Raw genomic sequence first — 72,089 nt, 5'->3', positions numbered from 1 at the left:
GTGGCATGCGCCACTCTGCACTCCCCGGTCACCTCCGCCTTTAATGGCATCGCGCTGTCATCACCGAGCCGCGCCAAGGCTAGCTCATAGCGCCGGTCCAATCCTAGTAATTGTGCATGCTAGAAGTGCATTTGGGAACCTAGCTATGCGCCAAGCTCACCCATTGCTGTAGCCGTGCCGTGTCGAGCCTCAATTTGAAGATTCCCCACCGTCGGCCACCTTAAGACCGAACGGCGACGCCCATCCAATTCGCCTCACACCATCCACCTCCATTCAATTCTATGGCACTATGTCTTCGCCCTGTTCCCCTCCATCCCATGCACACCCCATTTTCACAGCCACTGCCTTTCCGGCACCGCTGACATGGTCGCACCATCGCCACCCGTCGCAGAGCTTGCCGTGCACGCGTGGTTGGACTCACCCAGCCATCCCCAGTCAAGCCACCACCACATGTAGCTTCACGGTGAGTTGCTGATGCTCATTCCTTGGTTCGTTCACGTCGTTTGTGCCTTGGCTCACGGGAACATGGCCGCCGCCACAGGGCGAGTCCGTCGCTGTGGAGAGAGCTCTAGACCGCATCTCCATTCATCGCCCACCGCTTTGCGTTTACATCTAGGTGAGCATCGGCTCGCTATCGGGGGCAGGGAGGGGCAAGGTTGGCCGGCGTGACCGCCCAGTGCCGTCGCTGCCGCGTCGGTGCGTGCACAGGTCCCCAAGGACCTGGCCATGGTAAAGACAGATTGTTCCGATGACTAGTTTGCTTAAATGTCGACTGTAAGAATAGTGTTGCGAACCTTGGAGGGAATCATAGGTAGATCAAGGTCGTTTTCGCAAAATGACCAACATGCGCGGGCCTCCCCGTCGTGGGCTGTTGTCGCGCGGTTGGGCCACGTCAGTGGGTTGCGCGTGTGCGCACGCTACACGGGAGTGGGCCACGCTGCTCGCTCATGGGCCACACGAGTTAGATTTCGTTTTCCATTTTATAAATGGTAGAATTAGCTTTATAATTTATGTTATAAGTTAAACTTTGGAAATTAATTTCAATGCACATAAGTAGCCAAAAATTATGAAATAAATTCGTTTGAGTTCCTAAAAATGTGGTCTACCTGATAGTATGATTAGTTTATGTGTGTCTATGTTGATGCTAAGGTCTATTAAATCATTTGGAAGTGTTAATATCATTTAGATTAATAATTGTATGAATTCTTGTGGCAAATTGATAATATCTTTGGATATGAATTTTTTACTGTAGGTCCATTAGATTATTATATGCTCACTATAATTTTTGTAGCCTTAGAATAGGATGATAAATAGAGTAGCTAGTACTCCTTGTTTTATCATATATATATATAGTAGATCGATATTAAGAGTAAGGATGCCTTTAGTTGCTAAGCTAATACATGAAATGTTTCATACTTGTTTAATAGAAATGATAGGCAACTTAGCGTCTTAGTCGGTAGAGCTAGCTTAGTGGTTTGATAGATATATTCTTATTTTAAGAGTTGTTGTTGCCGTATGATTAAGTGTTGCATCATCATTTCATGCAGTAGCGGATCCAGCCAAAATTCCACTGATGTCATAAGTACTACGTCATGGCTTAAGTTCACGTATGAGCATCAATTTGCAATGAAAATCTTAGGAAATCATTGCTGTCATCTGACAGCAATGAACAGGGCTGGCTCCGCCCCTGATTTCATGCATGTAGATAATGAGTTGGTAGAGTTCGTGTCTACGGACGAGCAGGAGTATGAGATCATTGAGGAGTACGAGGAGGGGATTCTCGTACAGGAGGGAGCCTCGAAGCCATCAGTTGCTAACTTTATTGACACCCCACCTATCCAAGGCAAGTCCTGGTGCATAACCCTTATTTTGAATGATATCTGGATATATATGTGTGATGTACATTTACGTTATAGGCATTTTATGGAAACTACATGCATAGATATACCTACCTATGAGTCCTACTAGCATAGGTCGAGTAGTTGCTATGCTTAGGATTTCGGTAGCGTGAGTAACCTATCGTTGCTCACAATAGGTGATTATTATTATCACTCATGATAAAATGGAAAAAAGGAAAATGGAGACCGGACAGTGATATGGTTTGGGTATTGGTGGGTGTAAGAGGTTGTGTCCTGCGGCCAACGGGGCATAGCTTGGTTACGTTGTTTCCCTGTCTAAGTCGGTTAAGGACCGGCCATTACATTGGACTCTCGGCAAGTCACAGACTTATTATCCTGAGCACATACTTGGGTATGGGTGTAGGGAAGGCTTGTTGCTCTCTTGCCGTGGGTTTCGGCTCTTTCCAAACCGACTGATTGGAGGCGAGGATGGTGGAGGTCTAAACACTGCACTAAGTCCGGGATTCAGGAGCGGGGGCTTGGAGTCCAAGTTTGGACGGGGACCTAGACCTCATGACAGGAGAGTGGTGGGTTGATCCTACTTGTACCTAGGGTACAAGCGGGGTGTGTGTTTTGGGGTACCCAACTGAACACATTGATTCACAAATTGCCGACGATCCGGTACGGCTTGTCTACAATCTAGCACCGTAGTAAGAACTGAAAGAGGAAAGGTGGTGAAATAGAACTGTTTGCTCAACTCCTGCTTGAAAGTAGAACATATGCTTACATAGAATGGCTAGATAATGAAATAATCATGACTGCTAATAATAAACATACATAACGATGCACTATTAGTATTGCTTTCTGCAAAAAGTAACCCAACAAACCATAAAGCTTATCATATCCCTTGGTGTCGGGAAATTATTCTCACTAGTCGGATAAATCTTGCGAGTACATTGTGTACTTAGGGTTTATTTACCCCTGTTGTAGGTACTGCTTGAGGAGTAGTCGTTGTGTGAAGGATTCTTCTGGTGGGCACAGACGGATCCTTGTATATTATCGATAGATGTTTCTTTCATTCCGCTGTTAAATTTTCGCACTCTGAATTTGGTACTGTAATAATATATTTCTAAGAACTCTGGATGTATGAAATGGACTAAGCAATGTAAACTCGTTATCATTATTGGATCCTGAGGGGAAAATGTGGATTATTCGGGCTCTCCCTTGGGGTATGCTTGACGGAATCCGCCCGATGTAGGGCGCTCTCGGGGTGCTTAGTGCCTAGTGGAAGACAAGCACCTCTATAAGTGCGTTATTTCAGGCGGTTCTGCCACACGCCCGACCCTTGGATTTGTGCTCTGTCTCGTCCGACCCCTTGGGTGTGGGCTCCGTCTCGCCCGACGGGGACACATACCACCGCCAACCACTCTAGGTCCAAGCGTATAGGCCTAGGTCAAAACTCTGACACCAGGGAAGAGACTGGCATGCCTCGATGTAACCCATGGCCATAACGGACCATACCTGAGGGTTCACATCAAGAACAGCGTCGGACGTGCCGGTGCTATTCTGCCTAACCCTCGTACGAACGATGATAGGCGCGTCAGTTCACCACGACGTCCGCCGAGATGGGATGGAACGCCATGACCGGCAGACGACGTCTACGCATGGCGCCAGTGACGAACAGGACCGTGACGTGGAGCTATCCCTGTTGACATCTGCAGGATCGGTGAGACCCGCATGAAGGAGAAGAAGGACCCGACGATCCTGAAGGCCTTCTTCTCTCTCTCATTCTTCTCTTTTCCTTCGTTGTAACCCGTGCTTTTCTTTGGCCTATAAAAGGGAAAGCAGAGCGTCCCATGAAAGGGATCCGAACCAATCAATCCATCGATCGATCTAGATCCGCACGAGATCAGAACACGAGATAAACACACAAGAACACGACACGAACACACGGCTGAGCAGCGATTGAGCTCTCGACACCCGTTCACTCCTTCCACCAGAGACTTGGGATTATTTTCCTCTCTCGCCTGTTTGTACCCCCTACTATAAACTTTCAGTGCTAGTAACACGAGTAGCAGCGATGAACTGGACGTAGGAACTTTCTGCCTGAACCAGTATAAACCTCGTGTCCTCTAAGCACCCGAGCCAGACTCGCAATACTAGAAATTTACTCATCGGTGGTAACTCGAAACACCGACAATGTTATTTCTCAGTACATGTCATCGTGCCTGCCTATGAGAGATTAGATGATGTCATTTTGTCCATTTCTGAGGCTATTCTTATATTCCCTACATTATGTCTAATTTTTATTTGTCGTGCCCTTACAACAACCTCCCCATTTTTCTTACTTCCAATGTGTGAGGATAGTTAGATTTTCCCTTGTTTACAAAATGATGCCCCTCAAATCATGTGTTTGTTCTGAGGTACTAAAACGGACGTGGATGAGGGATTTGAGCCAAGTGCTTAATTTGCTTCCTTTCTTGCCTTCATTTGGGTGCACATGGATTTTGATTTTACATGAATTTAATTTGCTTCCTTTCTTGCCTTCGTTTAGCTGCACATGGATTCTGATTTTACAGGAATGTCAGGACAGAAGCTTGCCTCCCAGCTAACAGTAACGTGGATCCATGCTCTTCTGGTTGTACATAGGTTGGCTACCACTTCTGCATTTCAAGAAGGTAAAGCATTTTTATCGTTTCTCCTCTCCATACTTTTCACTGGCCAGATGTGGAGCATAATAAACACTGAAAACTATTATCTGAAATTTATTATCTTTATCAGTCGCTGCAAATTGTAGAAACTATTACGCGTACATGGGCTAATTTGTATGATTTTACCACCTGCCAATTATTTCTCAGTATTTCACAGGACTTCAAAACACTGCTAAAGAAGAGTACCAATCTTGAATTGAACAAAGACCTTACACTCTGCAGTTCCTGTTATACTGATATTCATTCACCTCCATTATCAGATCTTCTTTTCTCTCCTAAATTTGTTGTCTATGATGTTTTGCCCTAGTCCTTTCCAAACAGAACAAATACTGGTGGATGTGGGAAAGATTTGAATTTACTTTATGCAGTAGACTAAGGACAAGGCCAGCATACAATGGTAATAAAAGAAGGACGATAAACAAATAAAAGTGGCATGTGCAATAAAAGGGGTAGTGACAAATCTGGTTTCGTTTAGGGTTCCCATCTCCCAATTCTCACTTCGGCACTTGGCCAAGACCAATCATTTTGTGGTCACATGGTCTTAGAAATTACTTGATCTGTTAACTACATAGTTCTTAGCAAAATGATGTTGTCTGCTCGAATTTTGCTTGCACATTGAAGTTTCAGTCTTTGTTGTAGGAGAATGTTATCTGAAATCTCAATTAACCAACAGGTCAATATGCAGCAACACCTTCTGCATTGATCCGCTAGAAAATTGCACACTTTAGGATATGGTGCCCACATGCTTAACTCCTGCTTTTGTTGGAGCTATGCTAAATTTTTTTTACTGTCGCTCCATTCGTCCTGATGGTTTCTTGGGTAATGTGATTGAAGGCATGTTTGCAAAATAGTTACAAGTTAGATGAAAAATAGATTTCTGTTTTGATTTCCTATACACTTTCTTTTATTAATTTGTGCAAACTAGAACAGAAACTACTAAAAGTAACTGTATTTTTTTTTTGAAAGAAGCTTGTCACCAACTACAGATTGCACAAAAGGTAGGTGGCCCCTTTTATCAAATTCTTGCAGTATGCTTCAATGATCCTCATCTTTAATAAAAAAGGGTGCTTTTGCATGGCTACTGGATTTTCTTTTGATTTATCCTCCATGAATATGGAAAAATATATTTTCCTGGAGATAAGCCAAAAAAAATCTATTCTAAATTATCAGAATATTTTTACATTCCATCTTATTGTATATGCATCTAATGATTTATTTTTGCAGCTTAATGTGTCTTAGTCCATGTAAAGCTACAAAGCATGGGGATTTCAAACAATGAAATGAAATGGGAGCAATGGACTTTTCCATTTTTCTGGTTTGTCTAACCTCCTGCACAAATACTAGCCCTGCCCTTTTTCCTCTTTTCCATTTTTTAATCCCTACTGTTTAAGCAGTTTAATTAGTTAGGGATATTGGCTCATTCATTTACATTGTTGCCATTTTTAGAAGAAAAATTACATTGTCTGGTATACTTTTCCTAGAATTTACATGACCCTCATAGATGTTAGCCATTAATAATCTCCATGAATTATTCTCAGATTACTTAAACTCATGTTACACGTACTATGTGCTCTCACAAAACACTACATTTCAGGATCTTGCAGCCCACATTGCAATATTGATTGGCAGACCAACTGAGTTATCTTTATCAGGAAAAGCAGAGTTGGCCAGCACACTCATCGGTGAATTTGTATGTGTCACTGGGTAAGACTGATTTTGCATATCCATTGACATGAAAAACATCTTAAGTATCGATTGTGTTAGTTATTATTATATAGAATATTTCCTTGCCCATCTATCAAAATATATGATGAACTATGCAATTATTGTCATTAATCGTATGTTGCTCCTACTACCAAGTGATGAAGACGTGCCCGCATTTTATTCCTTAGGTATATCACTCCTACATTTTTCTAAACAATCCATTTCAGAACAATGTCAATATTTTAACAAACCATAAAGTACTCCACTATCACATCATTTCACCAAACAGTTCCTACTTCACAGATTACTTTTCAGGTTGCAGCCACCACACAGAATGCATGTGCCAGACAGATCTTCGGTAAACCCTTCTTATCCATGCAAAGCACCCATATTCTTTTCACAAATTCAGAAAAAAAAAATCCATAATATAACACCATCTATAAACAGAAGACTCCACCAGGCAGAGCTCCGTGTCCTTCGACGGCGGCCTTTCGGACGCTGAACTAAAATACCAAACAGCTGATACGCACTTCGTCACCATCACCAGAAGAAGCATCCAATGGCCAGTTAGTCCAAAAGAAACTGCTTATACACAATATGTATAATTATGTTCTAGACAGCGCCACTGCTAATCATGAAACCCATTGTACAAAATCAGTGTGCCTACGTAGTGTTATGCTATGCCCAGACCGTCACCCTGTTCTATGTAGACAATTTACAAAACTTACGTGACCGTCATCCACCCTGGTCTTAATCCACTTTCAATCCATTTATTCAGCATGTATGTTTCATAGCGACATCAACCATCCACTTGGCCATGCGCGCAAGGGCGCACGCAATGTACTAGTGGGCATAAAAAGATATTGTTGAAGCTAGTGATAGGTGAACTAAGAGATTGATGAAAGAGAAAACCATAGATAATGTTTCTATAGAAATACTAATATTAGCGAAGCTAGAGAGAGAACAAAAATAGAGCCCTAGCAACACACAAAAGGGCTTGCAAAAGTGATGAAATCCTCGTTGATTCCACTCGGTGGCACACGTGCTGAAACCGTTGCATGTAACGTAAGCTAGCATATTCACGTGCATGTAACACTTTGACTCGCATATTCATATGAACATAACACTTGTATGAAATTCACCAGGAAATCACATGAAAAGATATATGAATCTATGTCGGTGGGCACGAATTATGAACATCCTGTGTATAACACGAATGGCCAGTGGCGGAGCCAGGATTTACAGTCAGGGGGGGCCGGCCGTCAGGAATTATACTTAGGGGGGCTGGCTCGGTCTTTTTCATTGCGATAATTTTATTATCTAGTTGTGTTTTATATGATTATATTATCTAGAAGATATTAATAGGTATATATGACAAGAATTTTATATAATCTTCTTCTTAATATAAATAAAAAATATTAAGTTATACTACTAATTTTTTTGGCCCCTCCCCCCCCCCCCCCCCCCCCCTGGCTCCGCCAGTGCGAATGGCTCATTTAGCCCTAGTAGAACTAAAAACCGGTCACATGTACCAGCCCCACCGGCAGGGCATTATGGTAAAACCTAAGAGGAAAAAAAAGGCAGGCCCCGCACTAGCCCGGGGGAGCTGCAAGAGAAAAAAACATCCCCAGAACAGCACACAACCCTCGGCCGTAGGCGGCGGCAGGGCGAATCTCCGCAGTCTGGGATAACCCCAGGCTCCACACCCCTTTCCCCCACTCGCCGTCCTCCGCCGCTTCCCAGTCCATCCATTTCATCCCCCCCAGCGAGTCCAACCCCACCCCTCTCTCACTCATTCTCTCTCTCTCTCTCTCTCTCCTGCTACGGCGAGAGCCAAACCCCTAGCTACCTCGCCCCCCTAGATCTCTCCCATGTCCTGCCGCGCTGCCGATCCGGCCATGGCGGCGCCCAAGGGGAAGCTCGGGGAGCTAGTGTGGGAGCACCGGGTGCAGGCGGCCGTAGCGGTGGCGTTCGTGGCCGCGGCCGCCGTCTCGATCTCCGCCATCGGGCCCAGCCTCAGCGCCGTGGTGTCATTCTTCTGGCCGCTGCTCCTCTCCACGGCCTTCTTCCTGGTGGCCGTCTCCGTGCTGCTCTGGATCTCGCCGCCGCCCGCGGGCGACGCCGACGAGTCCGGCAAGGAGCTCATCGACTTCGTCGCCGGAGGCCGCCCGGAGCACCTCGTCCCGGATGCTGCGGCGGCGGCGGCCGTGCCCGCCGTGGAGGCTCCGCCGGAGCCGGAGATCTAACGGACTGCAGCGCCGGAGGAGATGGCGGAGAGGAGGCTGACAGCCGCCGAGCTGTGTGTGCTGCGTGGCATGGCGGGCGTGCTCCGTCGCCGGGGTGACGACTTCCTTCCAGTGGCACGGGTGGGGGCAACCATTGTGGGCCCACCTGTGAGTGTCACGCCGGCGCGCGGCCGTGGCTCGGTAGCCTAGTACTCGTCCACGTCGTCTCCCTCTGCTCCGGTGTAACATAGTACCTTGGATCTTAATAATGAACCATGGCAAAAAAAAAAAAAAAAAAAAAAAAACTGTCCTCGCCGGAGCGATCTGTGTGCGCGCGCGGCTTGACTGCTTTCCATATCATCGTCTTTCGCTGTCAAGGTTGGCTGTGGCTTTGCGCTTTCGTTATCCTCTGTCACTGTACCCCGAGGCTTTACCTCAGCATTACTCCGTTTGAGTTCCTACTTGCCAGTAGTATGATACTAGTATGATTCATGCCAGGAAAGCGAAAGGTGAAGACCTGGCTTCCTTTCGGGTCATGATAGTAGTATACTTTAATGACTCTCCTGTCTTCTCACAAAATTCCTTATCTGCATCTAGCTTTCCAAGATCTTGCATTGCTCCACAGATGACAGATTTAATGAAGAGGTGCAGCTGGAGATCAGCGACTGTTTTTTAGGCGTGTTTCGCTTATAAGCCGTATTTTTTTATAATATTTTTATCTCAAACTAAATCAGTCAACAGCACTTTCAATCAAAAGCCTAGACGAACAGGGCGCAAGCCCACAGTTTGCAATCCTCAGGATCATTCATGAATCATGAGCCATCACAGATCTTGCTCGGTTCAGACTTCAGAGCTAAGCATCACTGACGACAATTGAGAGTGCTACCTAGGCGGCCAGAACGGCTAGTAGATGACCGACGCGGCGACGCTTCCCGTGAGGCCGTGTGACCCCGTCGCTGTCCTCGACGGCCCCCACCAGTCATAATAAACTGGGGTCGGTTCAGGAAGGGAGGCGCCTGGCGAGTCGTTGTCGCCATACTAAATTTTGATCTGCTTTGAGCTAAGAAGGAACGGCGCTTTCCTCACCCTCAAAGTAGTCAATGTGTGAGATAAAAAAATGAAGTTGTGGATACTGCTAGTGACCCATGACTTTCTTTTATAGAGCCGTGACATTTGATTTGCATCCACTATTCTACGCGTACGCCACTGCTGGTGCAACTGACGTTGGTGAAGCGTCAACCTGGCAATCTCTAACCAAATCCACAATTCTGATCAACCCCAAATCGGTAGATTGAGGACTCCGCCGGATTCCTGTATCCGCTCGCCCGTCGTTGGCAAACGACTCCGGCCACCTCAATACACGGGTTGACAACTCGGTCAAATTCCTTTGTCACACACAGTCACTATAGTCGGTGCTTGGCATTGACCACATTTAGGTTCCAATTTTGATTTTAGGATTTGATAAACACAAGCTTGTATGACTAACACGTGTTTTGCAATAGCTATATTTATATTGGTTGGTCACTTGTGGATCACATGGTTTTCTTGGATCACCCGACAATAATTTGGATTGTTTACAAGTGTAGGGTCCAAAGGGCATTTACAAAGACTAACGATTTTATAGAGTCAAGTACAAGCTTGGTGCTCGGAGGTGCTTGAAGTGGGGTGTATAGGGCTTTGTTTTTATTTGGCCACACTATTAAAGGGGTCTAAGACATGCAACTTGAAGAGTTGAGTTGGGAGCATTTGGATATGCACAGTATACTCTCACCAAGCATAGATTAAGTGGCATCATTGGATGGGTTTTTAATTCAAGGATCTCAAACTTGGTGTGTGCATCATCTGATGATGCGCAACTCAGTCAAACTTGGTTCTAGTATGGACTATCTAGTCACCATATTATTGGATGGGACTTCGTGATGCTAGGCAGATCATCCGGTGAGGGCCAGCCTTAGGCCACCCACTTGTCGGTGTTTCAAATTAATGGCTAGTAAATTTTTAGTTTGCGCGTCTGACCCGGATGACTGTGCTTGGAGGACATAAGGATTTATATTGGTTCGGGCGGAACATCCCTACGTCCAGTCTACTGCTGCTCGTGTTACCGTCACTTGGTTTTTAGTAGGGGTTACAAACAGACGAGAGAAGGAGAAGGTCCCAAGTCTCTGGTGAAAAAAGTGAGTTTAGTTGAGCTCTCTGTCTACTGCCGAGTGCCTAAGCCTCCAGCCACTCAGACATGTTAGATGTGTTTGAATGCCCCCCTCCTTGGCGTGCCCTGCTTCCCATTTTATAGATGAAGGGGAAGATACATGTTACATCTGAGGGAGAGAGAGAGAGAGACGAGGAGAGGAAGGCTTCCGGGATCGCAACGTCTTCCATCTCCTTTACGCGGGTCTCGCCGATCCTGTAGATGACGATGGGGATGGCTCCACGTCATGGCCCTGTTCATCACTGGCGCCGTACGCGGACGTCGTTAGCCGGTCGTGGCGCTTCATCCCGTCCCAGCGGACGGTATGGCTCACAGACGCCTCCGCTGGAGGCCATACGGGGAGTAGGTAGCACAGTGTCGGCACGCCCGATGTTGTTGGCGACGTGCGTCCTCAGACGTGGCCCATCATGGCCGTGGGTCACGTCAAGACATGCCTGCTCCCCTTCTGGCGTCAGAAGTTTGACCCTGGACTCGTACTTTTAGACCCACAGTGGTTGGGGGCGGTACAGACCTCGAGGTCGAGCGAGGCGGAGACCGCGCCCTCGGGGTCGGACATGACGGGGCTCTCGCCCGAGGGGTCAGGCATGACGGGGCTCTCGCCCGAGGGGTCAGGCATGACGGGGCTCTCGCCCGAGGGGTCGGGCGAGACTGAGCCCGCATCCTTGGGGTTGGGCGACTCGGATCCCGTATCCTTGAGGTCGAGCGAGATGGAGCCCGTGCCCTCAAGGCCGGGCGAGACCAAGATACGCTCTTGACCATCCGAGGGAGTTAGCGTTCGTGGCCATTAGATCGCTTCTTTCGGGTATCCCTAATACTAATACCTGACAGTAGCCCCCGAGCCTACGGAGGAGTAGGATACTCCTTCGAAGGCTTTTTCGGATGGAAGGATTCTAAGTATCTTGATCTCCCTTTGCGGGCCACGGGATGTCTTGGTATGGTCAAGATTCCTTTCCATCATGCTCGAACTCCTCAGGAGCATGTAGCTGCATGATTCGGGGGATCAGAGAAGATCTCTCTTGATTCTGACTCCTCCCTAGGATCCGACTGGTCTGCCATTGTTATGCAACTACATATTTCGGTCTACTTACAAGTCCAACCTCGAGCCCCCACATGCAGCAAGGGTCCAGTCGAGGGGTCGGCTCATCTTACGGTCGTCCTTCCTCAAGAGTTTTTTGATAAAATAGAGGGGCTAAGACGTGCCATGTTTTCCTCGATGGACGAACCATGGTGCTCGGTGAGCTGTTAATGAGCAAGTTCGAGTGGGGCCCTAGCTTCCCATTTGCGAGGGTCCAGCATGGGTTAGCTAGTGACCGACTCCAGGTTCCTGACGACCAGTCCATATAGTTCTCGGGTTCATTCGATCGGTCCCGAGGGCTCATTGCCTTTCTTCGAGGAAAAACCATGGACCGTGCTCTGTTAAGACTCGAACGTGGGTCGAGATGCCTATGGCACTCGTGCACCTGAGTACTGGCCGCTAGCGAGCCCATCTCGTTCCACCCCTCACTCTAAAGGTGCTCCGGAGCGGTTGTGAACCCATCGGTGGGCCAACCTTTGAACTCCTAGGCCTTAATGGGACGTGAGAGCATTTTCAGCTCCGTATCCCTACTTACCTGTGGCTGTTTTTAGCCCATCGAGGGGGTGAACCGCTGTCCGGCGTGCCATTCGAGGAGCGGTCGGGGGTGGCATGTGCATGATTCCTAGAGAGGCAAAGTGATAGGGCATGGCGGGCGCGTCGATCTAGGCAGATGGTTCGCCTCTCGTCTCACCCCGCCTTATAAATAGTAGGCTCCCCCTTCATGTTTTGGCGTGCCAAATTGCAATCTTGCCTTCTCTGCCTTTTCGTCGTCGTCGTTTGCATCTGCTGCCTCTGCTAGTCCGCTGCCAGTGCCCTAGATTCGTAGCTTTTGCTTCTCCGCCATCACCAAAAAGTCCTAGCTCCTCTGTCTTCACTTTCCATGGAGTCATGGTACCGCTCTGACGTCACCCACGCACGTATGGAGGGCCTCATCAAGCACGGTCTTCTTCGTGGGAGGACTAATGCGATGGAGTGGCTGGTTCTCGGCCATGAGGAGGTATCGATGCCGCTCGATGGTTATATCGTCTCCTTCGTGCCCTTCCATGAGCGCGGGATCACGATCCTCCCACATCCGTTCTTCTGGGGGCTGCTACAGCACTACTAGGTTGAGTTGCAGCACCTCAATCCCAGCGGGATCCAGCACATCGTGGCCTTCATCGTGATGTGCGAGGGTTACCTAGGGATCAAGCCACACTTTGAGTTATGGAGGTACTTCTTCGCTATCTCAATACATAGGAAAAAGGATAGAGGCGGGGAGATCCCAATGCTGATGGGATGTGCGAGCATCCACCTCCGGGGGCAGCAGGCGGCCGAGTACATGCCCTGCCAATTGTCCAAATCTAACAAGGGGTGGCACGTGTAGTGGTTCTACTTGAAAATGACCCCGCCGCCCCCTTGTCGGACTTCATCGGACGTTTGATCGAAGAGGCAACATCGACGTGGCCATGGGGGCCACACGACAAAGAGAAGAAAAGGATGTGCGACATCCTCGAGGCCATCGTGTCGCTAAGGAGTCGTGCCCTTCACGGGGACAACGTCATTGGAGCATATCATGTGAGGAGGGTGGTGCCGCTGATGACGCGCGCCCTCCCGTTGTTTGAGATGGTGCCCGTCGTGGAACTTGGCTGGACAGTGCTCGCTCAGGGGCTGCTTCACAACAGCGAGATTACGCATCATGTCAGGGAGGGGACAGATGAGTCCAACACCATGTTCTCGATCCCAGGACATCCTGTGATATGGCCGGAGCCAGGCTTCATCAAGCTATCGTTGGATTTGGGCTTTCGGGCCTCTATCGCACCGCTACCGGAGCATGTAGCTGTGAGGGCGATGAACCATGCTGTAGATGAGTGGAGGAAGAAGGAGAAGGATGACAAGGAGAAGAAATGGTGGGCGAAGGAGCGGGCGAAGCTACAGCGGGGGGAGTGGCGCCAAGGCTCATCAGAGGAGGAAGAAGAAGAGGAGATGGGGGTGACTGCTCTGGGTCACCCATCTCATGGGATGATCTGGCCTGCGGGGATGAGGACCTGCCTTCACCGTAGGCGGGGCCCTTCCCATGGCATCTCCTAGACTAAGAGGGGGAGCACTCACCCCTAGAGATGGCGGGAGCGAGCTACCCCGCTCTACCCGGGCCTTCTACGATGCCCCAGAGCCGAGGGGAGCTAGTGGTTCCGCCTTGTTCGAGCCTCCCGAGCAAAGGGAGGGCTCAAAACAGTAGCACGATGAGGAGTCGCAGCCGAGGTCGGGCGGGCCAGCCCCAAAACGTCAGCTCCCAACGACATCAAGGTAAGCTGAGAGTTTTTTTTGTTCTTTTGTTTTTTGATGAATTTTTCATCGTGAACTGACCGTCGTGCCTTCCGTAGTGTCAGGGGGTGTGGGACCCTCCTGAAGCTAGTGCTGAAGAAGACTCGCCCTTTGGGTGGGTGCACCAAGACCTGTCTAGCGTCGCACCGGAGGCTGGCGGAAGCATGGCCGGGGTGACCATGGGGTTGATCAGGGAGGCGCAGCCATCGGCCGCGTCTACGAGAGGGCAGGGAGCAGAAAGCGCATTTGGGGTGCCCATGGTAGGCAAAGATGGCACGGCCGGACCCATCATCCGTGCTGGCAGGCGCGTCAGTGACGGGGCAACCAGGGCTGTCGCCTGGGTAGACGGTGGCACCCATGGTGGGACGAATGGAGGAGGCCACGCCTAGTGTGCCCTCGGCAGGCGCGATGGAGGGGAAGGCTTCCTCGTCCACGTCACCCGCCCCTCTACTATTGGGGGCCCGCTCCTTAGAGTTGCGGTCACGAGAGGGGTCGGCACTGCCTGGGGTCGACGTAGGGGCATCTTGGCCTCTGGTCCGGGTCGACAGTGACCCTCACACCTAGGGAGGACCCTAGATCAAGTGGGTCGACCGTCGGGACCCAAGGGCGACGCTCTTCACCCTCGATGATGCCGCAGAGAAAAGGGAGTGGGGGAGCGTCCATGCGGAGGTGGGGATCGATGTTCGCGCCCTGACCACCGTGTTGAGTTCGCTGTAAGATGCCATCACTCCAGTTGGCCAAGTATAGTGCATTAGCATTTCTGACCTTCGTCTTCCCTTTTCTTGCCTTTTAACTCATACCCTTTTTGCAGGTTCTCATGGATCACAACCATGAGAAGTTTGTGTTCCTTCGCCGCGAGAAGGGTGTTTGGGATCGCCTTGCGGTGGAGGAGCAGCTGCAAGCCATGGGGGAGCGGCTATGTGAGGAGCTGGCTACCCAGCTCGCTGCTGCTCATCAAGAAGTGGACGAACTTGCCCCCATTCGCCAGGAGTTGGCCGACCTCCGGATCAAGTACGCAGAGGCTCGTGATGATGCTCGCAAAGCTAGGGAGAAGCTCCTAGACCTGGTTGAGAGTACGTGCATGGACGCTGCGGAGATCAAGCGGCTACGGAAGGAGCATGATGACACCCAGCAGCGGATCGACCTCCTGGTGGGCGAGCTTCGGGGGGAGAAGGATCTAAAGGCCACGGTAGAGGTGGTGACCACTAGACTCACCATGGAGGTCATGTTGGAGATATGCCCTAGAGGCAATCATAGAGATGATGATATTCCATTGTATCCATGTTTCATATTGTGTTCCTTGAATATCCATTAAAGGCTACTTGAATTTATTTGCAATTATGTGAATTGTATGTGAAACTCTTTACTCGTATGGTTATTCTAAAGTTGTCCCTAGTCGGAGTTCATGTGAGGACACACATGAATATTAGACTAGTACATGTATTAGCTGATGACTATGTTTCATAAGTCATGGACATGCAGATGTCAAACTAATAATGTGGGCATGTGTAGAGACATGTGCTAGGACCGACCCAACATGAGATATAGTTACATAGTTCTCTTTACACAACGTGTACACTTTGTCCTTAGACCTGAGATTGTTGCATGCTCTCAAGATGTGAATCGACTTACTTAGGGGCTATCAAACGCTACTTCGTAACTGGGTAGTTATAAAGGTAGCTTTTGGGTTTGTCAGGAAGCATGCTGTGAGGTATGATCAGTCAACATGGAATTTGCCCCTCTCTACTTGAGAGAGATATCTCTGGGCCCCTCGAGTGATCGAATCTGAAAATGCATGGCCATGCTACGTGAGGTTAAGAGTTAACCTAGAAAGGGATTTTGAATCATAGGATCGAGAAAGAGAGGTCAGCTTGGAGCAAGACCAAATATCGTGAGGCAAAGGGAATAGCATGTACATGATGTTGTGATGGTTCATCTGATATGATCTTCGTGTGTGTATAGGAGTTGGCATGTCTTGCTAGAGGCCACTACCAACTATTGACCGAGTAGAAGTACTCGCGTCATGTCTATACGTATGTGAACCTATAGGGTCACACACTTAAGGGGTTGGAAGCCCAATGAGGATCTGATCTGAATTGGACTAGATTTAGGAGTACTAATGGGCCTTGGTCCTAGAGGTCTATCAGGGATCTCTATATATTGAGGGGTAGGGGCGGCTAAGGGTTTGGACCTTTTTGGCGCAGCTGCTGCTCTCCCACGCCCAGCAATTGTCCATCTCCCACGCCCATCAGCTGTCCATCTCCCACGCCCTCACCGAGTTGCACTCGCGGATCTAGTAGTCTGGTTTGTGACGCTTCCTCCCCGCATATGTGGATACCTTGGAGGTGTTGCATCTGCAACACTTGGACGAGCCGCTGCACGAGGAGGACGCTGCTGAACGTTTGACGTGGAGGTGATTGACTACACTGCTCCGACGTGCTTCATCAACTTCCACATCTACGCGTCTAGTGATGTGATCGACTACACTGCTCCGACGCGCTTCATCAACTTCCGCATCTGTGCGTCTAGTGGTAATCCCGTGATCTATAACAACAATGTTCCTGTTTTACGCGATAGAAATTTTGTTTTTTTGTGCTAGCATAGCCTACCTCGTATTTCTACAGTGGTATCAGAGCCAATGCTATTTAGTTATGGATTTGGGATGTGTGCATATGGAGATATGCGGGTTTTCAGATTGATCTGTGATCTGGTTTCATGATCTTGCTGCAATGGTCGTGTAACGACATACTCCTACCGGTCGAAATTCCGTCATCGGAGTTAAGTGATACACGTAATGCCAGTTGCAGCGAGCGAAGATCAATGTGATTGGTCAAATCAAAACCTAGATTCATATGCCAGACTCATATGATGCGCAGTAGTCGATTGGATCTACTACTGGATCGAATAATTTAGCATGGTCATGTGTTTCGGTAAAACGGCCATAACTTTTTGGTACAATCTCGGATCGAGGCGAATTTTATATGAAAATTGATCTACAGAAAAATTACACATGAAATTCAACGCCTTTGGCGTTTTTGGCGAAATTAGATTTCCCAAAATCAACTTGGAAGATGGAGTTTCGGGCCTTTTAAGTTTGGACGTTAGAACGCCTAACTCTGTTTTGTAGGATTTTGTGATCAGTATGGCCCCTGCATATGTATTATCAAATTAATGTAATTGATGACCTACGTGTCAATCTGTGATGATCCAAGCAACTATGTAACCTTCTTTACTAGCTGATTAGATGTAATAGCTTGTATTAGTTCTTGGAGGACTCATCACTAGGAGGATGGCGCACATAGATCATGGAGATGGAGATCATCATGGTGAATGGGTTCTATGGAGTGGAGATCACCACTAGAAATTAGGCCATACTGTGTCACAACTAAGTGAATGCTACTATTTTGTTTTACTCTACATGATGTGATGTTAGAAGTAGAACGATCCCTCACAAATTTTAAGTTATGTATGCCCTCCCAACTAAAACTTGCACCATCCCATGTCTTGTACAATTGGTGGTGGGTCTATGAAATTAGAGTATCACTAGTTTCCCTTGACTAGACGAGTTTGTATCAGATACTTACACGCATAAGGGTTGGTTTGCTTAACAAGGTCATCTTAATGGTTAAGGACTTTGGGGCATGAAGGTTGGGCACCGAGACATGGAGATGTCACCCAACAACAGGAGTCATATGTGATATGATTGGCAAAGAGTTGCTTACCAATCTACCTTGACTGCTAGCGGTGATGCTAAAGCTCACTAGTAGACTTGTTAGTTGTGGATCCTGAATCACTAAGTATCAATAGAGGGATATTGATTTTAGTGGGAGTAGAGTCTGTTAAAAGTTTAATGTGATTTACTCTGTCATGGATACTTTTGTCTTAGTATTTTGCATTATTATTTGTTATAGATAAATGGCACCTAGCAACACCACACCATTTGCTTTGCGTTCAGTCCTTGAGAAGGACAAGCTGAATGGAACAAACTACATGGATTGGATCGGTAACCTGAGAATTGTTCTCAGGGCTGGTAAAAAGGAAGATGTTCTGGACACCCCATTACTAGAAGAACCAGCTGATGATGCACCTGCTGCCATTAAGAATGCTTACAAGAAAGCATGTGATGCTAATCTCAAAGTAAGCTACCATATGCTTGCTTGCATGGAACCCGAACTGTAGATGCAGTTTGAAACAAATCATGAGGCGTACGATATGATCATGGTGCTTAGAGACATGTTCCAGACACAGGCTAGGACTGAAAGGTTCAATGTGTCTAAGGCTTTTATGGAAAGCAAGCTAGCAGAAGGCGTAGCAGTAGGGCCACACGTAATCAAAATGGTTGGTTATGTTCAACGGTTGGAGAAGTTGGGCTTCCCACTGGGCCAAGAGTTGGCCACTGATTTCATTCTTTCATCTCTTCCACCTAGCTATGGGAACTTCATCTCGAACTACCATATGCATGGGGCGGAGAAGGGTCTAAATGAACTATGTGGCATGCTTAAAATAGCAGAGGGTGACATTAAGAAAAGCGCTGGCAGCAGCCATGTGATGGCAATACAGAACAATCCTAGCTTTAAAAAGAAGGGCAATTCTTGGAAGAAGAAGGGCAAGGCTGTGAACTCTAAGCCAAACCCAGCGCCCAAGGTTAAAGCTGGACCTGCTCCAGACAAAGAGTGCTTTTATTGTCATGAACTTGGTCACTGGGAGAGAAATTGCAAGAAGTATCTGGCTTCGTTGAAGAATGGCGGAAGTAAGAGTACTTCCACCTCAGGTACGCTTATTATTAATGTTATAGACAACATATTTCTCGCTGATACAATTATTAATTCTTGGGTATTTGATACCGGATCGGTTGCTCATATTTGCAATTTGATGTAGGGACTGATAAAAAGTAGAAGCATTGAAAGAGGAGAAGTTGATTTCCACGTGGGCAATAATGCAAGGGTTGTTGCGTTGACCGTTGGGACAATGCAACTCCACCTCCCATCAGGATTTATCATGGAGTTGAATAATTGTTATTTTGTTCCTAGTTTAAGTCAAAACATTATGTCTCCTTTATGCTTGATGAAGGATGGTTATTCATTTGCGAGTGAAAACAATGGTTGTGTGATCTCTAAGAATAATATGTTTATGGCTTTTGCACCCATTGTGAATGGATTGTTTGTTTTAAGTCTCGATGATTCACTTGTCTATAATATAAGTGCTAAAAGGCCTCAGCCTAATGATTTGAGTCCTACCTACATGTGGCATTGTCATTTGGGTCATATAAGTGAAAAGCGCATGAAGAAGCTCCATTCTGATGGACTTTTAACTTTGTTTGATTTTGAATCATACGAGACATGTGAGGCTTGCTTGCTAGGCAAGATGACCAAGGTGCCTTTCATAGGTTTTCCTAAGAGAGCATTAGACTTGTTGGAACTCGTACATACCAATGTATGCAGACCAATGAGCGCGACAGCTAGAGGAGGGTTCCAATACTTCATAACTTTTACTGAGGATTTTAGTAGATATGGCTATGTCTACTTGATGAGGCACAAGTCTGAAACCTTTGAAAAGTTCAAGGAATTTCAAAATGAAGTTGAAAATCAGCCTAGCAAGAAAATTAAGGCCTTATGATCTGATCGTGGAGGCGAGTATTTAAGCCACGAGTTTAGCAATCATCTGAAGAGCTGCGGAATTGTTCCACAGCTTACGCCGCCTAGAACACCTTAGAGAAATGGTGTATCCGAGCGATGTAATCGAACCTTGTTGGACATGGTTCAATCAATGATGAGCCAGTCGGACCTACCATTATCATTCTAGGGATACGCTCTAGAAACAGCAGCTTTCACACTTAATAGGGTACCATCTAAATCCATAGTTAAGACACCATATGAGATGTGGACTGGCAAGACTCCCAGTTTGTCTTTTCTAAAGATTTGGGGATGTGAAGTATTTATCAAACGACTTTAGTCAGACAAGATAACACCCAAGTTGGATAAATGCATTTTCGTGGGATATCCAAAGGAAACTTTAGGATATTATTTCTATAACCGATCAAAGGGCAAAGTGTTTGTCGCTCGGAACGGTATTTTCCTAGAGAAAGAGTTTCTCAAAGGGGAGAAGAATGGAAAGACAGTGCATCTTGAAGAAGTTCGGGATGAGCCAATTGGGCAAGAATCAACAAGTGATGCTAGCGTAGCCAGTGTTTTCCTAAACGCTAAATGGTAAACAGTCAGTCACCTACCGTTTAGCCATTATTCGGGCAAAACATCCCATTAAACGGGCTAAACGGTCAATTAAACGGGGTAAACGGGTGATTAAACGGAAATAGCGCACCACCATGTAGCGTTTACACGGTGTTTAAACGGGCTAAATGACCGTTTAGGCGAACAGTGAGCGTAGCAGAACAAGTTGAGATAGCCATGGCAAGAGAAGCACCACCACAACCACGAAGGTCAGCGAGGCTCCACGAATTGTGGGAAATATTATTGTTGGACAATCATGAGCCTGTGACATATGTAGAAGCAATGATGGACCCAGACTCCGAAAAATGGCAGAGTGCCATGCAATCCAAAATAGAGTCCATGGGAGACAATCAAGTTTGGAACTTGGTTGACCCGCCTGATGGTGTTAAAACCATAGAGTGCAAATGGATCTATAAGAAGAAGAAAGATATGGATGGAAATGTTCACATCTATAAAGCTCGACTTGTCGCAAAAGGTTTTTGACAAGTTCAAGGAGTTGACTACGACGAGACCTTCTCGCCCGTAGTGATGCTTAAATCTATTCAGATTATTCTAGCTATAGCTACATATTTCGATTATGAGATATGGCAGATGGATGTCAAGACAGCTTTCCTGAATGGAAATTTAACTGAGGACGTGTATATGATGCAGCCTGATGGTTTTGTCGATCCAAAAAATGTTCGAAAGGGATGCAAACTTCAGAAATCCATTTATGGGTTGAAGCAAGCATCTAGGAGTTGGAACATTCGTTTTGATGAAGTGGTCAAAGGGTTTGGCTTCATTAAGAACGAAGAAGAGGCTTGTGTTTACAAGAAGGTTAGTGGGAGCTCTGTAGTATTTCTAATCTTATATGTGGATGACATATTACTGATTGGAAACAACATTCCTATGCTTGAAACCGTCAAGGCCTCACTGAAAAATAGTTTTTTGATGAAGGACTTAGGGGAAGCAGCATATATTCTAGGCATCAAAATCTATAGAGATAGATCTAGAAGGCCTATAGGATTAAGCCAAGATACTTACATTGACAAAGTGTTGAAACAGTTCAGCATGGAACAGGCAAAGAAAGGGTTCTTGCCTATGTCACATGGCATATACCTTAGCAAGACTCAGTGTCCTTCGACAACTGATGACTGGGATCGCATGAGTAGAGTGCCATATGCTTCAGCTATCGGATCTATCATGTATGCAATGATAAGTACTCACCCAGATGTTTCATATGCGCTAAGTATGATAAGCAGACACCAGTCTGATTCGGGTGAGAGTCACTAGACAGCGGTGAAAAACATTCTTAAGTACTTCAGAAGGACTAAAGAAATGTTCCTCGTATATGGAGGTAATGAGGAGCTCGTTGTAACAGGTTACACCGATGCTAGTTTCCAATCAGAGAAAGATGATTCAAAGTCACAATCAGGATTTGTGTTTACGATAAACGGTGGTGCTGTTAGCTAGAAGAGTTCCAAGCAGGAGACGGTGGCTGATTCTACGACAGAAGCCAAGTACATCGTGGCTTCAGAAGCCGCAAAGGAGGGTGTTTGGATAAGGAATTTCCTTATTGAGCTTGGTGTGTTCCCAAATGCGTCTAGCCCATTGAATCTCTACTGTGATAACAATGGAGCTATTGCACAAGCAAAGGAGCCAAGGAATCACCAGAAGAATAAACACGTAATGCGGCGATTTCATCTCATTCGAGACTTTGTTAACCGGGGTGAGATCAAGATATGCAAAATACATATAGAATTGAATATTTCTGATCCTTTGACAAAGCCTCTTCTGTAGTCTAAGCATGATGCGCATGTAAGAGCTATGGATATTAGATATCTTCTAGATTGACTCTATTGCAAGTGGGAGACTGTTGGAGATATGCCCTAGAGGCAATCGTAGAGATGATGATATTCCATTGTATCCATGTTTCATATTATGTTCCTTGAATATCCATTAAAGGCTACTTGAATTGATTTGCAATTATGTGAATTGTATGTGAAACTCTTTACTTGTATGGTTCTTCTAAAGTTGTCCCTAGTCGGAGTTCATGTGAGGACATACATGAATATTAGACTAGTACATGTATTAGATGATGCCTATGTTTCACAAGTCATGGACATGCAGATGTCAAACTAATAATGTGGGCACATGTAGAGGCATGTGCTAGGACCGACCCAACACGAGATATAGTTACATAGTTCTCTTTACACAATGTGTATACTTTGTCCTTAGACCTAAGATTGTTGCATGCTCTCAAGATGTGAATCGACTTACTTAGGGGCTATCAAACGCTACTCTATAACTGGGTAGTTATAAAGGTAGCTTTTGGGTTTGTCAGGAAGCATGTTGTGAGGTATGATCAGTCAAGATGGAATTTGCCCCTCTCTACTTGAGAGAGATATCTCTGGCCCCTCGAGTGATCGTATCTGGAAATACATGGCCATGCTACGTGAGGTTAAGAGTTAACCTAGAAAGGGATTTTGAATCATAGGATCAAGAAAGAGAGGTCAGCTTGGAGCAAGACCAAATATCATGAGGCAAAGGGAATAACATGTACATGATGTTGTGATGGTTCATCTGATATGATCTTTGTGTGCGTATAGGAGTTGGCATGTCTTGCTAGAGGCCGCTACCAACTATTGACCAAGTAGAAGTACTCACGTCATGTCTATACGTATGTGAACCTATAGGGTCCCACACTTAAGGGGCTAGAACCTAGAGGCCTATTAGGGATCTCTATATATTGAGGGGTAGGGGTGGCTTAGGGTTTGGACCTTTTTGGCGCAGCTACTGCTCTCCCATGCCCAGCAGCTGTCCATCTCCCATGCCCATCAGCTGTCCATCTCACACGCCCTCACCGAGTTGCACTCGTGGATCTAGTAGTCCAGTTTGTGATGCTTCCTCCCCGCACGTGTGGATACCTTGGAGGTGTTGCATCTGCAACACTTGGATGAGCCGCTGCACGAGGAGGACGCCGCTGAATGTTTGACATGGAGGTGATCGACTACACTGCTCCGACGCGCTTCATCAACTTCCGCATCTGCGCGTCTAGTGATGTGATCGACTACACTACTCCGACGCACTTCATCAACTTCCGCATCTGCATGTCTAGTGGTAATCATGTGATCTATAACAGTAGTGTTCCTGTTTTACGCGGTAGAAATTTTGTTTTTTTTTGTGCTAGCGTAGCCTACCTCATATTTCTATAGGTTAGCCAGCGCTAGGAGTAGGCCTAGAACTTAGAGGCAGAGGTGGCCCAACGGCGTGATGAGGTGCGCAAGCGCCAGGCAGACATGGACGGTAAGCCCCTGGTCTTCCTTTGTTGTCCTTCTCTCTAGGATCCAAAGGAGGCTTTTCAACATAGCTGGTGCATGTTTTGGGTAGGTCTTGGTCACAGGCTTGGGGTAGAGGTGATGAAGAGCCATAGCCTAGAGAAGGAGCTCGGCGAAGTGAAGGCCACCCCCCTAAAGGAGAGTGATGAGCACAACACCCTGTGCATTGCTATCTAGCTAGTCTATGACAACCTCAAGCTGGCCTTAGCAAAGGAGACAAGCTCGCTCGCGGTCCGCGCCGCCTCGATCACGGATTGGGCGCGCGAGATGGAGAGGGACGCACTCCGCTTCGACGTTCATCGGTCGTTCGCGATCGCTCGTTCTCACTATGAGAACATTGATCTAGAGACGATGAGCCAAGGCTTCGTGCCTAGTTACTCCGATGCTGAGCTAGAGGACATTGAGAAGGAGGTGGCCCCTCTGGCACAGGGCTTATCTATCAAGATGGAGGATGAGATCATCCTCTCAAAAAATTAGTTAGTTAGGCCAAATAGTGACCTTGTAATAAATGGATAGATTTTAATTTCTGCTATGGTTGAACAATCTTTTGGTTCTTCTGTCGACACAAAAATGCGTCGATACATGGCAAGCCAGAAGGATCTGCTCGATGGAGCTAGAGATCCGCTTGGCTTCAACACAGGGGTAATCGATCCTATGAATTCCTTCCGAGACATGCCAGTCAATTTGACCCTATAATTAACAATGAGAGAAAGTTTATCAGTAATTTAAGGTGGAACATGCCGGTCTTTGCCCAGACAGTTCTAAGTGTGCCGCTTCAGGAGCAGCCAGATGGGAAAATCGACTAAATAGTAGATACTCACAAAAATCGGCTGTTACGGACAGTAAAGCTTATGGATCATGATTAGTTTTATGTTGATAAGTACAATACCCGTAAACGTAAATAAGATCAACAGCTAGGTGGATATTACCAGTATGAATCGTTGAGCCGATGAATCTAATCAGGAAAAGATATAGCATGCAAACAAATCGACTGTCTAATACCAATGGATCTATAAACGCTCTGAATCTAATATGTTACCATCAACAGTGAGGTTCGATCGGATCGATGGCAGCTATGATGATAATAACAAACTAAAACTGAAGAATCCATAAAACCATCTATACTTTGACATGCTTTTTGAAAGACATGCTATATGTGAAGGCTCGGATGAATCGGCTGAAATAGCCAATTCAGGTGAAAAGGGACTACAGCGTGTGAACAATCGACTATTTCACATGGACAAACTTATGGACTCATCAGACTTAACCTACTATCTCTAATAGTGGGGTTCGACTGGATCAATGTAGCCGTGATAAAGACAATAAATCAAACCCTTAAAGTATACAGATCTATTCACGCTTAACAGAATCATGGACACACACTATAGGCATTAAAACATAGACGATCAGCCATTTAGTCGATGCAGGCATAGCAAACAGTTAAGGTCATGCCTAATCGAGAACAAATCTACTAACTAGCATCCTCCAAATCTACAGTGTCATCCGTGGGGATCAACCAGATTGTTACAGCCATAATAGCGAACTATAGACCAGATTTAACTAACCAGCAAACCTCTTCAAGATCATACACGCCTTAACCACGTACTATACACGATCAAGATCAAAGTAGAACAGTCGATGAAACGTAACCCATCACTCAGAGTAAGAAACATTGTGTTGTAATAAACCAAACGACGAACTAAAAGGATATAAGGCTGATCTAACTCGATCTTTATTAGGCGGATTGATATTGCTGCAAACTAATAACAATAAAGACATCAGCAAGATCAGTAACTTAATGAATCTACCCGAAGGACGCCACCCTTAGATAGAGCCGATAACTTGACCTTAATCTAGTTTGAGTAGTGGAGGTCGACCGGATCGATGCAACCGTACTTGAACTAGATAAGAGTCGATAACTAGCTTATACTAAAGTTTGTAGTGGAGGTCGACCGGATCGATGCATCTGTACAAACCAAAGTATAAGCCATGACGGTACTTATGGACAAATCAGAGGTCGACCGGACCGATGTAGCCCTGCTTGCTAAAGAACTCACCGAGATCTACTCTACTCCTACTCCTAAGGGTTGGCCGGAGCCAAAAAAAAGGTAAATTGTATTTGATTGTTTGGATGTTCTTTTACAATAGCCGGGGTCCAATATTTATACCCGGAGCCTAAACATAAATCCTACTCGAGTACGACTCATTACAATCTTTCGTATAAAAAAACATTCCTATCTTAAGACAACTTGGACCCTAATCTTTCCCTTTTTGTAGAGTCCAATATGTATTTCTCGACGCCAACCATAGCTCATTATCGTTATCTGCTGATGTCATTCAAAGAGAGCTGATTCCTGTGTTGCATCTGAATCAGCTGATATCGATCCTTATGCAATCGATTCCTTGGTCGACACAATTCTAGAAGCTTCGAGTTCCCACGTTCTTCTTCCCAAATTTTGGTATAAACATCTTCGTCCACTTTTTTTATAAAAAGGTTAATGTGTTCTGACCCTTTCCATGGTTAAGGTTGTAAAGGTTGGGATGCGGGTGAAACAACTCTGATCATGCTGGTGAGCAAAAACGCCGTAGCCACTGGGGCGTAGGTTGCTTGCAGTCCGACCAGTTTTACTCAGAGTTTGTTTCCGCAGCCCTTACTTTGAGATCTTAACGTAAGGGAGGGTCGGGCATAGAGAATGTCTCTGAGTAGATATACTCTTATTAGCCCCTGAGTTATGCCCGACCCTCTGCCGTTGCCAGGGTCGGGTGTCACTAAAGATAGAGGGAACGATAGCAAAACCGATAACAAAAAATGTTTTCGTATTTCAGAAATGTCATTCTTAAGCATATGCATAGGCTAGGGGTAAAAGCAACATAGCTGCTTGATGTTCTATGCATTGGTGAAGACCTTGTTGTCGATGGTCTTGAGCTTTGTAGGTGCCTGGTTGGAGCACCTCCGCGACGACGTACGGTCCCTCCCACAGCTGGGAGAGCTTATGACGATTTTTGTTGCTCTAGACAAGGTAGAGCACTAGGTCCCCATCATTGAAGGCCCAACCCCACACCCGATGGCTGTGGTACCAGCACAACACCTACTGCCAATTGGCTGAGCGAAGGAGGGTAACGTCGTGTGCCTCGTCGAGCTGATCCATGGCATCCTCGAGGGATGCCTTAGCTCCCTGCTCGTTGTACGCCCTGACCCTCGGCACCCCATAGTCGAGGTCAGTTGGGAGGATAGCCTCGGAACCGTAAATCATAAAAAAGGGTGTGTCATCGGTGGCCTGGCTGAAGGTCATCCTCAAGCTCTAGAGCACTGCAGGAAGCTCTGTGACCCAATGCCCGCCAAACTTGTTCAACCGATTGAAAATCCTAGGCTTGAGACCTTATAGGACCATGCCGTTCGTGTGCTCGACCTACCCATTCGTGCGGGGGTGCACCATAGCGGGCCAATCAACGTGGATGTGGTATTTATCGTAGAATCGGAGGAATTTCTTCCCGGTGAACTGTGTGTTGTTGTCCGTGATAATGGAGGTTGGGACTCCAAAGTGATGGATGATGTCGAGGAAGAATAACACGACATGCTCAGACTTGATCATGGAGATCAGCCAAGCCTCTATCCACTTTGTAAACTTGTCTACGGCGACAAGCAAGTGCGTGTAGCCCTCGGGTGCTCTTTTGAGAGGTCCGACCATATCAAGCCCCTAGACCATGAACGGCCACATGATGAGGATCGTTTGGATTGCTTGGGCTGGCAGGTGGGTCTGTCGGGCGTAGTATTGACACCCTTCATAGGTGTGCACAATCTGCTTAGTGTCGGCCACCGCGGTTGGCCAGTAGAAGCCCTATCGGAATAAATTTCTGACTAGGGTTCTGAGTGCGCCATGATGTCCACAGACCCCACCATGAATGTCCTTCAGCCATTGCCTCCCTTGTTCGACAGGAATGCAACGTTGTAGGATCCTGGTGTGGCTTCACTTGTAGAGCTCCTCCTCGACAATGACGAAACACTTGGCTCGGCGTGCGATCCATCGAGCCTCCATCTTGTTTATCGAGAGCACTTCGCGGAGAAGCCAATCGAGGTATGGGGTCCTCTAGTAAGCTAGGGGGTCGAGCTCTACTACTAGACCTTCGTCAAGCTCTATGACTTTAGGGTTGGAGGGGGTGGACAGTCGGTCAGCCCCCAAATCTAGGGCAAGCAGCTTGTCCTCAGACTATCCCCGTTCCTCGTAACGAACCAAAGGCTTGTGTTGATCGCTGGTGAAGATGCCCATCAGCATCGGCTCTCAGCTAGACGCCATCTTCACCAATGTGTCGACCGCCTCGCTGAGCCGCCTCGGGATGTGATTGGGTTCAAGACCATCGACTTGTCCTCCAGCTGGTGGACTTCTCGGTAGTAAGCATCCATCTTGGTGTCATGGTAGCCTAACTCCTTCATGATCTGACTAATGACCAGCTGTGAGTCACCTCAGACATCAAGCCATCGGATGCCCAACTCAATGGCAATGCGTCGGCCGTTGATGAGTGCCTCGTATTTAGCCACATTATTGGAGGCGGGGAAATGGAGGTGGACCACGTACTTCATGTGTATCCTGAGGGGCGAAATGAAGACCAGTCCCATGCCAGTGCCTCTCTTCATCAGTGACCCATCAAAGTACATCGTCCAATACTCTTAGTTGATGGCTGCTCATGGCATCTGGACCTCGGTCCATTTTGCAACAAAATCGGCCAATGCTTGGGACTTGATGGTCGTCTGAGGGGCATATGAAATGTCCTGACCCATCAGCTTGAGTGCCCACTTGGCAATTCTCCCTATGGCATCCTAGTTTTGGACAACCTCACTGAGAGAGAAGAATGTCACAACCATCACCGGGTGTGACTCAAAGTAGTGACGCAGCTTCCTCTTGGCGATTAGGATGGCTTATAAGAGTTTCTAGATTTGCGGGTAGCGAGTCTTGGAGTTAGACAAGACCTCACTAATGAAGTATATAGGGTGCTGCACTTTGAGGGCATGTCCCTCTTCCTCCCGCTCTACCACCAGGGCGGCGCCGACCACTTTTGTGGTGGTCGCGATGTAGAGCAGGAGCGGTTCTCCATCAATCAGGGGGACTAGGATCGAGGCTTTCGTTAGGATTTTCCTTGACTTTTTGAGTGCCTCCTGAGCCTCCAGAGTCCACACAAACCGATTGGTCTTCTTTAGAATTCGGTATAGTGGGAGGACTCGTTCACCGAGGCATGAGATGAAACAGCTAAGCGCGGTGAGGCACCCCCATGACTCACTACACTCCCTTTAGATTCTGGATCGAACCCATCCTCGTGATGCCCGAGATCTTCTCCGGGTTGGCTTCAATGCCGCGCTTAGAGACGATGAACCCAAGTAGCATGCCCCTTGGGACCCCGAAAACACATTTTTCCGGGTTGAGTTTGATGTTGTTGGCTCGTAGTTTTGTGAAGGTCTGCTCTAGGTCATCTACGAGTTGGTCGGTCCATTTGGACTTGACCACGATGTCGTCTATGTAGTCCTCAATGGTTCACCCGATGAGGTCTCCGAAACACTTGAGCATACATCGCTGGTATGTAGCTCCTGCATTTTTAGACCAAAAGGCATCATGACAGCAGAATGACCTGAATAGGGTGATGAAAGAAGTTGTGAGCTAGTCGGACTCTTTCATGGCGATCTGATGGTACCCGGAGTACGCATCAAGGAAGCAGAGGGTTTCGCACCCCGAGGTCAAGTTGACTACTTGATCTATACGTGGCAAAGGAAATGGATCCTTTAGACACGCCTTATTGAGACTCATGTAGTCAACACACATTCTCCATTTTCCATTCTTTTTTCGTACAAGGACGGGATTGGCTAACCACTTGGGATGATACATTTCCTTGATGAATCCGGCCACCAAAAGCTTTGTGATCTCTTCACCGATGGCCCTGCGCTTCTCCTTGTCGAAGCGGCGTAGGCGCTGCTTCACCAGCTTGGAGCCTAGCCTAATCTTCAAGGTGTGCTCAATGACTTCCCATGGGATGCCCAGCATGTCTAAGGGTTTCCACACGAAGATATCTCTATTGGCATGGAGGAAGTCGACGAGTGTGCTTTCCTATTTGGAGGAAAACATGGTGCCTATGTGCACCACTTTGCCCTCGGAGCTACTAGGGTCTAAAAGGACCTCCTTGACGCCCTCCATGGGCTCAAAGGATCCGGACGACCACTTGGAGTTGGGTGCCTCCTCAGTAGTCCCTTCCTTGATGACAGCGAGCTCCTCGGAGGTGATGATTGCCGAGGCATGCTCGCAGCACTCAACCTCGCACTCGTAAGCGTGCTGGAAGGTGGTGCCGACGGTGATGACCCCACATGGGCCCGGCATCTTGAGCTTTAGGTAGGTGTAGTTGGAGACAACAATGAACTTTGCTTAGCATGGTTGTCCCAGGATGGTGTGGTAGATTTTGTGGAATCCAACCACCTCAAAGGTGAGGCTCTTCGTCCTGTAGTTGGCTGAATCCTTAAAGGTGACGGGCACATCGATCTGCCCGAGCGGTACGGCTTGCTTCCTCGACACAATGCTGTGGAAAGGCACCCTAGTTGGTTGGATGTGCGATCGATCGATGCCCATGGAATCAAGTGTCTCGACATACATGATGTTGAGGCCGCTATCTCCATCTATCAGCACTTTAGTGAGGCGCTTCGTGCCGACGATCGGGTCAACCACGAGTGGATACCTCCCCGGTTATATGATGCTATCCGGGTGGTTAGAACGGTCGAAGGTGATGGCGGACTCCTACCACCGGAGGAAAGACAATGTGGCCGGTCACATTGACCAGCCCCGCGATAGCATCAGCCAAATTTGGTGGAACTGGTGGTGGATCAGGAATACCATCCTTGTCTTGCGAAGAACTAGGAACAGTCGAACCCCGAGTACGACGCATCTGTTCATGACAAACCAAACTTTACTCACAAACATTTATTGAACTGTTAAAAGAGCTTGCTACAAACACATTACATAGGGCTCACTTATTTATACACAAGTCTGCACTTAAGCAAGACTACCCAACTAGACTAGATCTCGCTATATTACAACTCTACTCTTCTCCTCGATTACATCAAACCTCATGATCGGTATCCATTCTAGAAACATTTCCACCTTCATTATCACTTTCGTTGACCATCACTACTTCTCCTGGATCTTCTTCCTCCTCTTCTGGTTCATCATCATCTGCTATGATGACACCTGGGTCCATTGCATCAGCTTGAGGCTCATGATTTGGATTCAGGAGATTATTCAGCCTATGGACTTCTTCATGCAGATTGGTATAATATTCTTCTAAGTCTTCTACATAGAACTCTAACTCATGAGCTCGGGCTCTAGCTACATCTTCTCTATGCTATGCTTCATTTCTTCCTTCCACCATACAAACTAACATACGCTCACAGTTCTTATGAGAGGTGGTGAGACACCTCAATTGATCCTTTAACTTGCCCACCTAGATGGCATCCAAGGTCCTATCTCTAGTAGCATGTGCTAATTCTGCTGAAAGCCTCTGTATCTCAGCCTAGGGATCAGGCCTAAAGCTGCTACTGCTAGCACCATCACTCCTAGGGGCAAGCTGGTGACGAGGAACTCCTTTGGGTCCAATAGACTTATGGGGCATTATCTTGGTACGAGCCATACTGTAGAAAGCAAGATTTCCAAAATAGTAAGATGATCAGATAAAAGTCTAAAGAGCAACAAGGATGGATTACACTACTCAACCCAGACTAAGAGGGAAAGTAAGTAACAAGTGGATTAATTATGATGCATGAATCATCCGTACGAAACTTCAACATCAAAGCTCCTATAGTACATAAACAATAGTTCTTGTTATATAGGGCATAATAAGATTACTACTCCACCATACAAAGCCTTTTTAATCAAATAAGGAATGGCGAGAATGAATTAAGATAAGTCGAAAGTAATTTGGACCAAATTAACATGTTAAATTTATTTGTCCCAAATCATTTTGAAGTTTTTGTAAAACAATACTACAAAAACCTTTGTAATGGTCACTCTGATACCATTCTGTGACAGAACCTCCTAAATTATAGGGCCCACATGCACCTGTCACTGTCCAATGACCTCTGACGACTATGCATATGTTCTCGGTAACTTAAGAAGACTGTCGGGTGTCCTCGGGGAACCTTGAATCATCCACGATTTTCCGAGCAGGATCCCATTACAGAGTCATTGCAGTATTACAATAGTTTATTTATTAATATACATCAGAGTAAAATAGCGGAAGTCTTACAATAACTTAGTTACAAAACATTTATTTCACAAACTAAGTACGATTATTATTACAAACCATAGTAGTGGAGTGGCATTAGTAATATAAACATAACACACAAAGAAAGTGCCCTGCCCAAGGGCCACACATTTACTTATCATCATCGATTTAAACAACAGTCATGCAGCACGGTCCAAGACATACCTGCTCATGAGGCTCACCTGCAACAAGGGTTAATGAACCCTGAGTACAAAAGTACTCAACAAGACTTAACCGAAATAAAAACTGATAAGACTAAAAAATGCAGGCTCAGGGATTCAAGATAAGGCTTTAGCAATAAACAAGGTTCTTTTGCATAAAAGCTCTTTAAAAAGATTCTTTCTTTCAACATGTAACCCTTATCAAGATCATATATGAACCTACCATGATCCGTATTGAGATCATGACCTTCGTATCAAACCCTTTCTCAAAACTTCCTCAAGTTTCATTTATTAACTACGATGATGAACAGTGAGTTGAGTCTTCACAACCGAGGAGCAACGATGATTCAAACCGATTATAACCCAGCCGGGGATTCCCAACCACATGATATATGCAGGTCCCCGACCTACATATACCAACCCACCCTTAGATCCTCTAAAACAAGAACGAGTCCACGCCACCCGAGAATATAGTACTCCACCAATTCAGCCCATTACCACGTGGGTACACGCTACTCTCGCCATCTCTCCACTCCCAGTGCGCGAGTAGCCATTCTCATAATAGAATAGCCAAGTTAAGGCTTACCGGAGTATGTGATCAGTACTACAAAGTCTCACCTCATGCAATTCAACAACGCACGTGTCTTAATCGACATAGGCAGAAAGAACCCGCTCACAAGACCTCCATGTCTTGTGGCTCCCATACACCGAGTCCGCCCGATCTAGATTTATTACTCCACATGCTCATATCTCATGATCATATAAATAACCAAACGTATCCAAGAAACCATTTATATCTCGTAGGTGACCAGTAATCACCTGACTTTTATCGTTCTAAGCATGGCTAAGCATAATTAGACATTCTCGGATTGAAACGGGTAACAAGGTTGATATTGAAAAACAAGGTTGGTGATGCACCAATTAGGTTTTCACTCAACTCCTAACCACTTAATGCAGTATTGAAAAGCAAAACCAATAAAAACTTGTAAAATACAAGGTAGGTTTAAATACATCTAGGGCTTGCCTTGATTGACGGAAATGTCAGGTTCCGGAGAGGTTCCACAGATATCAAACCCGACCTCAACAGGTGGATTAACTTCCTCAATAACTTGGTTAACTACCGCGTTTTCACTTTCATTCACTACACGTAGTAACAATGCCATGTTTAATATGATGCGCGATATAAAACATGATGCTTGACAATGGATGCAAAAGTTAATAACTGGAATACAACTTTCCTTCGCGGTACAGTTGCAAACCAACAACTAACTAAACATTTTTATAAACTCAAACACTTACTATACATACCAAGAATTATTTTATATTAATGACCCAAGGTCATCACTCAATCCAAAATTCAAACAAAACCTAAGTCATTAAGGTTTACTATTTGCTTTTATGAATTAATTATTTAATTCAAAATTATGAAATAAATCAACTTCTTCCAAATGAGCTCAAAATTTTTGTGAAGACTCATCATATGATAACTAAGTGGAAAAACAATTTTCATAATTTTTGGATAATTATATAAGCCTAGAAAAATCATGGAAACTCATTTATTAATTAATTTGAGCAATTTTTATCACATTCAAAATGTAGTGAAAAATAACATTTAATATTTTTCCTAATTAGTTTACATCTTCGAGAGGTCACACAAAACTTTTCATAATTTTTGGAGCTCTAATTAATTATATACAAAAATAATAAATCACATCACTATTCATTCAATTCTGCAAAATAGAAAAATTCCATTTTCAAATCCACGGCCACTGACAGAGTGACCCCACCTGTCGGCACAGTACCCCGCGCTGACCACATTCCCCACATCACAGTGCGTCGATTGGTGGCACTAGCTAGACCAATGATGGCTTGGTCCGAGCACGACGCCAGCCATGGCGGCCGTGATGGCGCGGTTGTGGCATGCCAGCAAAGGGAGGCCAGTAGCGGTTAAACACAAGGCTCGGGAAGACTCAGGAGCTCACCCCAAACACGCTTGAGCTGATGTCTGAACCAGAGGAGCAACGGAGAAGCGGGTCGGCGATCAGAGCAAACACGACGGAGCAAGCTACGTCGACGGTGGTGTTCCGGTGGCTGTGGTGGACAAAAAGATCAATCAATAGGGCACAAAGCATCACAACAACATGGCAAAGCTAGAACCATGCTGAGCAAAAGCAAAGATGCACCGTAGAGTGCTGACCACGGTGACGCGCACTCGACGACGATGCTGCCGGCCGTGAGGAAGAAAGGCAACGCTCGGCGTTTCCTAGTGGAGTCAGGCTTCAAGGATTGGTCGGCTAGGTGCACAAGGAGCAGGCGGAGCTAGGACAGGCTTTGCTGTAACTGGAAAGGCGCTACGGCGACGGCACGGGCTCGTCAGAGCTAGGCGGCGACGTCGGAAAAAACAGAGAAGAGAAACGGAGAAGAACGGCAACGGCGTAGGCCTTATAGCGCGGCTTAGAAGCAAGAAGAAGCCACGCAGCAGCCTTCCCTGCCAGCGTGAAGCCAGAGATGGCCACAGGCACGCCTGGAACGCTGAGGAAGCTCACCGACGGTGAGGTGTCGCCCGCGGTTACTGTTCTAGGTAATTACCGAATTGCCACTCAATTTAAAACACAAATTACTCCCAAATTTGTATGGCAACTCAAAAATCTCCAAAAACAAAAGTTGTTCCAAATTCAAAGTTCTACAACTTTGCTTTAATAACCATACCCAAATTATGTCTACATTTTGAAATGCAAGTTTAAAATCAAAAGGGGACACTTTAAGAACATGTCACCTTTTCAAATTACTTTAATTTTTATATAACAACTTTGGAAACTCCAAAACCAACTTTGTACACCTTGACAAGCTCTACACTTTTGCTTTTAAGCTCAACCCCAAAATGTACTTAGATTTTGAATTTGGTTTTCTAGGGTAGAATTAAATGCTGGAAATTAGGGTTTTCGGAATCCAATTCAATACAAAAGTTTTGAATTTGATTCATCCATACAAGTCAACACATATAACCATAAAAATAAACTTGTTTTAGTGAATACATATCAAAGTTTTCACTAACACATGAATGATGTGCAATACATATGATGACATGGCATGTTTTAGGGTTTAAAACACCAGAGGTGTTACAAAAGCCTGGGGCCCCAACAGGTTGGGGCTCGGGCTCCAGTCTTCGCCGCTATCATAGCGTCCACCGCGATGAGGATGGTAGCCACGACCGGCCTCCTCTCTCTTGTCACCCCATCCATACCCGGCCACCTTTCTGCTTGGCAGCGGTCATGAGTGAGCCCCCATCCTTCTGCTTGTTCTTCTTCTTGTTTGGACGGTTAGAGGGGGCCTCGCTAGCATCCTCGTCCTGCCTCGCTTTGCCTTTGGAGCGATCAAAAATCGCTTTGACCACCTCCTCGCCTAAGGCATGGCTGGTCACAATATCGAGGAGCACCTTGGTGGTCTGAGGGCCCTTACATCCTAGCTTGTGGACTAGAGACTTGTAGGTGGTCCTGGATAGGAAGGCTCCAATGACATCAGGCAACTCATTGCATTGCCTAGAGAAGCATCAGATGTACTCATGGAGAGTCCATCTGGACTTCTGTTGGCAAATTTTTAGATCCCAGGGGTTCCCAGGGCACGAGTAGGTGCCCTAGAAGTTTTCCACAAAGATATCCTTCAAGTCTGCTCAACTTTGAATACGGTTGGGCGGAAGGTGCTCTAGCCATGTTTACACTGAATCGGCCAGGAACAAGGGGACATTGCGGATAATGAAGTAATCACTATCCACACCGCTGGCTTGATAAGCAAGCCGATAGTCCTCGAGCCACAAGTCAGGGTTCATCTCCTCGGAGTACTTTGGGACATTGGTCGGCGGTCGATACTGTGGTGGGAAAGCCACGTTGAGAATGTGCTGGTCGAAAGCCTGGGGCCCCAACAGGTCGGGGCTCAGGCTCTAGTCTTCACCGCTATCATAGCGTTTGCCATGATGAGGATGGTAGCCACGACCAGCCTCCTCTCTCTTGTCACCCCATCCACGCCCGTGGGCGTCTAGGGTGTTGCGTGCGTCACAGTTGTGGCCGAGACGCTCATGCACCGGGACCATGGCAAGTCCCCCACCATCGTGTGGCGCCTGGTGGATGAACACGTCCCAACCATGTCGTCCCGAAGACACGCGCTGACTGGTATCGAGCTCACGTCGCCGAGACAGCAAGCTTTCCACCTATTGCACCGTTGCTCGCTTGAGCAGCTTGTAGATCTCATGGTGGGCCCAATGATCTTCGAGTGTCATGGGCTCTAGGAGCCTTTGGAGTAGGGCCGCTGCGAAAGCTATGTTCTGACTTGCCTGGGCAAAGTGCGGGAGGCCTCCGTCATCCTCGATGATCCTCCGGTTTACATCGCGGGCAATGGCGCGTGCGCGGCCACCATCCCCATGATGTTTGATCTCGTGTTCGAGCTCTGCGCGCTCCTGCTCCAGCTGGAGGCATGCATCTTCGAGCTCCTGATGCCGTGCCCTTAGCTGTTTCACCTGCATACGGGGAGGGCCCCCCTCATCTTCTTTGACTTCGTTGTCGAAGTTGTTCAGTGGGGTAGCTCATCCCTCATGGACCCTTTCGACGCGTCCCTTGGGGGTTCCTGTCATAAAATATTCCCGCAAGGGGTGATGGCTCCCCTAATGGATTCAGAGTCAGAGATCAACTCCAAATCTCTCATGAGAAGGTCATGGAAAGACTCTATGATGTAATCATTCATTCCCACGAATTCATCATCCGTGGGAGGCTGGTACTTGCGCTGTACCACGAGGTGACCAATGGTCCTCATGGCATTATGCAGACCAAACGGGAATACTATCGGCGCGTCCTGGGTGAGATATTCTAGGGAAAGCGGCTCCCCTCCGACAAGCTGCGTCATAACGTTGGCAAAGGAGAAGGTGAGGCAGCGCACATCCTCCTAGGATGGTCGAGGTCCCAAGAAGGCATCGAGTTGGTGCTCCAACCTCCCACAGTCAAAGCCGAGGAGCTGATCGCTCCTAGGGACATGGGCCTCCGGTGTGCGTAGCTACAGCTTCTCGAGGGCTTCGACAATTGTGTCGAGGCCAGTGGAGTGAAGAAGTTGGACGGGGGTGGGAGCCCACGCTAGCTCTCCCTCCCCGGTGATGATGAAATCCAGGCTCCCGAAGCGCACGTGTGCGCCCAGGACCTAGCTGACGCCATGGCTAGCCATCCGTGGCATGTTGTGGATGACGAGATGCGCAAAAGGCCCCTACCTGGTGCGTCAACTATTGGTGTTTTGAATCACCAGCTAGTAAATTTCTAGTTTACACGTCTGACCCGGATGGCTATGCTCGGAGGACATAAGGATTTATACTGGTTCGAGCGAAACATCCCTACGTCTAGTTTACTACTGCTCGTGTTACCGGCACTTGGTTTGTAGTAGGGGTTATAAATAGGCAAGAGAGGGAGAAGGTCCCAAGTCTCTGGTGAAAAGAGTCAGTCTGGTTGAGCTCTCTATTTACTATTGAGTGCCTAAGCCTCCAGCCGCTCAGACATGTGTGAATGCACCCCTCCTTGAGGTGCTCTGCTTCCCATTTTATAGATGAAGAGGAAGATGCAGGTTACATCGAAGAGAGAGGGACAAGGAGAGGAAGGCTTCTAGGATCGCAATGTCTTCCATCTCCTTTACGTGGGTCCCACCGACCCTATAGATGACGACGGAGACAGCTCCACATCGTGGCCCTATTCGTCACTGACGCCGTATGTGGGCATCATCAGCCAGTCGTGGTGCTCCATCCTGTCCCAGTGGACGGTTTGGCTCGCAGACACCTCCGCTGGAGGTTGTACGGGGAGTAGGTAGCACAGCGTCAACACGCCCAATGTTGTTGGCGACGTGCGTCCTCAGACATGGTGAGGCGAAGTCCATGCCCTTGGGGTCGAATGTGACGGGGCTCTTGCCCGAGGGGTCAGGCGAGACAGAGCTCGCATCCTTAGGGTCAGGCGACCCGGATCTCGTATCCTTAAGGTCGTGCGAGATGGAGCCCATGCCCTCGGGGCTGGATGGGACCAAGATACGCTCTTGACCATCCGAGGGAGTTAGCGTTCATGGCCATTAGCTTCCATCTTTCGGGTATCCCTAATACTGATACCCAACACCACTCGTGTTTACCGTACAATCAAGTGGTGGTTTGTGATACCAGGCAAATTGGGGTGAAACTGGATGGAAACGAATGGAAAATACTATCTTCTATTTTCGTTACTACAAGTCGAGAGCTGTTGCGGTAGCCGGATATACGAAAATAGATAGATCGATAAAAAATAGACAAAAACAGACGGTAAATGGGAATTTTAAGCCAAAAATAGATGCCACATGGCAGCTCAATTACATAACATATGGCAAACTGAATAAGTATACACATAATACACCCCGCATGTCATGTCATGTCATGGCATGTCATGACATACATAAACATAAGCCAAACTGAATAATGTACGCATCACAAGTCACGAGATGATAGACATAAGCCAAACTGGATAGGTACACTTCACAACTCACAAGTCACAGGTTCACATCATGACATACATAAGCCAAACTATAAGTAAATAAGATAGTACACATAGACTTGACAGTAGTACAATACACACATGGCAGCATAATATTAGACCACAAATAAGTCCAGAATTCCACAAATAAGTCCACAAGACTTTGAAATGATAATCGACAAATCACACAAGATCATGTGTGAACAACAAGTCTACCAACAACACATGTGAACAAAAAAGTCCATATGTTAAAAAGATTTCTTCCTAGCTCACTATCTTCATTCATTACATCTGGATCACTTTCCACTTCTTCCTGCATTTTGTAGCACATATGTTTTTTTGTGACTAACTGCAAATGTAAAGCTATGTTATTGATTTTAGGTTGTTGCAAAAATGGTTATGAAATACCTTATCATCAATGGTGGAGTGACTAGAGCTCAACCAAAACAAAGGAATATATTTGGAATATAGAATCAAAAGAAAGATATCCGCACCACTTTACAATGTTGTACCATTCATATTGATCAACTATATATTGGACAATTCAAATTGAACAACTAGGGAAAATATTACCATTTCTTATTGCATGTATCCAATTGTTGGTACCAATCATCGCATGTACCATCTTAGGATCTAAGCAATTATAATATATCCACAACAACTCAGCTAACAACACTAAACGTAGACTCAGCAACTAGTGTTCCACTTGTATTGCCATCGTATACCGAATAATTTATGCAAGATTGGATACTTATCGATATTGTTCTTCTAGTAGGCGGGAGCACCTAGATGCGTCGATAGCGAGAAATAACAGTAGCACGAGCAACCATCGACGCCATGAGGATGGAGAAGGGCGAGGGGAAGCGGTAGCGGGAGCGGCTGACGCTTGCGGAGGTAGCCGCAAGAACAAGTGAGGAAGTGGCGAGGATACCTATGCTGGGAATAGAGGGGGACCAAGGGAGTAGGACAGAGAAGGACTGACAGATAAAGTGTTGAGAGAGACAAGAGTTGGCTTTCTTGGGCCCAACGAGTAACAAGAAGGGGAGCTAGAGAGCTCCCTTGCCCCGCTTCACCCAACAGGACTTGTGAAAGGTCCTAATGACTAGAGGGGGGGTGAATAGCCTATTAAAAAAATTCTACAACAACACTTAACAAACTGGTTAGATAATTATGAGGCGAAGCAAGTGTTGCGCCAGCCTACTAAAAAATAAGCCACCTACCATAATTCTAGTTTATATAGTTTCTATCCACACAATAGCTATAACACTACAATAAGTTAGGGTGCTCTCAAAAGCTAACTAAAGAGTCACACTAACCAAACTAATAAGCTCTCACAACTAGCTACCCTAAAGAGCTTGACAACTAGTTTGCGGTAATGTAAAGAGAGTGAGCAAGAAAGTTATACCGCCATATCGAGGAAGGAGCCAATCAATCACAAGAATAAATAACAATGAAGACCAATCACCTCAGAATCAAATGATGACACAATAATTTTTTACCGAGGTTCACTTGCTCGCCGGGAAGCTAGTCCTCGCTGTGGTGATTCACTCACTTGGAGGTTCACGTGCTAATTGGCATCACATATCAAACCCTCAATAGGGCGCCGCACAACCAACATAAGATGAGAATCACACAAGCCACAAGCAATTCACTAGAGTACCTTTTGGCTCTCCACCGGAGAAAGGTCAAGAACCCCTCACAATCACCATGATCAGAGTCAGAGACAATCACCAACCTCCGCTCGACGATCCTCGCTGCTCTAAGCCGTCTAGGTGGCGGCAACCACCAAGAGTAACAAGCGAATCCCGCAGCGAAACACAAACACCAAGTGCCTCTAGATGCAAACACTCAAGCAATGCACTTGGATTCTCTCCCAATCTTACAAAGATGATGAATCAATGATGGAGATGAGTGGGAGGGCTTTGGCTAAGCTCACAAGGTTGCTATGTCAATACAAATGACCAAGAGAGTGAGCTTGAGCCGGCCATGAGGCTTAAATAGAAGCCCCCACGAAATAGAACTATTGTACCCTTTTACTGGGCACAACACAGGGTGACCGGACGCTCCGGTCATATCGATCGGACGTAGGACCCTAGCGTCCGATCGTGCGATGCACGCCATGTGTCCCCTCTCTTCAAATACTGAGCTCCCGTTCCCAACGGTCAAGTGATGACCGTACGCGCTGCTGCGAAGTGACCGAACGCTGGACCTCAGCGTCCGGTCGTTTCCAGTAAGCATCTAGAAGTGAAAAATCACGACCGGACGCATCCGGCCATGTTCAACCGGACTCACCCAGCGTCCGGTCACTCGGTATCTCCTCTGTGCGCTGCCACGTCAGCAGGACCGGACGCATCCCTTCAGCGCTCGGTCACCAAGTGACCCAGCATCCTATCAGAGACCGACGCTAGCGTCTTCGCTGCTTCTTCAGACCGGATGCGCCGGTCCTTCCAAGACCAGCGTCCAGTCACTCACAGTGACCTCTATCTTTTCTGTATAGGACGCCGGTGGCACCGTCGGACACTCCGCCGGTGAAGTCCCTAACCCTTGCTCAAATGTGCCAACCACCAAGTGTATCACCTTGTGCACATGCGTGTTAGCATATTTTCACAAAACATTTCCGAGGGTGTTAGCACTCCACTAGATCCTAAATGCATATGTAATGAGTTAGAGCATCTAGTGGCACTTTGATAACCGTATTTTGATACGAGTTTTACATCTCTTAATAGTACGGCTATCGATCCTAAATGTGACCACACTCATTAAGTGTTTTGATTACCAAAACAAAATGGCTCCTACCATTTATACCTTTGCCTTGAGCCTTTTGTTTTTCTTTCTTCTTTTTAAGTCCAAGCACTTGATTATCACCATGGCATCGCTATCATCATGTTATGATCTTCATTTGTTTCACCACTTGAAATATGCTACCTATCTCATGAATACTTTGATAAAACTAGGTTAACACTTAGGGTTTCATCAATTCACCAAAATCAAACTAGAACTTTCAACTTGTTTCTACATGTTAAGATCCCATAGAAAGCAAATTCATTCTATTTACATCTCCTAATAAATAAATTTCCTATTAGGGATCGAGGCCCATTGTCATCCCTAGATGAGAGAGGAAATTGTGTGTGAGGTTGAAACAAAGGATTGCAAAACCACATGAATAAGAGCATGTTCGGCTGGTATTAAAGCTGATTGATAAGCCGACTGAAACTATTTTATTATGAGAGAAAAATATAGTAGATTCTAGCTAATAAGTCGAATAATAGATTCAAGCGAACAGGCCAGTTCTGCAGGAATGCAATTACTACAAATCAGAGGATTAGAAAGTACAAAAACCTATAGGCCTTGTTCGGCTGGTACGAAGGAATCACTGTTTATGGCTGGTTTCCACTGTTCACGGATGATTCTCTCTCACAAATTTCTCCAGATTCATTCAGATTCCTCCAAACGAACGGGGCTATAGAAGATAGGTATCTGAATACTCACAGGAAAACTATAGGAACATGGATATATTATGCAACCTGTTCGCTTGATCATAAACGATCGTAAATTTTCAATCAAAATAGTATTTTTCTCTCACACCAAACCAGCCAGCCATAATAATTCACGATCATAACGAGCCGAACAAGCTGATCAAGTGCACGATCCCATTCGTTGATTTAATTAATGGCGTCGCAGAGCTCAGACTTTATCCCTTTCCAAGCTGATTGTTTTATTCCACTCATTCTTAAGTCCATCATTATTTTATTTTATTCTATGGATTGTTGATTCCTGAGTTTTCTCTTTGAAAATCCCCCATTCCAATGGAGCCCTGAACGTTTTTTGGGCTTGAGCTGAAAATACTTCTGCTGGCCTTTTGATCCGCGGGGCAGAACGCATCCTCCCAAGTCCGAAGCATATGCCAGAGTCATCCCTCCCAACTCCGCTGCTACCTGCTACGCCTTCATCTACATCGCAATCACGCGCCCGTCCGGCGCTCCCCCCTCACGCGTTCACGCCCTCACCTCAGTCCTCACCGCTCTCGGCCGCCTCCTTAAACCCTCCGCTGTCCGCTCGAACCGGAACGCAACCAAGAACAAATCCAAAACCCAAGCCATACCATGTCTCGCGTTGCGGGCTCGCGCCTGCTCCCTAGGATCTCTGCGCTCTCCTGCACCGCCTCCCCGGCAACCGCCGCCGCTTCCTCCTCATCATCCACGGCGGCCGCGGCAGCGGCAGCCGCCACCGCATCCGAGGCCTCCTCCACCGCCGGAGATCCACCCTCCCAGCCGCTCCAGGCAGCCCGCAAGCCGTGGGGCGCGCTCAAGTTCGCCGCCTTAACTGCTGTGCCCGCCGCGGTTGCCGGCACGGGCTACGTCAGCTACGGTACGGCTCCCAATCCCAATCCCTGCCCCGCGCGGGGCCATGCGGTCCCGATGCTCAGCTTCGCGGTTTAGCTCCCCTTGGAGAATCAGCGTGGCCTGGCTTTTGATTCAGTGTCCTGTGCGGTGATTCCTTTTCTTCTCCCGTGTTTAGCTTATTCTCTGGATGAAGTGGATCAGATGACGCGGGAGCTCCGGAAGAAGTCGAAGCAGCCCATTCCTGAGGATGCTTCCGGCTTTGAGGTAATGCTGCAATATGTCAAGTTTAAGTCTCTCTTGTTATCTCATTTTTGTTAGCTAGATAAAGTCGTGGGCAGCAGTGCCTTAAAGTTATTTAGGGGGAATTATGAAATGTGACCTTTGATGATGGGAGATCTAATTAGCTGTGTGAAACACTGATGATGCCACTATCGTGAAGCTGTGAGGTGGCTATTTGGCAGCCGAACTTTAGCTCTTGAGCTAGAAATTTGTATGTGCTGAAATTGCATATGGGGAACTTTGGTTTTATTGCATTTCTTGCTTCAACCTTGAAATAGCAGCTGTCATTTCCCCCCACTTATTGTTCCTTCCAAAACTAGTACATGACCGCCTTGCTAGGATTTGAACATATAGGGTACTAAAATGTTTCAATGACGCTCTATGGTACTCTTGCATTCCGGGAATATAGTAGAAGGCCTGAATTGGTTTTACAGGACTAAGGTTTCCACTGTATCTCAACCATGCAATAAATTAACTATTTTTCTTGCTTGCAGAGGTTTCAGGCTATGGCTTATTCAGCAGCTATGAAAGGTAGTGGCTACAGCATACTCGTTCCTCATCTTTCTCATTACTATGTCTGCCCATTGGACTTTCTGTGTATCATGCATATCTTTTTGACCAGCTAACAAGCAATTCACCATTCTGTTATTCTTTCTTAAACTGGAGCCTTCAGGCAATTTCTGTCTCACTTCACTGTGTATAACTACCACCCTTAAATATAATATTCTATGTCCCTAACACTACAGCCCCTACTGTATGCAGGCTGTAACCTTGAATTGACAATCCCTTTGCAGTAGTCAAATATGATACCAGACATTACATTTGAGAATACCACACAGTAGCATATAGCCATATATGCATGTGTGAAATAGCTAGGTAATGTTAGCAGAAGCTTACATCACACATCATGATTGACAAGAGAAGGTTTGGCAATTGAAGAAAAGCTTGTCCAGCACCGGTTGAGATGGTTTGGACATGTCCAACGGAGACCTCCAGAGGCACCGGTGCGTAGTGGAATCCTAAGCCAGGATAGTAACGTGAAGAGAGGCAGAGGAAGACCGAAGTTGACTTGGGTAGAGGCAATAAAAGGAGACTTGAAAAGGATGGAATATACCCAAAGACTTAGCCTTAGATAGGAGTGCTTGGAAAACAGCTATTCACGTGCCTGAACCTTGATTGTTTCTGCTGGGTTTCAACTCTAGCCTACCCCAACTTGTTTGGGGCTTAAAGGCTTTGTTGTTGTTGTTGTTGTTGTTGTTGTTTGAAGTTATGTGCATTAGATATGCCACAGCCAATCGCTAAGAATGGCATGTGTAGTTGGCACTGTAGTGACTTGTGGTTGTGGATAATTTGACCCATATTGACTGTAAAGTAGTGAACAATGATGGCTGTATCTAAACATGTCACAGGGAAGGAGTGTGATATGAGCTTACTCTTAATCTGCTCATCCTCAATACTGAGTTTTTTGGGTTAACACCTTCATCTACTTATTGTGTTAGAAAAAAATAAAGCCATACATGCCACTGATTCGAGTTCCGATTTAATTGACGGCTCAGGTTGGCTAGATACTGTAATTCCTTTTTTGCTGCCTCCTTACTAAGGATTGTATGCTTTGTTCTGTAGTTCCTGTTGCCGCTATTGAGGTATACCTGGATGTGAGGAGCCAAATTGAAGATCAAATTCGGGTCAGTACAGATGGTAACTTTTTTTTTTCCTTCATGGATCCATGTTTGATATTATGAAGAAATGTCAATCATACTAATATATGTTTACCATAGGGCTTTAGCGAACCAGTATCAGACAAACTTCTTCCAGGTATTGACTCTAGTTCTGGATCTGAACGAGACTCTTGTATACTCAGATTGGAAGGTGAACTTTTATGTTCCATACAAACTTTAATTTTTTTGTTTACTATGGAGTATGGATCTCTGTATACTGCAATATATTTTTAGAACATACAATTAAATCTTCCTTTATTTTTTTTTCTATCATACTCATTTCATATTTTGCTTGCCCGTATGGTTGACTGATTCATTGAGAATACCAGTCTAATGTTTTTTTCTTAAATAAACATGTGTATAGCGTGAGAGAGGATGGAGGACCTTTAAGAGGCCAGGAGTGGATGCCTTTCTTGAACAACTCGGGAGGTTTTATGAAATTGTTGTGTATTCTGATCAGCTTAGTATGGTAAGTTTTTCAGAGCTTTCAGTTCATTTTTATTTGCAAATGTGTAACCTGCATGAAACTTTGTTGCATGTGCAGTATGTTGATCCTGTTGTTGATAGGCTGGATCCAAAGGGCAATATTCGACACAGGCTATCAAGAGTTGCAACTAAGTATGAAAATGGAAAACATTATCGGGTATGTGGGATATTACACGCTATTGTGTTAGTAAAGGAATTGTTGTGTATTAATCCTTTTGCTTGGCTTAAATATTTTATAAACTGGTCCTTTAAATGTATGGATCCTTTGAATACCTGTTTCTGGCAGGTCAGTCCTATTCATCTGTGCTATATTTTCCTACACACTCTAGCCAATAATTTACAGCGTGGTAAGCTAATGGTGGCATAGCATGGATTGAAACATGATAGAGGTTCATATTTCTTGTAATAACTGGTCAAGTTTGTAGAGTGAAGGTGGTTTTACATAAAGTTTCTTGTCCATGTATTAAGTATTTTTTTTCTTCTTGAACACATAGGATAGCTGCATATCATTATATTAACTATTAAGAAGTAAGAACCCTTACAAACACACTCTTTATCAATATCCGTGAGAGACAAACCCTGAGCGCTAGCCATGTACCTAAGCTGCATCTCCTCTGGCGAGTGAGAGATTTTCAGGAAGACATGGAGAGGGTCTGTTGAACATAGCGATTCCGATGCTTCCAAATTGTCCAAGCTCCTAAGATGACAAGGGAATTGAGTCCCTTTTTTATTTCACCACTGGTTCCTTTAGTGATAATTGACCACCAATCATCCAGGGAAATGTCTTCAGTCTGTGGAGACAGAGTTTGCAAACCAACCTTTTGCAGTAGACTGAAGCAGAATTACTTGGCAAATACACAAAATGAGCAAGTGCTGAATTGTTTCTTCCTCCTGATCACAAAGGAGAATTTGGTGGGATGAGGCAGACCTTGTTGTGCTAAGAGATAGGTAGTCTATCACTTGTGCCACAAGCCATATGAAAAAGCAGCACTTGCTTGGTGTTCCAGATCCTCTCCCATGGCCCAAAGATGTATTAAGTGACTTCCTAAGATGAGTTGCCTGTTGTTTCTTTTGCTTTGCTGTAACTTTTCATCATGCACACCAATCTTCTGTAATTTTGCATGACAGGCTTCTAGAACCAACCCTCAGTTCATGCACTACCCAATTTTGAAATTCTATGCTGTTGTATATTGAAAGTAACTAGGGGACTTTATTCATGATGATACAACCATCATTCCCATGTTCACTAGTTACTTATTGTTAATCACCCCCCATTGAGTGGTCTTTCCAGTGGTTAGTCTTGTTCTAATTCTGAGTGGTAAATGTTTCTCCTGGTAGTAATTGTAAGATCTTAATAACATTATAAAGGGCATTATGTACTCTGCATTGAGTTTTCAAGACTGACCCTTTATGATGTCATTACTAGGATCTGTCAAAGCTGAACAGAAATCCTGCTCAAGTTCTTTATATCAGCTCTCATGCTAAAGAGTCAAGCCTGCAGCCTGAAAATTGTGTGGAAATTAAACCTTGGAAGCTTGAAAGTGATGACACTCAACTGCTTGATCTTATTCCATTTCTAGAATGTAAGCATTGGGAACTTTATCTAGTTCATCCTATTAGGTCAGGCTTTTCCATTTGTCTAGTTTGCTAATTTTTCTTTTTTTTTGGCAATTTGGCAATATTTATAACACAAAAAATCTGTAGATGTTGCTATGGTAAGACCTTCTGACATCAGGGCTGTTCTTGCATCCTATCAAAGTGGTGATATCGCCGCCGAGTTTATTGAGCGCTCTAAGGAGCATCAGAGGTCAGTGGATATTTTCGTATGTTCTATCACCTTTTTTTTTATACTTAGTTGATGGCAATTTGAATGTTTGACGTACCCAGTTCTGCAACTTCTGTGAAAGTAAGTTGTTGTCATCAGTCATGATTATGACCACAATCAGATCATTAGTGTCCACAAGAATATTTCTCTTCGTTTTTAATCTGAACAGTTGGCGATTAAGTCTTAGCCGAGAGAAATAGCGTATTGGTCGTCGCACTAAACTGGACATAATATACTGATGTATTAGCAAATCCCACTGTGTTACAAGACAATATTTGGAGCAAAAAGCTTGAGCAATCTTGCTCCATGTCTGTTGATTTGTCTTTTGTTTCCTTCTTTTTTTGCTATAACAAAAAATAGGGTTTCCTGATTCATATTGCTGTCGTGACAAAAAACAGCTAATGAATTTACTGGGTAGAAACAATGCTATAATCTAATAGGAAAATAAATTTTGTTCTTGATATGGTGGGGATATGCAGTTGTAACTTTGTACTCCCTCCGTCCCAAATTATTAGATGTTTTGGTAGTTCTAGATTCGTAGCTTTTACTATGTATCTAGACATAATATATATCTAGATATGTAGCAAAAACTATGAATCTAGAAAAGCTAAAACGTCTTGTCAGTGTACAATATAATCGGTGAGAGTTAGTTGGTCTCTTATTTTTGGGCAAATTGGTTTGCCCATGATATACACTACACGGCACATCAAGATAGGGGTTTTCCATGTGCCATTAACACTCTGAATTAATAAAGTTACCCCTCTAATAAAATAATTTGTGGAAAATATGCCACTGCATTCAGTCTCTCCTGATGCCTTTTTTTTGGTGCAAACTTCTTCGTGGAGTGTAGAACAATCTCATCAATTTATTTAAGTATCTTGATTATTCTTTTCAGCAACCTGTTTTGTGCTGAGTGCCTGAGTGGGACTAAAGACTGTTGTCTCGCTCCGCAAACTGTGCTTGGTCTATCAATTCATTACCTCTGTCACCTTGTAGCATAAATTTCATAATCTAGCACTAAACATGACGGGCCCCTATTTCTGGTTGATATCAACCAGAAATTGCAACTTAGGGTGTTTGGGATGACTGTTCATTGCTACTAATCTTTCCTTTAAAAAATCAATTGTTGTAAGGGCAAGACTTTTTTTTTTGTCATTTGTGTGGGCTGTGTTGATTTTTTAGGTACTTCCGCTTATGATAGCTGTACGACTATATGCTTCCCTGCCACTATATGCATGGGAAAAAAGTAACAGGAGGTAGTAACATAGAGCCTGATTGGTTGGCTACCAAAACTTGCCAACCTCTCACATTTGGCTTTGCCAAATCCATGGTAATTTTTTTTTACCTAGCTTTGGCATGGCAAATTTTGGCCACGAACCAATCAGACCCATACTAACATGTGTAACCTAGAAGGTGGCAGTATAGAAATGCTGTAGTGTACCAGGAGTATCAATCAACTTTGCTTAACGCTTATGCACATGGTACACGGTAGTGACTTTGTCGATTTATAACTTCTTTAAAGGTTTTTAGCACCACCAATATCACTTTTGCAGGCGCATGCAAGAACAAAAGAAATCAGGACGCATATGGAGACGATGAGGACTAAAAGTTGGAAGGAAAACATATCAATGTACACACTAAACTACTAAAGACAATTCAAACTTTTTGGCGCTTCAATCCGAATGAAGTGGGAATGGATCCATCAAGGATTACAATTTTGTCATCTTTTGCACTGGCGGTTAATAAATGTTTTCATTTTAACAGGTCTTACAATGATACCAAACGTTATTTATAATCATTCGTGAGACGCCATACCGGCCAAAATACTGCGCTTGCTTGTATTTTTTTTTAATCTGCTGCTTGCATTTTTTAAGGGTCACGAAAGTTTAATATGGCGGTTGCTGCTTGCATTGTTTTGAGGGTCGCGAAAGTATTAAAATGGTGCTTGCATTGTTTTAAGGGTCCTATGGCAATCCTTCACCATCGCTTTCGAACTACTACTATAGCTTTATTCAAAATCAAACATGACTAAGTTTATGAAGAAATGTATCAAGATTTACAATGTCAAATTAGTTTCATTAAATATATCCCAATAGCGTATTTATTTGAATTTCGAGATATTAATATGTTTTTCTAAAGTATTGAAAAAAAAATTGACTTAGAAACAAAATTAAAATGAACTATCATTTGGAACGGAGGAGCTAGCATTTAATAATCCTTGGACATAGGTCAATGTCCCACGTTTGAACTTTGAAATAGGAAATCGAGAACCCACCCTTATGTCACTTTGGTTTCGAGATTACATCCATAGACATGCGGTTGCAAGGCTTACACGAGCTAAGATAATTTCGTTTGTCTAGTAATGTTTTTAGAGCTTTCAATGAAAGGTCACCGATGAAAAAGGAGCATAGTCACATATTTTTATTGTCTGCTAAAACTCATGACTGCATCATGATGAATAAACACAATCTAAGCATGCTTGACTCGGCTAGCATGGTACTCAGGATCCTGTGGTCCGTTAAACTTGAGATCTTCAGGCCCTAACAAGTGGTCTAAAATACAGTCTAAAGTTTAACCAACGTCATAAAAAAATAATTAGCTCATCGAACCACATAAATGTGCTAAAATGATATAAAGTTCGGTAGCCAACTAAATTTTGGACGATAAGGTCTAAATAAAGTCATATTGACTCTATATTCATGAAAAAAAAACCATAGAAATGGACGAGGACATAAGTAGTGGGGGTGGTTTATTGTGAAACAGAGAGACAACTAGAGGGATTGCTATTTGCAACAAAGCAACTTGTGAATTTCCTGGAAAATCGTCTTGGCCGGCGTGCTCCCAGAAACGTGATAATCTGGCCGATATAAAAAAATGCACATGTTGATCATCGATGCAGTAAATCATCAGGAAAATCGTTTTGGCGTGCTCCCAGAAACGTGGCCGATATAAAAAAATGCACATGTTGGCTCTACCCGGCCATGGAACTATGGAAGCAGAAGGAAAAGGAAGCAGTGTTGTTGGGAAGTAAACGGTTGGAACTTGGAAGCCAGGAAAAAGCAAGACAGACAAAAGAAAAGTTGCAACCGCCAAATTGGCAACAGGTTCATTGGAATTTATTGTGGACGTGCGTGCGTCGCGTGGCAGTGCTTGGGTCCCTCGCGCATCGGCACACGCACAACGGAAATCAAGCACGAGTGGACGTTCACGGCCCTCCGTCTTGCACAAACCATAGTATCGGAGCAGTCGCGAGCAAAGAACGCAGCGATGCAGGCGCGCGCTTACCCCGCGCACTTGCCGGGTCGCGGCCCACTGCCGGGCCTGGTCGGCACCGGCCGCGGCGGCCACTTCCCGAGCGGCAGCCTCGGCAGGCGGGCTCCCGCTGGCCGAGGCGGCGCCACCAGCGTTTGCGCAGTTGACGGGGCTTCCGTTGCGGCCGCCGCCTCCGCGGCCGCTGATTCCCCGCTCCCGCCCGCACAGGTCACCTGGCAGATTGTCGTCGGCGCTGTAGGTGGGCGGCCCGTCTACCTGTTTCCGCGCTCGAGTGAATTGCATATTGTCAGTTCCACGAGTTCAATTGTCTGACAGCGTCGGCTCTTGCTTATCGTTCGTGCAGCTGGAGTGACGCCTTTCGTCGTTGCAGGGGTCGAGTTCGGCAAAAGAATCGTGAGTGCTAGGCCTGTTGCTTCTCGCTCTTTACCGTACTGTTTTTTTCTAAGTAAGTTTGCCCTGGAGCTGAAGGAATTGTCCTTAGGGACCAAGACCAAGATACAGAAAATGCCTTTCTTGAGTATACTATACTATATATCCATTTGGACTCTAATTCTTTTTTACCCTAAGTTGCATAGCCATTGTCAGCCGAAATTTGTTGACAGTCATTTTTTTTTTTTTGGATTAAGTCCACTTTTGACCCCTCAACTATAGGGTTCGTCTAATTTTAATCCTCAACTACAAAACCGTCTATTAGTGATACCAAAACTGTCAAAATCGTTCACTTTTAGCACCTGGGCGTGGGCAGAGCTGTTTTGTCCTACGTGGAGCGGTTTTGACCATGCCCCGCTGGCATTAACCGCCACGTGGGGGTCGACGGGTTTGACCAGGGCTGTGCACGCGCGTGTGGGTGGCCGGCCGTGGCCAATCCCGGCCGGGAGGAGGCTCGTCGGCGGCGAGGTCCGGCCGCGAGCGGCGCATGGCCAGCGCGAGGTTTGTGCGGCCACGCAGGACCACGACGGCCCGTGGTTAGGGCTACGGCGTGCAGGGGCATGTCTGCCCGCGTAGGCACGGGTTCGCCGGTGGCGGCGCATGTGTTCCGACGCACCGGCAACGGTAGAGATTTAACGGGACGGTGGAAAAGGAACAGGAGCTCACCACAGATACCACTGCGGAGTTGGTTAGGGCGGAGATGGCTCGGGGAAGTCCGGCCACGTGCGCAGCAGTGGTGGCGCCGGTGCACCGCGGCAACGGTGCCGTTCCTGTTGCTATGAAGGTCCGCCGGTGAAACCGTTTCACGGGCAAGGCCATGACATTAGGGAGGAACCAAAACATTAAGAATATGGAAGAGGAAGCAAGGAAGAAGAGGAAGCCATGGCCGAGCTCAGTTCGGTGTTCATGGCGGATGGCGGTGACGGCAACGCTTCGTCCGAGTGCCCTGGTGGATGATTCTCGTTGCAGTTTCGTCCGAGGGCAATATAGGGACCTTAGGCACCAGTGAGTATGAGTAATTGGATGGCGGCGGCTTGAGCTTGACGAATTTTCCATCCAATTAATATCTGTTGCTTGCACTTGCCCGTTCAACGCCTGGTGGCCAGGGGAGAAGAGAAGGGTGTGGGAACCATCAGGAGATGGCATCCCCTCACCAAATCCGCAGCCCCCGGTGCTGACTCCCCGGCCAGGTTCTCCAGCCAATCCATAAAGACCCGCGCGCGCGGCTACCTCGCTAGTGCGGACGATCCTCCGGCCTCCCCCGCTTTCTGATCGCGGTCACGACACGTGTTCGATCGGTCCAAGTGAAAACACAGCCCGGCGCACGGGGAGATCGAGAGAGGAGTAGGATGAGGGCATCGCTGGGTAGCGAGCGAGTCGCGGGCACCATGAGCTTGGCGGGGCGGCGCAAGTCGTCGCTCGTGGGCGTGGGCGTGGGAGCCGGGGCCGACGCGTTCGGCGCGAAGCACGCCGTGACATCGCTGCGCAAGGGCGGGCGGCTGCCGGTCTACGTGGCGAGCGTCTTCTTCTTCCTCTGCGTCATCGTCATGTACGGCCAGGCGAGGGAGCTGCGCCCGCCCCGCCGCGCGCGGAGAGAGGACGCGTCGGGGGAGTGGACGTGAGGATGGAGAGGTAGGGTTGAGTCGATGACGCGTGGGCCCCACATGTCAAACCGCTCCATGTTGGACAAAACAGCCTCACCCGCGCCCAGGTGCTAAAAGTGAACGGTTTTGACAGTTGTGGTACTAGCATTAGACGGTTTTGTAGTTGAGGGTCAAAATTAGACGAACACAATAGTTGAGGGACCAAAAGTGGACTTAATCCTCATTTTTTAGATGATTTCGTGACCGTCTTTGCTAACTGAATTTCTGTCAGTTCCATCAATTGCATTTGATCACGTTACTATCCTTTATTCATGATCGTTTCTTTCCTGATTGTTCAGATCGCACAAAAGAAATGCGAAGTCTGTGGAGGCTCTGGTCTTGTAATGAAGAAAGATTATTATGTTCGATGCCAAGGGTGTGGTAAGTAATATGCTTCAGTGTCACTTTAGCTTTGGGATAACGAATTCAGAAGACCTCGCCCCCCGATGGCATCATGTGGAAAATGTGACAAAAGTTGACTGTTTTTTTTTTCTTCCGCAGGTGGTTTTCTTCCATGGCAGTCTTGGCGAAGATTCTTCACCGGATGAACGTGGTCCTCTAGCGCCCTGATCGTCATCAGTGCTCTACTAGCGCTGTAACTCAATAATATGGATGAGAATAGCTGGAAAAAGAAATTGTAAGATATAATCGATGGACATCGTGTTTGAAATGCTTTCTCACTAAACCATGAATGAAGCAATATACCGTTGCCATATAGGATGTGTTTGGCGTGGCTCCTTGCGAGGTGCTCCGCCGTCTTAGCCGAAGTCCTACATACAGAGCTAGTTTTTGGCGCTCCAGCTCCGGACGCTAAAGCGGCTCCATCTCTCCGCACAAGGGATCTCATTTGGTGTGACTTTGCCCACTTTGATACCGAAGTCGTATGTGAAGCTGGTACAGGAGCCACGTCAAAAGGACCCATAGTATTGCTCGTACATGTTGTCAGCATACAGACAACCAAATTGAGTTGAGATATGTCACTACGTTATTCGAGTTTTGCGTTCCCGTACATGGTGGTCAAGTTTCACCGTGAGCATGCTAGGCCTTCCTATGATCCCTGGAGGCTATGGCAATCGACTAAACGATGGTCAAGTTTTACCATGAGCATGCTGCCCTTTCTATGATCCCTGGAGGCTATGGCAATCTACTAAACGGCTTGTGAAATAAATTCGCAAGTGGTCTTGTGCCAAAAAAAACTAGTAAAAATGCAAATAACTAGTAATTGCTATGTTTGCGCTCTGCGGTACCGAAAATATTACTATTTGAAGTTAGGTCAGTCCCCGTGGAGAGTTTCATAGCATTGTTTATAAAAATGCCATATCAAATAAAATGTAATAAAACTTGAATGAAACAATCACTCTCAATGCATAGTTTCATTCTATAGTTTCATAAGTACTTAATTACATGACTCATTGCGAGTTGGTAATTGTGCCATGAGAGTTTTATTTTTTTTAGGGAACGTATCTAGTGCAAACCAACCATCCCATGCAACCTTGGAAACTACAAATCAGGGCCACATGATGCTAATCTAATGGACAGGGTTAGAGGTGGGATTATTTTACGCTTAAGCCCCCACCAGCCGGCCACTTTTCCAATACCCCTGCCCCCTCTCGTCCGTTTTTGGTTCCGTGTCCGGCCGCCGCCCGGCGCCATCGCGAGTCCCGCCGAGTCCGTCGTCCATCGCGCCTGGTCCCCGTGAGTCCATCGCCCCTGTCCATCGCGAGTCCCGCCGCCATGCGATTCCGCCCGATTGCCGCCATCGCGAGTCCCGTCGCCAAGCGATTCCTTTTCGTGACGTTCCGCCGCCAGGCGATTCCGCCCGTGCGCCCCTGGCCTGGTGCCAACAGTGAGTTCCTTTTCGTGAATCATTGAGCCCATTGCTGCCAATTTTCAGTGTTTCAGTGCATTATACAACATGGACATGGAGTTCAGTGCAATTTATTTCATCACTGCATTTGCATAAATATCATTGCATTTACTCAAGGTAACATACCTTGCCCACCGTGAAGAAGAGCAAAGATGGAGGTCGAATCGATGGGGGCAGCCTGCCTGTTTTTGCGGTGGCGGGGCGGAGGGCCACGGGCGGCGGCAGACCACGGGCGGTGGCGGCGAGCACGCGGGCGAAGGGGCGGCGGCGAGCTCACCAGGCCGCCGGCGCGCCAGGGGCGCACAGGCGGCGATGGACGGCGGCGGCCGGACACGGAACCAGAAACGGACGCGAGGGGGGGGTGTGGGCAAGGGGTATTGGAAAAGTGGCCGGCTGGTGGGGGCTTAAGCGCAAAATAATCCCACCTCTAACCATATCCATTGGATTAGCATCTTATGACCCTGATTCGTAGTTTCCAAGGTTGCACGGATGGTTGATTTGTACTAGATACGTTCCCTTTTTTCATTTCTTTTTTCTCTTCTTAAATATAATGCCACATCATAAAAAAAAAACCTATCTGGCAAATTATTTAATACGAATGAGGATAAAACTCCGACTGACACTGGTTCTAGTATCAGACTTTTGTACGAGTCTATCGTGATACCTTGATTATTTTTTGATCATGTGATACCTTGATTATTAATGGGACGGTAAACAAGACGCTTCTGCGTCTTCCCCAAAAGTCAGCTCACGAACTCGTACGAGCCACCGTCCAGGCCCAGGGCACGTGTCCCCTTGTACAGTTTCCCAGATCTGCGCGCGTCACCCAGCCGTTTTCCCCATTCTTCCACCTCCACATCGTCACCGTCTCCCTCAGCGGCGAGGAGGCAACCAAACCAACCGCCTACGGCGGCCGACCTCGAGGCCGCGCCCATCCCAATCGCTAACGTACTTTCGCTGGGGATCTGCGCAGCTCCGCGCGGCGGACGGCACCACCCATCTGCCGTGCTTGCCCGCGGGACGGGTAGTTGTTGGTTACGTTGCGCTACCTCCTCCCTTATCTCCTCGCCCGTTTTCCTGACTCGGACGCCGGCGCTTGTCCCCATGCGTGACACGCCCACGACTCCTCGTCGTCCTCTTGTGAATTGTGATCCCCCATCTCGCTGCCGCCTCCTCCCGACTTGCCAAACTCCAATTCAACACGCCAATACGCCATGCGCCCATGCCCTCGTGCGTAGATAGCTGTAGTCAAGCAACACTCGCCTTCTCCGACCTTCCAGCTCTAGCTCTGATCCGAACCGATACAGCCATCCAAGACGCCCGCGGCCGCCGTGAGCGGGTGACCCTCTGCGCTGCGCTGCGCCACCACCCAAATGGATGACATCGCCAGCGAGGCGCCGGTGGGGGCGTTCGCCATCGGCCCGTCCACGGCGCTGGGCCGCGCCGTCGCGCTCCGGGTGCTGCTCTGCGGCTCCGCGGCGCGCCTGTGGCACCGCCTGGCCGCGGCGCTGCGCGCCGCGCTGCCCGTCGCGGCGGCGTGGCTGCACCCGCGCGACAACACGCGCGGGATCCTGCTCGCCGTCTGCGCCGTCGCGCTCCTGCTGCGGGGCCGCCGCGGCAGGGCGGGGCTGCGGGCGAGGGTGCAGTCCGCCTACCGCCGCAAGTTCTGGCGGAACATGATGCGCGCCGCGCTCACCTACGAGGAGTGGGCGCACGCTGCACGGATGCTGGAGCGCGAGGCCCCCCCGCGCCGCGCCAGCGACGCCGACCTCTACGACGAGGAGCTCGTCCGCAATAAGCTCCGCGAGCTCAGGCACCGGCGCCAGGAGGGATCGCTCAGGGACATCGTCTTCTGCATGCGCGCGGACCTGCTCAGGAACCTCGGCAATATGTGCAACCCTGAACTGCACAAGGGGAGGCTGCAGGTACGTAATGCTCTGACATCGCGTCGATCGAACGAAATTTCGACGCCATCTGATGATTGCTCTGAGAGAGACTATATGTTTTAAATAGGAGGAAGCGGTGTGTCAATCTTAGCTAATTTTATGTAGTTTCAATATTGGACCAATCGCTTTAGCATATGAGAATAAACTCGTGACTCTAATTTGGGGATGAACAATTCCCATCTGTACATATCTGGACTTGACTAGGCAAGATTCCGCTCTTCATTCATATGGAATAGGATTGAAAAGTAGAACAAGTATTAGTAGTTGTCTATCCTGTTCCTTTTGAGTTACAAAAGGCAATCACATATTATAAATTAAGATCTGCAAAACATTTAGCCTACGATTTCTATAAGTGACAATGACAATTGCATTATGAACATATTGCATCTTTGGCACATCTTTTTGTCAGGTTGTTGTGTTTGCACTTTATAGTTTGTTCTTTTGTTCCAGTGTGCAGGTGTTAGAGCTTGTAACACTAGTGTAGCACTATGTTGGTCATTAATTTATTTTATTGTAATGTTCTTGCTCGCCAGGTGCCTAGACTCATAAAGGAATACATTGAGGAAGTATCTACTCAACTGAAAATGGTCTGTGATTCAGATTCAGATGAGTTGCCTCTTGAAGAGAAACTCGCATTTATGCATGAGACAAGACATGCCTTTGGTAGAACAGCCTTGCTGCTAAGTGGAGGTGCTTCATTGGGATCCTTTCATGTGGGTGTTGTTAAAACCTTGGTAGAACATAAACTTTTGCCAAGGATAATTTCAGGATCAAGTGTTGGCTCGATAATGTGTTCTATAGTAGCAACAAGATCATGGCCTGAGCTGGAGAGCTTTTTTGAAGAGTGGCATTCCCTGAAATTTTTTGACCAGATGGGTGGAATCTTTCCTGTGGTTAAAAGAATTTTGACACAAGGCGCTGTTCATGATATAAGGCACTTGCAGGTGCTTTTGAGAAACCTTACCAGCAATTTGACATTTCAAGAAGCTTATGACATGACTGGTCGGATTCTTGTTGTCACCGTGTGTTCTCCAAGAAAGCATGAGCCGCCTCGATGCCTAAACTATTTAACATCACCTCATGTTCTTATCTGGAGTGCAGTAACAGCTTCCTGTGCTTTTCCTGGACTTTTTGAGGCCCAAGAATTGATGGCAAAAGATAGATTTGGTCAAACCATTCCTTTCCATGCTCCATTCTTATTAGGCATAGAGGAACGAACTGTTGCTCCAACCCGCCGCTGGAGAGATGGGAGCTTAGAAAGCGATTTACCCATGAAGCAATTGAAGGAACTATTCAATGTGAATCATTTCATAGTAAGCCAAGCCAATCCTCACATAGCTCCGCTGTTGAGACTAAAGGAAATCGTTAGGGCTTATGGAGGCAGCTTAGCTGCCAAGGTATGTCAAATAGTTTCTCCTTGTTGTATTCTTTTTATTGAGTTTGTCTTATTTCCTCTTACAATGCAGATATACTTTTTATTGGACATGCTTCCAATCCATGTAAAACATAAAGATATTTCTTCTTTTACCTACAGTTGTCATATGACATGCCTTCCGACATACCAGGAATGGTAGCATGTTGATGCCTAAGTAGCATAACGTCCCACTACACTGCTAGAATTATTTGCTGCAAATAATAGATGGATACTCTGGCCAGATAGTTCATTTTGCCAAAGTATCATCTGCAGGCATGTTATGATGTACTAATACGTGTTTATTATTTCTTGTATTTAGCTCGCTGAACTTGCTGAGATGGAAGTTAAACATAGGTGTAATCAAGTTCTGGAACTTGGATTTCCTCTAGGAGGATTAGCTAAATTATTTGCTCAAGAATGGGAAGGCGATGTTACAGTTGTTATGCCAGCCACTCTTGCGCAGGTCTGCAATGTTTCCTATTCTCTCTCCTTTCATGCAAATGTTCTTTTCACATTATTCAAGCAAATGTCAGCTATCGACACGGTAATCAGTAAACTTACACATGATTTATTTCCCACTATCATCAGTATTCCAAGATGATACAGAACCCGTCTTATGCTGAGCTTCAGAAGGCTGCGAATCAAGGTAGGAGATGCACTTGGGAAAAGCTATCAGCCATCAGGGCAAATTGTGCTATTGAGCTTGCACTGGATGAATGTGTTGCCCTCCTGAACCACTTGCGTAGGCTAAAGAGGAGTGCAGAAAGAGCATCCGCATCTCAAGGATATGGTCCAGCAATCAGGTTCTGCCCATCTAGGAGGATTCCATCCTGGAATCTCATAGCAAGAGAAAATTCAACTGGTTCTCTTGAAGAAGAAATGCTTACATCTCCTCAAGGACCTGGAGGAGTTGCTGGAACATCTACCAGAAACCAGTATCTTCAGAGAAGTGCACACGAGAGCAGTGACAGTGAATCTGAGAGTATTGATTTACACTCTTGGACAAGAAGTGGTGGCCCTCTTATGAGGACAGCCTCAGCCAATAAATTCATCAGCTTTGTTCAGAATCTTGAGATCGACACAGAATTCAGAACAATTCCATCAAGGGAAGACATAACTGATCTTGTGACACCAAATGCTGGTACCTTGGCAGCTCATGCAGTGAGTAGAGAAGCAATCGATAGGAGCTTGGACAATTCAGCTTTAGATATCCATGATACCATTACCCCTAGATCGACATTTGGCCCTTCAACAAGTATCGTGGTTTCTGAAGGTGACTTGTTGCAGCCTGAAAAGATTGAAAATGGTATTTTGTTTAATGTTGTAAGGAGGGATACTCTGCTCGGGTCTAGTAGTGGAGTTGAATCTCAAGGATCTCCTCGGGAACCAGATGTTGAAACAGTACATACGGATTGCCTTGATGGCGTGTTAATTTCTGATGATGATGACAAGGAACATATCATTGATGATGGAGCAACTGATCCCATGAGCAGAAATAATCTACAAGATCAGGGGTCCTCACTGGAAGAACATTTATATCGTACCTCTTCCTCAAATTCTGAAGATGAGACAAACACAAACAAACCAGAAGCTGCATCTATTTTTGATATATGTACAGAGTTGCATCCGGCATTCATTAGCCTACCTGAAGGGTCTTCAGAAAAGACAGAACTGGAAACAGCAAAGATTCCTGATGATAATTCAGCTGTTGTGAATGATGAAGTTGCCTCAGGTGCTGGTAACTAAGAGTTGTCCTCCCTCTAGCTTTAAGGCAGCAGATGTGTTTTGTGTTCCGAAAACTTCAAATGTAACCATCATGGATTGGATGGAGAAGCTTTATGCTGTTCAAGTTTCAGAAGAAGGTGATCCAATGGCTTTGGTTCGAGTGAAGAACCAGTTATTACTTTCAAGGATAGAATTGAGATTCTAACATCTAGCAAAAATGAAACTGTACAACCTGGCATTGAATTTCAATTCAGCAAACACTAATTCAGACGGCAGCAGTTGTCATCTCAATTGGAATTGCAGATGCCTGATGACCAGATGCTACCTCAGAGCCAGTAAACAGTGGATACAAGAGGCACCTGGATCTTCCATGAACATGGATGCTCACACAGAAAGGTTAAGCATCGATCCCATGCCTTGTTGGCAGTTTGCTTTATAAGCAAACTGAATTGTGCAAATGACTGGCCAAGTCGGGGCAAATTTTCCAATGCCGATGGTATACTCAAAGGAAGAGTTGTCTTATCATCCTAAAGGTAGTGAAAACAATGCTAATGAGATCAAGGATGACTCCAAATAATTCTCTCTTACGTGATGTGTAGATATGAGAGCATCAGTCCATTTTATATGGTTTCCTTGATACATTTTCATCTTATGTGCAATATAAGGTTTATGCTGAATGTGATATCTGCGATGCAAATCTCTTGTTAAAAACAAAACGTGTACCCAATTCTGAGGGGAGTCTATGCATAGACTACGATATGTTTTATTTTTCTAAATATTATAGAAGAAAAAGAACTGGCTCTGTCACTACCTCCAAAAGAGAGCATATGTTTTTTTTTTGGCGAGCATGCCGTAGCCTCTTTTTTCATTAAGAGAACGGGAAAGTGACAAGTTTCGGCTGTTCCACATCTGCTGGCAAAACGTTAGCGTTCAGGACCAACCAAGAATGTCGATAAGTTAGAGCCTAGCAGCCGAAGGACGATACGACATTAGAATTGGCGACGGTGTACAACAAGGGTAAAGCATTGGGACCGCTTGGCCGTCCGTCACCAGACCATGATGCCGGCACATCTCAAGAATAAGGACCGGAATGGCTTCCCTCCTCAGTGGTGCGGCGAAAGTTTGCTGAAATTCTGCAAAGGATGCCTCATCAGGCTAGAGCATATGGTTGATCTCAGTTAGCATAACACTGCTGATATTTGTAGATGCTTGTATCGGTGTATGGTACGGGCCATTTGGCGTTTCTTGGAGCAGATTTATTGTGAGAATCACTCCTCTTTAACGAAACCATAAAATCTCACATAGATTATAGTAGAAAGCAGATAATTAAGAATTACTTCTTCATTTATACTGGAACTGGAAGATGAGAGTACAAAACCTGTTCCTCATTGCTTCCTATCTAATTTTTATTGGAATCATTTCAGAATCAATTCTCATGTGCTCCCCATCCTGCTCTCCCACTAGAATCAGTTAGAATTACTTAATCAAAGAATAAATGAGTTAGAGTGGGACTCTACCAACGTGCCCTACAGGCTGCATCAACTAGAGTAACTTCACCGTATATCCTATTATACATCTCCAAAAATATTTTTTAGTTGTCAACCCAACTAGTAATTAGTTCATTTAAAAGGTACACATGAATCTTTCTCCAGGAAAGTTACTTGCTTTTAGTCCATGTGCTCCTTAAGTGAAGCTCCTCAAAACTCGATCTCACATTAGGATGGTGTCGATGTTTTACCACCGATAGCCTGCCACGGGGGTACCCGGGGCAGTATGTTCGGGCTTCGGCGTATGCTGAACTCGATGGTTAACGCGAGAGACAGTCGATTTATCCTGGTTCAAGCCCTCGATCGTGGATCGAGTAATAACCCTACGTCCAGTCGGCGTTAGCCTTTGCGTTGGATTGATTGTAAAGTGTTGTGTTGTACAATTGTTCTGTTGAACTCTGTTGTAGGTTTCAATCTAGGGACCCCTGCCCCCTTTTATATAGTCCAGGAGAGGCAGAAGTCCTAGTCGGTTACAAAGTAGAGATCCTAGTAAGATTATGTGTAACTAGTCCTAGTAGGATTACATGTAGAGAATCCTATTTGGACTAGGTTTTCTTCTCTCTTCTCCGTGGGGAACCCTTTGGGTCCTGCATCGATAAGCCCCCGAGCATTTCATGATTGAGCTTCAAGGGCCAGGTTGTTGTAGACTTGTTTCGGGTTCTTTCTTGAAGCGAGATCTTGAGATGGTCTTCTTTGTCTTTTTTTCGGCTGATGTGCACTTTTGGACAAAAGTGCACTCAGTGAGTATAGCCCCCGAGCCTCTTGCTTGTTGGGACAAGAAGCCAGAGGGTCCCTTTAGTCTTCTTGGTTGCTCCGAGTTCTTTTTCGGTGGGTGCAATTTTTCGTAAAAATTGCACTCACTGAGTGTAGCCCCCGAGCCTCTTGCTTTTGCTTGCAAAAGTTGGAGGGTCCAGATTCTTGTCTTAAAAATTTCTGGGGTTATGTATCTCGCAGCCCCCGAGCCTTCTCCGAGTTCTTGTCTTTCAAAAAGAAATCGGGTGAAGGGTTTTGATGTGTTGTCGTTTGGAGTACTTGTATTCTTGGTCTTTCGCCCTTGAATTCATGCCCCCGGGTGTAGTTGAAGCGTATGCTGAGCTACCGAGCTTAGCGTTTGACTAAGCCGTGATGTTCTTCCAGGTTGTTTTTTATTCATCCGGGTTGTTTCTAGACCTCTGGTTCTTGATGTACCTCTTTCAGATTATTTGCACTTCGTCTAGATTTTTTCTGAACTTGTATGTACCTCATCCGCATTGTTTTCTGATCAATCCGGGTTCTTTCTGAATTTGTCTTGGTACTTGCAGCACCTCTTCGGGGTTGTTTTCTAATCGATCTGGGTTCTTTCTAAGCGCTTGTCTTGGTTCTTGCCGCACCTTGTCGAGATTCTTTTTTGGATCTAACCAGGTTGTTTCTACGTGTTTTTCCTGATCTCATGGTACAGATGTAGTTCCCCTGCTGAGTGTAGCCCCCGAGCCTCTTGCTATTTGGAACAAAAAGTTAGAGGGTCTTGAATCTTATGTTTTTTGAAAGCTCCTGTTTTGAAGTAGTCTTCTGAGTGATGTTTAATCAACTCAAGGATCTTGAATCTTCACTCAAGTCATCATCCGAGTAGTTTTTGTGGCATCCGCACCGATCTTATGCGCCAGGCGAGCCAGAGGAACCACGTCGAGTACTTATTGGCACTTAGCCCCCGAGCTTGGAAGCTAGCAGAGCCACTAGAGATGTTCTAAGTAGTAATTGGTGCTTAGCCCCCGAGTTCGGGAACTAGTCTGTGCCTTTGGATGTACGCTTAGCGTCCTGGAGCGTCGTCGCCCGAATCTTGTTCTGAAAGAAAAGATGTATACATTATGTAGCATATTTGTAGAATATTGAAACTACTGAAATTTATTCAGTGATTAATATAAACATTTTGTGTCATGCTCTCTTTTCGGCCACACCTCTCCCAAGTAGTTAGCCTGTTACCTTTAGGCTCTCAGTCCCCGTTTAGCCGTAGCCACTGCGTGTGTGAGATCTTTGTCTCGTTTACGCGTACGGGCACTGCCATTTGCACAGCTGAGATCTTTGTCTCGTGTATGTGTGCTGGCACTTAGGCGTAACAGGTGCACCTGAGGCTTTCACGAATTAAGGCGTGTTCTGCTCGAGAAGATTAGTGACTTTAAGAGAAGACAAAAATGAGTAGTCGTCGTTGCGACAAAAAAGAGAGCGCGATTGTGCGCAAGAGTTTGCTGCCCTCCGACGAGTAGTCGGCGAAGTGTAGCTTTGGAGGGTAGTTCCCGTCGAGAGACGTACACAAATAAGTAGTCGGCGTGTTGGCCTGCATGCGGATGACAAGCCAGAAAATAATTAGAAAAGTGACTTAGCTTGGTTCGTGGATGATTGTTGACGAAGCCGTAGTATCCGAGTATATGGATATGGCTCGGACGGCTTGAAGGATTGCTTGCAGCTTGACGGCAACTTGATGGCTCACTTGCGGCTTGACAGCTCGTGCTTGCATGCGGATCGGCTCTTGATTACTTTAATTATCTTCGCACGGCTCTGTAGATCACACGTTATCTTGCATTGTCCTTCGATCGCTGTGCTCTTGATTGAGATTTTGGCTGCTGTGCGTTGGGGCACATGGTGGCAATCAATCATCATGCAGATCGAATCGGAGTAGGACTCCTTTTGTGGGCCGTGTTCCAGGCTGTCCAGTATCATTAATGTATCACAATTTTCCATTGCGGCTGGTAGATATCAACTTGAATTGACTTGCATGGCTGTTGCAGATCCGTGCTCCTTGTTGATATACGCTATTTTGACGTAACCGACAATAGATGAGTCCGACTAGAACTCCAGGTTCATGCCTCGATATAGGGTGGACATGACTTTCCGATTTTTGTTAAGATCTTGCTGATTGATCTTGGTGAAAGTCCGGAGAGACACATCTTATTGCTGAAGTTGTTACGGAACGCGGGCATGGTAACAGACTTCGAAGTCGTCAGCCCCGTGCCGTGTTCCGTGCCGGGATCTACATCGAAAGTTTGGCTGACTCTGAATATTGTCGAGGATGACGAGTTGGAGTACGATGCCGCACGATCTCGCATCATGACGTTGAGCTGTGTCAAATGTTGATGAAGAAAATCCCCCTCGGAAACGTGATCTTGAGGTCCATCGAGCTCTCGGATGCAAATTCGTCGAAAGCCCCTACCTGACGCGCCAGCTGTCGATGTTTTACCACCGATAGCCTGCCACGGGGTACCCGGGGCAGTATGTTCGGGCTTCGGCGTATGCTGAACTCGATGGTTAACGCAAGAGACAGTCGATTTATCCTGGTTCAGGCCCTCGATCGTGGATCGAGTAATAACCCTACGTCCAGTCGGCGTTAGCCTTTGCGTTGGATTGATTGTAAAGTGTTGTATTGTACAATTGTTCTGTTGAACTCTGTTGTAGGTTTCAATCTAGGGACCCCTGCCCCCCTTTATATAGTCCAGGAGAGGCAGGAGTCCTAGTCGGTTACAAAGTAGAGATCCTAGTAAGATTATGTGTAACTAGTCCTAGTAGGATTACATGTAGAGAATCCTATTTGGACTAGGTTTTCTTCTCTCTTCTCCGTGGGGAACCCTTTGAGTCCTGCATCGACAGATGGGTGCTGTATATATGGAGCTGTCTTTCATCTCTCTTTTCTAGAAACTATTTTAGCAAACGACTTTTCAAAATAGTTTCAATCCATTAGAGCAACTCCAAGAAACTCTCTAAATTCTTTCTAAATGCTAGGAATAGAGATTTTGGTGAAAATTTACCCTCCAACAGCTTGTCTAAATAGTTATACAAATATAACCATATTCTACTCCGGATTTTTCGTTAGCTAAAAATAGAAGACGAGAATGGCTCTTTAGAGTGCGCACGAGATATATAAAGCGATTTTTATAGAAATGACTCTCCAAATAATGATTTATAGAGCGAGATTTAGAAAAACTCTTGGAGAGACTCTCCATATCTTTCCTAAATGCTAGGAATAGAGATTTTAGTGAAAAATTAGCCTCGAACAACTTCTCTAAATGATTATCCAAATATAGCCATCTTCTATTCTAGATTTTTCGCTAGATAAAAATAGAAGACGAGAATGGCTCTTCAAAGTGCACATGAAATATAGAAGAACTGTTGAAGAATGAAAAGATATAGAAAATGATTTTTATGCAAATGACTCTTCAAATAATGATTTAGAGAGTGAGATTTAGAAAGACTCTTGGAGATGCTCTGAGTACGTAAAGTTGATCATGGAGTCCAAGTTAAAAAAAATACTATTTCAGTAATAAAGTAAAGTTGTACTAATCAGGACGACAACGTTTACTCCATCCGTCCCTAAATATCTATTGTTTTCGTTTTTCGAGAAACAACTTGAACTAAATATATATTAAAAAATATTAATATTTATGATACATAATTAATATCATTAGAAAGATCTTTAAATCTAGTTTTTAATAAATTTACTTGAGATACAAATATTGTACGTATTTTTTATAAATTAAATTAAACTTGCGATATGCACACTATTTGTGGCGGTCTTTATATAATGATACGAACACACGATAGATGGATAGATAGATAGACGATATCTCATGATGACCTCGCTCGACGACGTGGTCGTGTGTATGAGATCAGGCGGGATCGTCTGTTACGTTGCAACTGCATGCAAACTTTCCGCGCGGCATGCTCCTGCTTGTTGTTCCGTTCCCGTCACCGCAACGTTACGTTTCGATACGGTAGACTGCCCCTTGCAAATTGCAATGCGCGCGCAGCGCAGTTCGTACGCCGAGTCGCCGATCAATTCGTATGGCGCGCGTGTTGTGTAGGCGCGGGCGGACCCAATCACTGCAAACTTCATTCAGGTCGTCCGTGCCCGTCACACCGAGAGAATCTTTGTTCCACAGTTTCGAATCATCCCCGTTCGCACGATAGCTCTGCCCCCCTCTAGGCCTTGTTCGGTTAGTCAGTATTCCTCCTGGAATCAATCCAGGTGATCAAAACTCATACAAATTATGCAAGCAAACCGGGTAGGAATAATTCCATGCCACAGTTTCCCTCGAAACGAACGGGTAATAACTTTGGGTCGTTGTGTGCCGGACGAGTTACGTTGACGTGGTTCGTTCAGCTGGGGACAAACCATGCTTTCGAGTGTGCCTCTCCTCACTTTGGGCTACACGCCTCGGTGGAATCCACCGCGGGGCGCCAAAGCGATCCAGATGCAGATTTGCAGATGCTCTCATGTACATGTACGTTCTGGTGGGTGCTTCCCATATCTTCCCCTGTACAAGTGTTAAGTGTACAACGTCGTCGTCCAGTGAAAAAGAGAAATGCTAGTAGACTAGTAGAGGTACGGTGCCGGGTCTCGCGGCTCCTGATCGAAATCAGGCATGGTGTATCCGAATCCGATGCTTCAGGTATGTGTCGTCGACTCGTCGTAGTAAAGGGCCTTCCGATGACCGGTCGTTGCGCGAGGACCAGACGTACAACGATGCCATGAAAGTGAAATTATTGGCCATGCATGCAGAAATATATCGTCGTAGTATATTTCCAGTTGCTAGGCTCTCTGGTCACACCACGCCTTATTTGGCCTGCATCACAATTCACCTCTGGGCATAATGCTCGGCTAGCCTAAGGGACGACGGCCTTAAGCCCTTAGCAATATTTTTCGATACTTACATACATGACTAAAATGCATGCTTAGAATCAATCAGTGACCCCATTCGCGCGCATTATTGCCTTGTGCTAGGTCCACAGTCCACACACACGTGACCCATGCACTGATGATAGATACTTTGACGCTTTAATTAATGGCATTTGTAAAGTACTGCAACTTTCGGAGCATCAAAGAAGGTGGATTTTTTTTTCCGAACATACCTCGGCACGTGCTTGTTAAGAGAAAATGAAGTGTCACAGACAGTGTACTCCTTCCGTTCATTGTTAACTGTCTTTCTTTTTTTCCGAACATGCCTCGGCACGTGCTTGTTAAGAGAAAATGAAGTGTCACAGATAGGTGTACTCCCTCCGTTCACTATTAACTATCATTCTCACTTTACGAGAAAATTAAACATACTTATTTTGACCAAATATACGTAAGAATTAATATTTATGATACATAATTAGCATCATTAGATTCGTTGTATCTATTTTCATAGTAATATACTTATTTGGATATATAATTGTTGTTAAAATTTTCTACAACTCTAGTCAAACTTAAGAAAGTTTGACCAACACCAGTACTTTAGCGACATTTAAAAAGAGACAGAGGGGGTAAAGTGCAAACAACCAGCCACCTCAGATAGCGATCGACGATCCTAAGCTAGATGAACGCCCTTGCGACCTAGAAGTACTATAGCCTTAAGAGTCATACACCCGATACTACAGCACGTACCCAAACGATGATATAGCTGAAAGTGTAAGAAAAATGGCTCGGAGAGCAATCTCAGCCAAACAGCAAGGATAACCACCTTTTCTAATTTAGCCTTTTTTTTGAATTTTTTTGACATATACACCCCTAGACGACTTCATTATGAATATAGACCCTAGGGATGTCGTGACCTTTGGTGCCGGAGGTTGCACCTCTCCACGCCATAGGATTTGGTGCCGGCCCCTGATATCCGATATTATCTGTATTCAAAATATGGATGATGGATATCCGATATTATCTACATAGTGACGAATAAAGTACTTAGTGAAACTATCTAGCTAATAGATACATCTATGATTAATGACAAACGATATTCATATCAATGTTGTTAATGATGTACCATTGAAACTATTCAAAGTTATCTCTATAACTAATGATTAATGAAATTGATTTTAACATTAGTAATGTTGTTTAAAATTATATTATTTTATTTTTAATATAGTTAAACAATATTAAATTTAATATGGCTAAGTGTACTAGTTTTAATAGTTGCCATTTACTCCCACTTTCCAAATTGTAAGCCATTTTGACTTACAATTTAAAATTATCTATGATTAATTCATATTCATTACAAAAGTCAATTATTGTCGGTGCGAAAAGTGACCAACAAGTAAATATTTGTCGTTTTGCCGTACGTTGTGATCGGATGTGGCCTAGCACTCAATGACACATGGTTTATACTGGTTCAGGCAACATGTCCTACATCCAGTTTGAGTCGATCGGTGACTTTATTCCTGAGCCCAGGTGCTCGAAGTTTGCTGTGGGGTTACAAACGAGCGAGAATAAGATGGGGTCGTTAGAGGTCCGGTCGGACTCTGGACTGAAGGGCCGAGAGTGACAGGAGCCCCTACGTGCGCTAAGTATTAGGACATATGCTCTGTGTAGCTTTAGAGTTCTAGAGCCGTGAAGCTGTTCGAGTGCTCAGAACGTCTAAAGCTAGCAGAGAGAGAGAGAGAGAGAGTCAGAATGATCGTACCTTGTTGGGTGAGAGCGCATCCCCTTTTATAGATGAAGAGGACGGCCTTACAAGTTCAAGAGAGAGAGAGTGCCCTAGTCTTGTTACCCACGCCGTCACGTATAAGACAGTTTGTCGGCGCCCACAATACTGTTGATGCCTAGATGCATATGGCAGGCTTCATCGTGTTCTTCTAGTATGGCAAATGTCGGCGCCTACCATACTGTAGGACAAATGTCGACGCCTACAATACTGTTTGTGTTCTGACATGTCTGGAAGGCTGCAAAGTACCCTTCTGGCATGGCCTAACAATACTGTCCTGTAGCTGTAGGTGTGCAGGGTGCGGTCCTCAGTATTGCGTTTGACTTGAACGCCTTACCTTATCTGCTCTGCCTGATTTCTTGGGTCCTCACCGAGAGGGCGTCCCCGACCGGTCGCTCCTAGTTGGCTCCGACCACGCCGGTCGGAGAAGAGCCGTAAGCAGAGGTTCGGTGTATTCCCGGTCGGAGAAGCGGGTCAGAGTCGAAAGCGAGCGTCGTCTCCTCCTTGGCCAGGCCTTCTGGTGGGAGAAGCGGGCCGGAGTCGGAAGCGGGCGTCATCCCCTCCTTGGCCAGGCTTTTCGGTTGGAGAAGCGGGTCAAAGTCGAAAGCGAGCGTCGTCCCCTCCTTGGCCAGGCCTTCCGGTCGGAGACTGTATCGCTCTTCCGGCCTGTTGTTAAGTATCTGGGCCGGTCTAGGAGTTGCGCATCGTTCGTAATGCCGTCTGCCGAGCCGAACTTTTTGCTGGAAAGTAGGCCCATTAGGGACCCCGAGTTTATGAACCCGACATGAGCCCCCGAGCCCCCGGACGATTCGGGTAGAATCATCTGGGGGATTTTTTTGTTTTACCAGCGGGTGCGCGCAAGTGCACCCGGTGGGTATAGCCCTCGAGCCTGTGTCTGATTGGTGAGTCGGTTGAAGGCTGAGTATCTTGGTACTCTTTCCTAGGGCCGCAGACTCCTGTGTTTCTGCCGTTCAGGGTGTTCGCCCATGTTTGTCCCGCCCATGACCTACGCGGTCGGTTGATTTCCCGAGTCGGTGTCGGGCGACCTGATCCCCTAAGCCCCGTTGGGTTCGGTAGGGGTTGGTCTAGTTCCATGCATTACCCCTCTGCAATTTCCGCAACCAGAGGGGCTAAGCTAACATCGCTTGCCTTGATGGCTTGACGCGCTCGGTGAGCTCACTAACGGGCACGTTCGAGCGGAATCTAGGTCCGTCGTTCGTAATGGGGTCGGCATAGTCCTCATTTGGCATTCCACTGCTCCTTAACCCTCCTCGCGATAGATGCCCAGGTCATTCCGGAGACCGACTCAGGTGGCCCGCTGGCCTCCCCTTGATGGAGATTCTATGGGCATCGCTTCAAGGTTAGGATCGAACGAGAAGGTTGAGCTGACCATGTCTGCTTCTAAGCATACCGGGCAAGGGCCGCTGGGGCACATCTACGTTTTCTCCCCTGGCTCTGTGAAAGGACCTATGATGCCACCTAGAGGGGGGGTGAATAGGTGTTTCTGAAAATTAACACATTTAAATGTGGAAACAATTTAGTAATGGGAGTTTCGGAATGGAAACTCCAAATCAAAGTAATACAACCCCTCACAAGTTAGCCACATAGTATATAAAAGATACTAAATAAGTTTATGGAGAAAAACACCTGCAACCAAAGAGTTAAATCAAAATGCAATTAAGTTTGGCACAGGAACCAATACCGGACGTGTTCAGTAGGTATACCGGACGTGTTTAGTATACACGATTTCAGTGGAACAGTCCCAAACTTGCTCCTTTTGATTTCTATCTTCAAACCAAACTATAGGTACCTACTAGAGATGACAAGATACATAGAGAACCTACACAAGAGCTAGAGCAACACAAATATCAAATGAAATGCGAATTGAGACACGATATTTGTTTTACCGAAGTTCAGAGTCGTTTGAGTCCTACTCTCCGTTGAGGGGGCTGCGGGTGACCCAGTGAAGGTCAGCCCTAGAGGGTACCACGGAGGTCACTCTAGCTAGAGTCTTTTCCAACTCCTTTTCCTCCTTCCACTAGTTGATTCCGAGGCGGCGGAATCGACCGTTACAAACTTTTCGAGGCACACCACAATCTCTCGGGTACTCTCCGACGATGCCTAGCCGTCTAGGACCGAAGAGTCCAAGAGTAACAAATGCAAATCACGATATTGACAATATGCACAAGTGCTCAAGTGGTTGGATTGCTCTCTTTTTGAATTTCTCTCAACCCACTAATGGATTTGGCAATTTGGATCAGACACTCACTAAGAGAGGGTTCGGGAGAGTTGGCAAAGCTCAAAAACGTGCTAGAGGATCAGTAGAATCAGCAGCCTCCAAAGGTGGAGGCTTGGGGATATTTATAGTCCCTTTGAAAAACTAGCCGTTATTCTAGCCGTTGCCATACCGGACATACCGGACATATCTAATATGACTTACACTGCGCTAACGGTAAATGAGTTAAAGTATGTGAGGTGTCAGAACTCCCGACGAATGCCGAAACTCCTGACTCACGTCGAAACTTCTGACCCTCAGCTTATTTGAAAACTAGCCATTGGGCTCTGGCCTACTATACCAGACATGTCCGGTAGAATACCGGACACGTCCGGTGTGACTAGGCAGTTAACTCTCCAAGTCAGTTAGGTGTCAGGACATTGGAACTCCTGATGATTGCCAGAACTCTCGACGAATGCTGGAACTCTCGACTATCGGAACTCCCGACGAACCAACCCGAGAACATCAAGAATTTTACCATGGCTGGGCACATATCGGACACGTCTGGTATCAATACCAGACACGTCCGGTATTGCTAGACCAGCGACAAGCAAGTTAGCTCTTTTGTCTCTCAAATACTCAAAACTCAATGGGTTGGCATGAGCACTTGTGAATGATCATCTATCAACATGATGCATCCCTCTTAATAGTACGATATTCCTATTAACTCAAATTCAAATGTATAACAAATTTATACCTTTAGAGTTGATCTCTTTCAACCGAAGCCGTGTCTTTCAATCTTCATAAAGTGAGGGTGCCAATATGTCGATATTGATCTTTTTATTTGAGCATAGCCATCTTGAGCACTTGACTTGATTCCATTCATCAAATATGAATAATCCCAAATGTATCAAGTCACTTCCATCAAACACTCCAATAGTTATTTGATCCTCCACATCAACATGACCATCATAGCTTGATTAGTACCTCAACTAAATGCAAGTACTTTCTTTTTCACCCTAGCTAGGTTCTTCGGCCGCCAAGCCGTCGCTTGCCCTTTACCCTTGCTTAGTACCTCGAAGCCTTTCCTTGCTATCTTCACCATCTCAAGCCATCAAGTCACATCTTGTGTTGAATCATCCATTCATTTGTATTGTTATCTTTTTCATTTCAATTTAGCAAGCTTCAAATATGAGACCATTCTATATGCAATCCCTCATGTCTCATTAATTAATTCTTACCGAGCTTGCTTTCACATAATACATGGAAATCTCTTAATAAATAAGCCTTTGCATGAATTCTATTTGCATTGTTGTCTTGTGCTTGAACTAGATTGTTTATACAATAACACATCATTTTGGCTTTCATTAAGTACCTGTG

At 46.0% G+C, this 72,089-nt stretch overlaps 2 protein-coding genes and 2 pseudogenes across 2 annotated transcripts; all 4 read left to right on the top strand.

Moving 5' to 3' along the window:
• Window positions 1-8,018: 8,018 nt before the first annotated feature.
• On the top strand, window positions 8,019-9,003 carry LOC136453288 (uncharacterized). The gene has a single exon (XM_066453863.1). It carries the CDS (start codon window positions 8,125-8,127, stop codon window positions 8,497-8,499), a length of 375 nt encoding a protein of 124 aa, XP_066309960.1. The 5' UTR covers window positions 8,019-8,124; the 3' UTR covers window positions 8,500-9,003.
• An 8,972-nt stretch (window positions 9,004-17,975) lies between these two features.
• Window positions 17,976-24,081, top strand: LOC136455229 (uncharacterized; annotated as a pseudogene).
• An 18,399-nt stretch (window positions 24,082-42,480) lies between these two features.
• LOC136450597 (mitochondrial import inner membrane translocase subunit TIM50-like) lies at window positions 42,481-53,286 on the top strand (annotated as a pseudogene).
• A 1,723-nt stretch (window positions 53,287-55,009) lies between these two features.
• On the top strand, window positions 55,010-60,497 carry LOC136450596 (triacylglycerol lipase SDP1-like). The gene is made up of 4 exons (XM_066451110.1): window positions 55,010-56,363; window positions 56,918-57,781; window positions 58,118-58,261; window positions 58,387-60,497. Exons 1-4 carry the CDS (start codon window positions 55,812-55,814, stop codon window positions 59,542-59,544), a joined length of 2,718 nt encoding a protein of 905 aa, XP_066307207.1. The 5' UTR covers window positions 55,010-55,811; the 3' UTR covers window positions 59,545-60,497.
• The last annotated feature ends 11,592 nt before the right edge of the window (window positions 60,498-72,089 follow it).

Source organism: Miscanthus floridulus, chromosome 5 (genome assembly GCF_019320115.1).
Source record: "Miscanthus floridulus cultivar M001 chromosome 5, ASM1932011v1, whole genome shotgun sequence".
Taxonomy (NCBI): domain Eukaryota; kingdom Viridiplantae; phylum Streptophyta; class Magnoliopsida; order Poales; family Poaceae; genus Miscanthus; species Miscanthus floridulus.
The sequence above is the reverse complement of the archived record's forward strand: the minus strand, read 5'-3'. Positions and strand labels throughout refer to the sequence as shown.

Bases quoted from the DNA above. Each gene is read 5' to 3' on its own strand.
- LOC136453288 (XM_066453863.1), top strand. From the start codon at position 8,125: ATGTCCTGCCGCGCTGCCGATCCGGCCATGGCGGCGCCCAAGGGGAAG.
- LOC136450596 (XM_066451110.1), top strand. From the start codon at position 55,812: ATGGATGACATCGCCAGCGAGGCGCCGGTGGGGGCGTTCGCCATCGGC. The intron at 56,364-56,917 runs GTACGTAATGCT...CTTGCTCGCCAG, and splicing joins TGCACAAGGGGAGGCTGCAG to GTGCCTAGACTCATAAAGGA. The intron at 58,262-58,386 runs GTCTGCAATGTT...CACTATCATCAG, and splicing joins TGCCAGCCACTCTTGCGCAG to TATTCCAAGATGATACAGAA.